The 72089-nt window shown below is 43.2% G+C and overlaps 1 long non-coding RNA gene and 1 pseudogene across 2 annotated transcripts; one reads left to right on the top strand and one right to left on the bottom strand.

The window, feature by feature from the left end:
* The window catches only part of LOC144125390 (uncharacterized), a 7054-nt pseudogene extending 2993 nt beyond the window's left edge, over positions 1–4061 (top strand).
* Positions 4062–34451: 30390 nt separating this feature from the next.
* Positions 34452–50680, bottom strand: LOC144115916 (uncharacterized). Of its 2 annotated transcripts, XR_013311611.1 has the most exons (6): positions 50458–50680; positions 49313–49436; positions 42989–43322; positions 40324–40480; positions 38878–39032; positions 34452–34645 (listed from the first exon to the last, which is right to left on the bottom strand). It is a non-coding gene; the product is annotated as an uncharacterized LOC144115916 (long non-coding RNA). The 2 variants fall into 2 exon arrangements; XR_013311610.1 differs by having other exon boundaries at positions 40324–43322.
* Positions 50681–72089: the final 21409 nt, after the last annotated feature.

Raw genomic sequence — 72089 nt, 5'->3', positions numbered from 1 at the left:
TTTGTTCGATGACTGAACATGCCAGATTGCTTGCCTCATAGCGCTAAACAGATACGAACGCAGGGAGACAAACAGGACGGGCGCTGGTTGGCTCTGTTTCTTTTCTTTAACACGGAAAACATTTAATAAGGCATAGGCAATATTCCGGCGTAAATGGCACATTATTAAAAGACCACTGTTATGCATTGTCAATGGTTGATACTTGACAAATTATCGGAAATTATTCCACGTTTCTACATCTTTTCTGCTGCACACTTTCTCGTGGCATCATGTAGTCACAACTGTTCTGTGCTAGCTGTTGTGAGGACCTGTTGTTTTTCAAGAAAACAAGAAATCCAGGATTCTCTGTTAGGTGCCGCAGTCACAACCCATAGTGCTGATCTGATGGAAGCCATCTGTCCTACGAAGCTTGCATATATGTAGGCTTCTTAGGTGTACACGATGCCAACATGGTCACCACCTGGGGTACCACAACTCTGAAAGTGCATTACCTCAGTGGTGGTGTAGAGCAGCTTCTTGTGAAAGTGGTCTGTTAACAGTACTGAATTATCTCAGTTTAGAGTAGTGGACTGGTGTTCATACAGCCACATAATTAAATATATTGAAAGATTATGCCAAAAGTAAAATAGCTTTCTTTTTTCAAATTGCCTCCTGCAACGCTTCGTGAGCCGAGTTGCAGCACTGTACGGGGAGCGGTGCATGAGCTTCAATGTGCACCAGCTGACGCATCTAACCCAAGCTGTCCGTAACCTCGGACTCTTGTGGACCCATTCTGCTTTTAGTTTCGAGAACGGAATGGCCACATTGTTAAACTGGTGACGGCAGCACATGGTGTGCCTCATAAAATCTTGGAGCGGGCAATCATGAGTCAGGAACTGCAACTTGTTCTTGCTTTGAGCGCAATTCCACTGAGGAGCCAGCAGTTGTGCAGTCAATTTCTTCATTACCTTAACGTGCGCAAAGCTCACTATGTGCAGGGTGCCTGCTTGTTTGGATTGCCGAAGGAAGTGCCTCTGCTTCTTCCAGCAGAAAGCGCCGCTCTGGAGTTAATGCTAAACAACATTCCTCGAGTGCAAGGATATTTTAAATTTTTTTATAGATGAACTGTGATGCATAGCCAGCAGTACGGAAGGGGTACCAAAAGTGACAGTAGTGTCATTGAGTCTCAAGATGGCCAATTTTTTGCTATTAAGATAATTTTCGAAGTAGTTGATGTGGGGTCCCCAAGCAATGGTGAAGTTATTTTGCTCTGCAGGAAAATTGTGAAGATTGCGAGTTGGACTTGCCAGGTTACATAACGCAGTTTTTGTTTTTTTTTCTCTAGAATGCCCACTGGTTGCGATGAACCTCAGTGGAGTAGCCAAGCCTTGCATTTTCGTCACGTTCAGCAATGAAGAAAGTTATATTTGCAAAATTCCAAACCTCATTGAACGAGACTAGGAGGCAGTGTTAAAGGTGCAGTAAAGAAAAATCTGAACTCGTCTTTTTACCGCGAGAACTCTCTCTACACACTTCGGGCATTCTTACAAACTTCGAAATATTGTCCTGTGCACCCAATTTCTATAATTTAAATCAAATTTAAGGTCCTGGCTCTCGCTTTTTTTTAATTCAACGCTGTAGGTAGGAGTAAACCAACGCGTGGAGCCAGTCCTGCGGCGGCTTGCCGCTATGCCAACGATGCAAGGATACGTAAATCAAACAGTCCACGCGTATTTTTATTTCCTTGGGCCTAATTTACGGCTATGTTGTCGGCGACTGAAACTATTTATTCACAGAAACCTAAAACTCAATAACAGCGAACGCGAAGCCGCCACTAGACTGTCTGAAAGGCACGCCACGCGTTTGTTGACTCGTGCTACCTACATGCGTTCAAAAAAGGGCGGGAGCTGGGAGGTTTAATCCGATTCAAATTAGGAAAATGGCCCGCGCAGGACAATAATTTGATGTTTCTAAGAGTGCCCGGAACATGTAGATAGAGTTCACGCGGTGAAAAGGCGAGTTGAGATTCCACTTTAGTGCACCTTTAAGCCTTTGTCATTTCACTAGCGCTTCTTTACCCATCAAGTTGCTAATAAAAAATAATTTGAAAATACTGTATAGTGGGGTCATAATCATCATCATCAGCCTAACTCTGCCCACTGCAGGGCAAAGGTCTCCCATATCTTTGCAATTAACCATGTCCTGCGCAAGCTATGGCCACCTTAACCCCACAGACTTCCAAACCTCATCCGCTCACCCGACTCTTGCAATCCCTGCTACACTTGCCATCTCTTCGAATTCACTCCGTTTCCGTAAAGGGTCCCTGAAAAGGGTGTTTGCGGTTGTCATTAAAATGCCCGCATTATGTACAGTACAGGCCAACGAGCATTTATGCCGCATACAAGACTTCAGAAGCGAGCCGATCGATATTTTACAATACCATTTTTAAAACTCCAGCTTCCGTGCCTAGCGGTGACTTGTGGTGCTGGGCTTTTGCCCGAATCCGCGCTTGTTACGTCATGTAGTGCTCATTACGTCAGCAGCAGATTGCTAGCGTTGGTTAGTGTGCGTCAGCAGGCGGCAGAGGGGGCGTGTCCGAGGGGCCGGCAGAAGAGCGCCAACATTTCAGCGTTCTAAAAGTGACGACCGGAGAGAGAAAGGTGCAAAGACGCGGAAATTCGAATGTTGACTACAGATAACTCAGCTTCCACAAAACGCATATAAAAATTCTTACTGCAGGATATTTGTGAAGCGGCATCCTTTACCATCATGGGCATATCGAATCTATGCTGAGACTCCCTTTCACCGCGCCTTTAAGGGGCCATAAGTCATCTTGCCTTTGCATACATGACCTGCTCTTGCGCATTTCTACTTCATGGCAGCTATGGTGGAGAGAAGGCAGGAAGATGGTTTCGTGATGGTCAGAAAATGAACAAGAGAGGGGAAAGCCGCAGGGTGCTTGCCAACGTTCAAACTAGGGGTTAAGACAAATCCTCTTGTTGAAACATTGGCACGCACCCAGCCACTCTCTCCTTCCTTGTCCACTTTATGGCTGGCAGCTAGGATATATGTAACTGGTGTTCGTTCTATGAGCCGGCCACATTGCTCCTTTCCTGGCTCAAAATGTTGCAGTTACAATTTTCTATACCTTGCTGCGCTGTCTGTAGTTTAAGTTGCGTAGTTTTTGTTAGCTTTAACATTTTTGCTCCCTAGGTGAGTAAGGGTAAGATACAACTGCTATAACTTTTCTCTTGAGGGATATTGGCAATCTGCTATTCACGACATAAGTGTGCCTGCCAAATGCACTGTGCCCCATTCTGACTGCTATCATTGTTCCGCACTCATTGACTGGATCTGTGGTCACTGCCTGCACTAAGCAGCTGTGTTTAACCTATGAGACCCTCGAGCCAGTAGATTTGTATATATGTGAGGAGTTCTTATCGTGGTGTATTTTAACATGTTAATTAATTCATTCATAGGTTTACCACTTAAAATAATTTTCTGTCTATCACGAACTGTTTTTACTTTCACGACGCATTTGAAGATTATAATAGATAACTGGATAATTTTTAGACCCACCATTGAGCTTTGCTTGTCTTGGTCCTCGATCAAGGTATGTGAGGTTTAATGTTTCGAAGCTGCACATGGGTTATGAGAAATGCTGTAATGGAGAGTTCCGGATGAAATTTGACCACCTGGAGTTCTTTGTGTGCTGATATTGCACAGGACGCGTTTTTATTTTCCTGCACTGCAGTGGAGTTGCAATGGTAGGAGTTGAATCCTGTTTCCTTGTTCCGTACAGCCAAATGCCATAGCCACAAAACTATGACTTTGGGGGCACTTTCTGTACTGTGTGAAGTTAATATTTGGAGATTCCTTGTGTATTAAGGTGCACAGTAATAGCTGGTCAGTCTGGCGATACTGAAGTGTTAAGCTCCTTGGAAGATGCTACAGCTTGCTACAGTGTGCCACAGACTGCCAAGCCAGCTTTGTCAACTGCCCGCAAGGTTGAGTGCTATGTTCTTAAAGTTGCACTGCTGCTGTGTGATGAGCATGTGATGCTTGGTGCTCCTCAGAGCTAAAGTGGGCATATGTATTCCAGCAAAGTTCATGTCACAGGTCCAGCTTTTTTGCTGTTCTTGACAGATTGATCGACCACACAAACCTGATTTTTCCACTTGTAGAGTACCACTCATGATAATGGCGTTGTGTGCTTAAACTAAGTTTTGAGCTACTTTTATTGCATATCACAGCAAGGATGATAACGTGGAAGCAGACGAGCCATTCCAAGACGAAATAGGATGGTGGATGCGATCAGGCACCCTAACATTTTTAATCAGAGGTACTACAGGGGTACTGCCTGAAACTAAGAAATAGATGAGAGACGGAGGTGGCATGATTGCATCTTGGCATCCACTCATGGTTCACTACTTTCTGCAGGCACCGAGTGTGGATATGGCTACCCAACTCTTGTGTTTATTAGCAGTGCTAGCAGTCAGTGTGAGCTTGTCGAGGCCAACTGTACGAGTTACTAATCACCAGAAGAGTTGTCAGCGTACTCCCCACAGCATTCTGAGCGCGGTGCAGCCCATGTTGCCCATTGTTTCGGTGCATAAGAAACAGGAGTCGTTGACATACTCCACCATCTTGTAATGAATGCTTTCAAACGCAGTTTCCAAGTACCTTTTTACCTAGCTAAGATAAATTTTGTTCACAATATGTGCGACACTGGCAGATACTGAATTTTTTGTGTACAGTTTCTATAGCCATTCAATAATAGTAGCGTGCAAAATAAAAAATATAAGGTGACCGCCTGCAAAAATTTCCTCAACAGAAATATAGCACTTGGCTTTAAAGTCATGTTTATAATTCTTTCGTGCTGTTACTTTCTAGAATGAAACAATTCACTCAGCCACCTCTTCATTGTTATCGTGATTGTTGCCTCTGACACTTGCACGTACTGAGAAGATGTGTTGAAATATTGTAATTATGTTAGCATGCGGTTCAAAAATGGCAATATGCAACAGACGTGTGGACGGCCCCCTTCCGCTTCTCTGTAATTTTGTGCTGCACAGTTCTGGCTGTAATTTTACTGTGGCGATATTTTTATGGGACTGTAATATAGAAATCGTAATTCTACGCAGGTCATTGTGCTTGTTGTAATCCACAGCTGACTGAAAGGCCAGTAAGCAACCTTCACATTCCTGAGATAACTTTTTATGTGTTGCATAGAAGGTATCATAAAACTGTTCTTATGCTTAACAAAGGCATTTTTTCAGTAAATTTTTTTGCAACCTGTATTTTACGTGATCAAACAATTCATTTCGTGACAGCTCATCACTATAATATTTTTGTCAGTGTGTGACCACCAATTGTGCTGTGTTCGGTAGTATGTTTAAATAAAAAATTCCAGTTGCTATCTGTCAACAGATGCCCACATTCTAATGTCAAAATGGTTACTTTCATTTAAAAACTTGTTACGCTTGTTAAGGCAAAAAAAAAATTGAATACAGGTATCACCACCACTGTCCTTTTTCTCAAGCAATCTGCGGTGGTGCCGATGCTGTTTTCTCACTATTCACTTTCGAGATGTGATCACAGAGTATTTCTCAGTCTAGGCATCATGAATTCCAATGAAGTAGCATGAAAAAGATATTTCATTTTTAAGTACAATTATCCCAGCAATAAATATAAATTTTTCTGCTGAACCAATATCAGAATGGCTAGAAAAGGCCATACAAAATATTTTTACGTCCTCAGTGCCCATTTGAGTAGTAATGCTTAATTTTTTCTGTTGTGTAAACTACAGCTGAATGCAACACATGTAGGAAGTGGCAAATTCCCCTCTATGCTTTATATCACATGTTGTTTGCATTGCTATGGCAGGTACAACGACCTACATCGATCAGGATGGCGCGCACCTTGTAATTGTGTTCCCATGCATGTGCCTGCCATGCCCATTACCTTCGACAGGTAATACTCCTCGTGGGTCTTTAAGGTAATAATATGAAATGAATGAATGAACAGATAGCTCCATTTCTGTGAAAGAAGGTATAGTATGTTAGGTTTATTTCTTGAGAAGGTGACCCTTGGCATCTTATAGAACGAAGATCCACTAGTAACATGCAGAGCTGAAGGTCAGATTTGTTCCTGAAATCATCTTGATCGGGAGGCGCACTACCGCAATATCTGTGTGCGTAATAGTCACGTCCGCCACTGCACAGACCGTTGCTCCAACCGTTTGCGCTCACCAGTTGTGTCTCGTTGTTCATCCAGTGACTCCCTCTTGCTAGATAAAAGGGCAGCGCTCGCCGCCTAGATAACAGGAGAGGTACAGCAGGAGAGAGCTGCTGCTCCTGGCCCTACGAGGCTGGGAATTCAAAGGGCCCGCGCCGTTTTCAGCAGGGGTCCTGTTGCAACCAATGCATCTGTTACGCATGCCATCATCATCCTCGTTGCGAGACGCGTCTCCTCTCTCTGTCCTTTTCCTCTTTCTCCTTGCTCCCCTATCCTCTAACTTCTCTATCTGCAAGAGGCAGCGGAGGTGGCTCAATATAACCAGTTGGAAGGCTCGTGCCATAACAACAGCTTTTATACGAAGTGCCTAACACCTATGTCATGGACACCTCGGGTGCTGTGGCTATGTGTATGCCCTACTACCGGCGCAATAACTGCCCTATAGTACTCTTCGGAGGCTAACAAAACAGCCTAGTTCAGATGAAAGAAGACTTTGGTTTGCCTCTCACCTCCGACCTTGTAATGCCAACCCCCGAGTGGATTACTGCCTTATGCTTGATGTTCTACAAGTTTTCGCCTACATGTGACCTTGAAGTTTTTAGGATTGAAACTGCGGCAAACTACTCACGAACCATAAGACTGTCTTTACCGTATTGTGCAGAAAGAACCAAGACTTGCCAAGAGTTAACATTAAAGAATAACTGCATGTGATGATGAACGCAGGCCTAACTGTGTGTAACCACATTTAACCGAGCTTCCGCTCCGTGTAACCTGGCTCTGCTGAGTTCAGCCACAGCAATGTTTTATCTTGTCATTTTGTTTTCAGATGGGCGGACGCATTCACCCATTTAAAAGGGCATATATAGGCGACTTTTCTTTTTGTCACCACCCATTCGTATTCAGTTCTTTAGTTGTCGCGTCACGTTTTTTTGGATGTACATTTGTTCACTACAATGTTGTCTATGCCGAAGGAAGCTGGGCCAAATGCAGGCGAGGGCAGCCAGACGTCGATGAAAGCGAAATGGAAAACGCCTGTGTGCTATGCGTTGTCAGTGCAAATGCAGTTGAATATAATCCGGAGCCCGGCACCATAGCATCTGCAGTAGCTCCTCATATACAATGTCCTCATTTTTTCTAATCTCACTGTGTCAGTAATGAATGTGCTCGGCTTCTATACACACACTAAATGAATCACTTTAGCCCATTAACGGGCACACATCTCATTGTCATCATTAAAACTCTCCTGAACGCAGCTATTTGTGTCCTCCTCCTCCATGCTAATTATAACACCAGGTTTTTTGAGGAGCATCTGCCAGTTTGTTCTTAAGTTGTATCCGACTATGGTAAATATGAAGAAATGTAATTGATATTGGATATAACTTGCTGCTGTGTTGTTTCTGTGGTCAGTGTACGAAACTAACTATTAGGCCATGATATATTATGTTGTATTCTGTGTAATATGCAGAGTTGAGTTTCATTGAGCAAATGGTGGTGGAAGATTTTGTTTGTACTAGGGGTGTGCAGTACAGTTTGCCTCCTGGTGTGTAACACATTTATTAACTAATCAAAAGGAAAGATGTTACAATAAAAAGAATGTTTGATGTTTTCATTTTGCACAAGCACCACTGATGTTGCAGTAGTCACAAGGAAACTGTCGGTCTGCATGAGTGCAAGGTTAGAAAAGTGTGCCGAAACCATATTTTGGGTGGCCGAAGGTGTTCCTGTTATCAATATCAATTGTCGAATGAGTCCTCTTTATGGCATGGTGTGTTATGTTTTCAGTTAGAAGGTGGGTAGGAACCGTACACATGTAAGATCCAGCTTTGTCGCGTATGAAACAAGGATCGCAGTGGATGCTTGGTGCATGGATTTCACACAGGAGCTCATGGCACTTGCGGATGGTTTTATTTGTGATGATTGTTACATTCAGCAGACGGCTACTGAGGGCATTCTTGAACTTGAGTATGCTGAAGGAATTGAGTGCACTTTTTCTGAAAGTTTGTCCTAAAAAAATACATTTAACATGACAACGCTTGGAATGACAAGTTCGGTGACAAAACCGCCGCGTTTAACAAGCTGCAGTTTCGGGATGCTCTGCCTCACCCACCTATAGTTATGAACTTGCGCCGTGAGGCTTCTTGCTAATCCTGTAACTTAAGGAACATATAAAGACATGTAGGTCCCAACTGAGGCCGTCGGCCTCATTCTTCTCCGACGGAAAGTAAAAAATTGTGCATCAATGGCGTAACAGCAGCAGCGTCAGTGGGGGACTATATCAAAAAATTAATTACACCCCCAAAAAAAGACATTCCAGTTAAGCTTCATTTTGACTTTGACATCTTTCATTTTCGTTAACACGTTACAGACAAGGACGCAAATTATTCAACGCACCTCTCAAGCTTAGGATATATGTATAAAATTTTTGTGTCTGTATATTCAGTTCCTTCTTATTGAAGGCTACTTCAGTAATAAGGAATGAATGGTTCAATTGATTCATTTATCCTATGAACTAATGTATTGTGGCCTCATTTTTTGTTATCTTTTAGGTCGCGTCTTTGGCCTAACTATAGTTCTTTATTTCCTTACAGTTCTATAAAATAAACTTTTTTGGAATGTATTCACTTGAGCTGGTGTGTAGCTTTGAAATAGCACAGTACCAGAATGCCATATCCTTGTTCACACATGTTGTTCTAGCTGGTACAACTTCAATTGGTGTGATGCGGGAATTTAGCATCTAAAAACCTGCACATTGCCTATAAGAGACGCCACAGTAGAGGAACTGATTTCGTCCGCCTGGGGTCGAATTAATTATGAGCTCATGTTGTGATCCATATGGCTAACAAGATGGAATGTATTGCACTTAAGTTCATATGAGCCATATAAAAGACACATATGAGCTGAAATATTTTTGAAACACATATTAGCACATAATAAAGACACATATTGTCCCACTCGAGCGACTGAGAGACACAACCGAGTGAATACAAGAGCCACATATTAGCTCAAATGTGTGATACGAGAGACACATATTGGCCCATACGAGCGATAAGAGAGACACATATCATCCTATACGAGTGACTGAGAGACACGAATCAACCCATACGAGTGACTAAGAGACACGTATCAACCCATACAAGTGACTGAGAGACACATATCAACACATACGAGCGATACGGGAGACCCATATTGGCCCATAAGAGTGATACGAGAGACACGTATCGGCCCATACTAAGGATTGGAGAGACACATATCGGCCATACGAGTGATATGAGGGACACAAATTACCTCCCATATGTCATCTCGTATTGCCACATATCACACACATATAAATTCATACGAGACACATATGCATCCATACGAGATTTTTCGTTAGGGTTCTCTCCAATACAGTCAGCCGTTACCGAAGCCATGAGGCAGAGAACATCAAACTAGACGGCGAGATGCACGCAAACGCTCCACACAATCTCAGGGCATTAGTGTACGGAATCACCCTCCTTCGTCACTAACAACGTTTGTGCATCCTGCACCGGCACCAAAGCAACCGGCATACTTCGGACTTATGCTGAAACTATCTGTGCTACACAACACGGCGCAGAAACGCATCTTGCGAAAGATGGCTCGCGCACGGCACACTTATATGAATGCTAGCTCAAGCACAATATCGAACTGGTCACTACCGAGGTGATGAAGCGTATGCTTTCGCTGTTAGGAATGCCACAGGTTTCTCCGAATCAAGAGCCCGGAATCGGGCCCACATCATCTTTCTTTCCGCGCAACTTCCAGTTTCATGATGGCGTGCATTATTGCGAAACCTCACGACATTTTTGCTTCAGACTATGGAAGTACCGAACAATCAGTCGCAAACAAGCAGAACTTCAGAGGAGACTGTCCATCTCACCGACACTTCCGCCAGCTATCCTACTTGAGGAGACTGGCACTAATAGGCCCAGTCTAATAGGGTACAAGCCTTAGTCCGCCCCTTCCATCGAGCAGCGACGTCCTGGGCCAGGATCGCCATCTCCGAATGTAGTAGCCGATGAGCAAGCATGCGTTCTTGATTTCTCGCGCTCTGTCCAAACCTAGCTTAGTAATTCGCGTGGTGCACTCAGACGCAGGAGTTAGCAGGAGGCAGGTTACGTAAGCAGTGCATGTACCGAGATTACGCGCGCAACTTTTCCGCACCGGCCAAGCGGCAACAGCAGCGCAAAATAATGAATTAAACAAAATATGTGATTACCACAGGGTGAACCTGTTTGAAAACTGAATAAAAACACACATTCACGGCCCGTTTTTACAGAAGTTCTTCTGCGTTCATTCGCGGTTGTAACCATCCGTCCCTTGAACGAACGGCGCTTCCCGCCGCGTTGGCTCAGTGGTTAGGACGCCCCTGTGCTGTGCGATGTCAGTGCATGTTAAAGGTCTCCAGGAGCTCGAAATTATTCCGCAGCCCTTTACTACAACACCTCTTTCTTCCTTTCTTCTCTCCGTTCCTCCTTTATTACTTTCCTTACGGCGCGGTTCAGGTGTGCGCCGAGATGTGAGACAGATACTGCGCTGTTTCCTGTTCCCAAAAAACAATTTAAATTTGATTCGTGACACACATAAAATGCTTCGTTGGAAGCAAAATCATTGGAGCCACTGCTTTGTTGGGCGGCTGTGAAGCTACCTAATGCTTTGTGGCAGGCACGTAGCAATGAGAGGGGGGGGGGGGCGATATTTTGGTGCGAAAGCACTCCGCACTAGGTCTAACCGGATACATAAAATTTTTCGTCGCCGTGATTTAACCGAGTGGCAGAAGCTGCGAACTCGGGCTACCAACTTTGAAATGGGAATCGAACTCGCCGAGAACCGGATTTGGCGGATGTGTATCCAAAGCCTCCTGGCAGGAACTGGCCGGAGCTGGAAAGTCGGGCTACCCGCACTAAGACGGGAATCGAATCCACTAGGACCCGAGTCAGAGGCGCTACTCCTATAGGCCATGCAGTTACGTCTATGCAGCTTGGTTATAAAGCGGGGCTTTATAGCTGTGTCGCTTCTGCCAACTTGGACAGCATCCTTCACGGTCCTCCTCAAGCATGCCTCTGGCAGGTGGTACTTGGCTGGTGACATGGCCTGATGGGCCATGGGATGTGGCAAAACCGACTGAGCCGAATCTTAAAATTTCGATAGCCTACCCCCGAAATAACTCCGGAAAGTCCTTAAATGTGGATGGACAGTAAAAATTTCGAAGCGTTCGCACAATACTGCGTTTTTGGCGGACTCTAACCGCCTCTCATTTTTTGCAGACCGCCGCTAACTTCGCACAGATTTCTAAGGCACCGCCATATCAATCCCCACGCTTGACGTGGGGATTGATATGATTATCACGTGTTCGCCAAGACTTAGTAGCGATCGCTAATGATGCTATTTAAGAACAGCACAGGATAAAACAGTATGCGTCAAAAAAGCGCACAAAAAACAGCATAGCGACAAAGCAGCACAGCGACAAAACGGCATATCGAAAAAACAGCGCCACAGCACAAGAGCGCAAGGATAAAACAACACAACGATAAAAAAGCACATTGCAGTAAGGTGGAGCGCTGCTAGAGGGGTGAACTGTCATACCCACAACCGCAAACGGCAAACCACAACACATGCGGCAGCGACCTTTGGATAAAGCGAGTGCTCCTTTCACAGACTCAGTAAGGAACAGGGTAGGGTAATATTCGCATCTTAAATACCGACTTTTTTGTGGCGTGAAATGGGATGAATAACACTACAGAAGTTGTCCTGGAGGCATCGATTCTGCGGGTTGATCATCATGGTGCTGAATTCTGGCAAATCCGCCCGGAGTAGGACTAGAAACAATATAATTGGAGATAAGCAAGCAAGAACTACATAACCGCTAGTTCTGCAATATTAACCGTTTAAGGAACGCCGTTCTACAATGAATGAGCCTGCCCTATTTTCGAATGAACCAGCAAAACCAGCACTTGCTAACTCCAAAGGTAGCTGCCGCATGTGTCGCGATTTATCGCTGGACGTTACGGCACTGAAGCAGCGCTGCACATCACGCCGATGCGCTGTTTTGCCGTCGTGCTATTTTTTCTGCGCTGTTTTGAGGCATGCTGTTTTGACGTGTGCTGTTTCTTCTTGTTTCCATCGCTAATAGGGCCGCTATCTCCCAGAAAACAGCAGTGATAATGCTAATATTCAATTAACTCACTTCAAACTTTTGGCTTCGAATAACAACAGATAAATCACACGTGGGCAAAACGGAACAACGATAACAAAAAAGAATATGTATATTCAGCAGAAAAGATTACAGACGTCTTTTGTAGCAGGAGCTACACTGACCGATGTTCAGCAGTTTAGCGTGGCTCCTGGAGAGCTGTGCTGCGCATGCACGAGGAGTAGTGACGTCACACGGCGCACAGCTGGCGCGCCGTCGCGCGCGCCTCGCCGGTCTGCGCCTCCCAGAGGAGTGACTTCATAGGCGCGGCAGACGCACTGGCCCCGGCGCGTGCCGAGCTGTGCGCCTCCTTTGCGCAGTAGCCAAGTCTGACGCTGCGCAGGAGCCGCTTGATAGCACCTCTCATTTTGTGCGCATCCAAAGAGGTATCAGGGGGGTGGGGTATACATACAGCGGGGCGTTTGCCAGTGTACACTGTAAAAAAATTCCGTACCTATAACCTAGACTATGTACGTTTTAGAAACGGAACCACTTCTGCTTTTAATGAAACGTAGGGAATGACCGTATATTCAGTCCAGTATTGTAGGAAACGTCCGTGTTCCTCCATAGTCGTTGCAGGGAAAAATACTAAACATTCAAATTTAGGGATCAAAACTTAATACGACAAGACGGTTAACCCCATCGACTATGTGTGCCACCAAACACACTAATAACTTGCTTAAAGGCAGCAAAAACAGAAGATGCTTAGGATGTGACGCCACTTCTACAGGATGAACCATTGGCCCGTGGACTATAGGCATCACATGACGTCCCATTTTTGATTTGTCTGGTTTGCTCTTAGCCAACAATGTGCGCAAACTAGCATGGCCAATGATAGTGAGCACGTCTAATGCGATTAACACAATGTGCAAAGCTGAAGAGCCAAGGAAGGGTGAAAATGCATTACGTTGCTTCAAGGTTGAATGATTGGTACAAATTGTGAGCAACGTTAAATAACAAAGGCCTTAATTTGCTATAATGTTAAAAGCTGACTCGATGCAAAAATGTTTTCGCTACGTTGCTAGCCACATGACAGTAATATTTAATAAAAATGTTACTGCAACATTTGCTTTCTGTGAGAAATGCTGCGTAATAAGGTCAATTGTTAGAAAACATTTAGACACAGACAATGGTTGGACAACTTCTCCAAAGTGAAATTGAACACCAGCTGAAAGTACATTGCAAACATGATGAAAGTGCACAAGTTGAAAGCCGAATTTTCATCTGCCGTTTGGTAAGGAAACGAACCACTGAGAAAACTAAAGAGCATGGGCAAACAAATCTGTGAATGCAGTGCAATGTAGCAGTTACATCTTTGCTACACAACCGTCAATCAAAAACTCCAACTTCTTCATGAATAACAAAAGCACAGACACAACAAAATATTCCTCATTGCAATGTTTAATTTAGTAGTTACCTATTGCCGCCCATTCATGCCTGCTCTTCCTGAAGATAAATGAAACGCCGCCAAAAAGCAGCGAGAAGCCATAATTGCTGCAGTGAGAAGGAGGATGTGCACCAATGATGCTGTTCCCCCATTCTGAGTAGGAAATAATAGCAGTTTTTTTCTGGAAATACTCTGAAAGCACGAATTTTCTATCCACCGTTTACTTAGCTTACAATGACACGACCCATTGTGTACTCGGCAGCTTTGACAAACAAGAGGGCCAGCCGATAGGCACAGAAGACTGTAGAACCTTGCTAACTTTCAAAAGATCAATGCTGAGAAAGAAAAAGCTGACGTAAAATGAGGAATTCCTTATTTGCACTTTTTATGCAATACTAAGAATGTGGCTAAGATATGGCATGAACATTGTTTTTTTCTGTTCACTTACAAACTTTCTAGCCTGTGCTATTACATTACTGCGATGTAAATAATAAACATGCCAGCACTGTACAATATGCTGTAATACTTATGAAATACTCCCCCTACAAGGCTACCGCATGCCTCTTACATGCGGTAAAGTTTATATCTGACAAACTAGTTAGTCTGCAAGATGAGACACCAAGCCTCTGACATCTGGCGATGTGTACCTCCCATGTAATTAGAGTGATTGGAGATGCTCATTTTTGATGGCATTTCAGTTGCTGGGTGTGGAAGGACCAGATATGAAGAGGAACAACTACACAACAACATCACAACAAGCAATGTGCCATAGCTTTCCTTCTGCCCAAAAAGGAGTTTCATTTTCTATGTTCTGTGTTCACATAGCTGCTTGCATGTGCACATTTTGGCTTGTTGGTAGGTGCTTTCCTCTGTTAAACTACAGTTTTAACTCTGGCCTCAGTCCTCTGCGCCTTCTTATTTTTTTGCTAGAGTTCACCTTATGTCGCGTACAAACTCACGCAGATCTCCACTTTTCTACGTTTTCAACTGTCACATCTTCTCTGCCTTCGTCGTGTCCACCACTGCATCCGATGCCTTCAAGTCTGCTGTGTATATTCATTTTAATTAATCTGCCTACACATGTATTCATGTTAGTCACTCACTCCTCTATTCGATGCCAATCGGCCCTGAGAGTAAATAAGTGAAATGGTAGTTATTCTAGGTCTGAGCAATCGCGCATTATGTTGAGTTTATTTTACCAAGTTGACCAGTAGAGAGTGGAGGGAAAAAAGCTGCTAAGTGGAGCTCGACATGCCTCTCGCCCCTTCACTGGAAAGCAGCAGACACCAAGGCATGCGTAATCACTAACGAGAACAGAACATGACAAGTTTGAAGTAATTCAGTAATGTTCCTCGCATTTACTACATTGCACACTCGCTGCTCAGTAATTTATTACCTCATTAGATATTCTGCAAGGAGAGTGTACAATGATGTGTTTTGTTTGAAGATGGCACCACAGTACAATGACAATCATTAACCTTGTGCCAACACAACATCAAATAAACTTCTGCCCAATAAATGCTTTGCTTACAGTGCCAACGCGGCACATGTTTAGAAAATAAGCTCAAAATATTAGTGTCATAAAATTTGAGCAGACGGTAATTCCCCCCACCCCCTCCCTCAAAAAAAATGAAAAAGGGTGCTCTTCCGACGGTACGTTTGTACGATGCGGCTGTAATATTTGCTACAGTTCAACTACGTGTGAAATTCAGATATAAATAATTAACGCCAAAGCATTCAGTTGAATGCGAGGCGCCAGGGCGCGGGCAAACAGTAATCGTCTTCAGGTATCCACTGGTGCCACGCCCTGAGGGCCGCTGCTCGGCGAATACCATTCATGGCCACGTTCACTTCCAACAAGCTTGTCACAAACATCACACAGGTGATGATGCAGCATCATGATGCAGCAGCAGTTCATCATTGCTGTTGGCCAGTGCTGAATTTTTTGGCGTGGTAAACGGAATCATCCACCGAAACGTGCGTCGACTGTTACTCGTCAGATTCTTGCAGTCCCACGAGGGAGAGCAGCTTTTCCGTCGGCTTCAAGTCTCCTCTTTCGTGCAGGGCCACTGGCATTGTAACGCACATTCTGCATGATCGTTTTACTACGCACCGATGCCGCATGGGATAGCAAGCGGTTGTATGTACACTCCAATGCAGCGTTCGGGCCACACACATACACACACATACTAAATAGACACAACGCGCAGGACGCACGCAGCGAACACAGAAAAACAAAAACACATTCCAAAGCGCCTGTTCATTCAACTCTACACCGCGCTAACTGCGAACATGTTTCCGACCAGTGACTGCGGGCTCGGCTAGCGCTTCGACTTCGCCATGGCTAGCCATGGCCAAGCTGCGCTGCAGCTGGTGGTAATAACGTTCAAGCAACGAAAAAAAACTTAATATATCAAACCATTCAGGTTGTCAGCTAAAAAGCTACTCTAAAATTAAATACATAATATATGTTTTTGCCGTTGTGCGCCTTTGCGACATCAGCGACGTAAGCATGAATGCGAATACGCGAATGGCGCTATGAATTTCCCGGCAGCTCTGTAAATTGCAAATGGCGTGGCTGCGCCGATAACTTGTAGACATGCTTGCAAAGGTAGTCCGTGCGAATAGTTAGAAATTTAATCGACTGAAATTCCTGAAGGAAAGTCTGCGGCACTGCATTTTTATTGTTTCTGTGCATTGCGAGTGACTTTGGCGGCAGCCACTCGGCAACGTCTCCGGTTTGGCGAACTTGTGAGAAGGTGAGTCTTTTGTTCTCAAATTTTGAAAGCGGTTTTTGTTTGTATTGTAACCCTGCGTCTCGTCGCATAGTATGTTCACGATAACATCAGTACAACGTGCATGCGCTTTCTGTCTCTATTTGAAGTAACATTGGTCGATCAGCTAAACATTTGTATTCAATTAAGCACAAACTGTCCATGTTGTTACAGCGTGCCTAATGTGTTTTGAGATGATTCTGCGCAGGAGATGGTCTTCGGATAATTTGTGTTCTACCAGATATAGTCTAGAGATTTGAAACCATTTTTCACACTGAAACAACGTTGGAAAACTGTTTTGTGTTCATGCATCTGCTGTCCTTTTAGGCAACCATTCGCATGGCTCCTTTGGATCTGGACAATTGAATACTATTGCTAGGGGAGCCTGGTAGCAGAGCTCCTGGGGACGCCCAGTGGGTCATCTGTTTATCCAAGTGCCGAGTACAAAAGGTACCATTCCGGACTTTTTTTCCCAGTCCGTTAACCTCATATTCCATGTACAAATGTTAGCGCAAAAATAAGAGAAAATCACAAGAAAGGTGGACAAGACAACGCGCTACTGACAACTAATTTTTTATTGAAAGAAAACACATAATATAGAGGTTCACCGTCACACCACCTATCAGCTGCAGCAAACGTCAGAAAGATGAGTAGGGTCATAAAAGCGTTAAAAGAAAAAACTCCAAAACTCTTTTATCGCTTTTATGACCCTACTCATCTTTCTAACGTTTGCTGCAGCTGATAGGTGGTGTGACGGTGAACCTATATATTATGTTTTCTTTCAATAAAAAATCTGTTGTCAGTAGCGCGTTGTCTTGTCCACCTTTCTTGTGATTGTCTCTTATTTTTGCTCTAACATTTGTACATAGAACTGTGCACCAACTAGCCCCGCAACAAGTGTTACTTGAGAACCTCATATTCCTTGCAAAGATTACAGTATGTAATCAGGTAGTAAAAATATGGGTAACTTCTGGATATTTCAGAACAGTTCAGAGAAATGCACATGCAGCATCAGTATTCTCTCGGTAGACTTTCTGAGACCTGGATTTATTTCTTCTAGGACATTGGCAAGCAGTAGGTCAACTGTGCACAAATTTATTTTCCTCTGGTGCAAAGTAAAGAGTGCAAACTTCATAAGACAAGTCTCTAGTCTGTTTCATTCTCACTGCATTTGGCCAAAGCATAATATGAAATGCTGTATTTTTTATACCCTAGTTTCCTTTACTTTGAGCAGTAGATATTGACAGTGAACAGCAAGGCAACTCTATTCGCTGACGATTTTGCCTTCGGCAGCAAAACAGGGAATACTTTACCCCATGTGTTATCTCGACAGACTCAGAACTGCGATGGACAGCTGCGTCCACAGCTGCTATCACCTCTCAAGTGCATGCGCTCGTAAGACACATAACTCTGGATTGCCATTTACACAGCCTTGCTCATTGCAGTTGCCGATAAAACCTCATAAGTGGTACTATTATGCACTCTTTTCTTTGGCACTATGTATGAACTTCTGTTCTCGCCCTTTCTAGAAATAATGCATGCAGTTTTGAAGTTGCGAAAAGGGAATTTACGTTTAACTTGATTGTCATGTCAGTATGTTACAGCCAAATTGTACATTGATGTCAGGGCTGGTGGTTTCTTTTCATTATTTTAGGAGAATGTTATAATTTCACCTATAGCAAATAATAACCCTCACTAATTAGCTGTTTTTGTCATGTCCAGTATTTTGATATGCTAAGCCACCAAAGCATGATTCAGATTGTGGTCAGAACTAAAAGCACCGAGTCTTTCGTGTCACTAAAAAATGTGTTTTATACCCCTGTCACATGGCATTCCTCTAAGGCCTTTCCAGCAAAGGCACCATTTTTCACCAAAGGAGCGAAAGCATAAAGGAGCAGCGATGCAGCTACACGGTGCAGCCCAAAGGTGACAGTCGTTCAGGCTTAGCACCCGCTGCTATACTAAAGGTCGCTGAAGTGACTGTTTTAAAATTAAAGTGGTGTATTCTGTTCATTCGTTGAGCTTTGACAATTTTTTTAATTTGATTGCTTCCTTAAAAGTACTGCAACAGCTACTCTCATCAGCAGGAGCAGGTTTTGTACGTGTATTGCCTTGGCCACCAAGGGCGCTCGGTGTTGCCGCAACACTTTCACTGTCTTGAAATTTGAACATAAAACATAAACGCCCGCACAAAAACCAAAGCCAGACACACCTTGCGTATTTGAAAAAAATATTTTCGAACATTATTAGCTGTATCTATTTTTTATTGCTTTTACTTTTTGACTTTGGACGGCACTGCGATCACAGGTTCTCGAAGGCCGCGCCTTCGGGCTCCGAAGGCCTCGGTTGAGCGCCTTCGCGTCCAAGGCCCTTAGCGGCAAAGGCGCAACATTTGTACCGTGTATCTGCACTCCTTACGCCTTTGGATATAAGGACCTGATTCTCAAGGGCCTTTGCAGTGCCCGTGTGACGGGGGTATTAGTGTGGTATCGCTGCTTGAACACCTGTCCCTGGTATCTCACAAACTGAATAAGGAAGGGAAAAGCCTCAGGGTGCTTGCCGACGTTTCGACAAGAAGACTTGTCTTTGTCTGGCAAAGCGTTCATCATTGGTGGGGTGTAAATAAGGTATTCACTTCAAGGAGAAAGGCCTGATGTGTGGGACGAAGGTGCGATGTGGGAAGGGCGTTACGATGGGGAGCGTGAACCTTTACCAGGCATGATGGCTGCTAAAGAAGATTAGCCGGTAGACGTGCAAAACTGTGAAAAGAAAAGGCCAATTCAGTAGAAAGGAATCTCGGGGTATGGAGCGTGGAGAGATAGTGGGCTTGAAAGGCTTTATGTCCAGCCGCAACAGGTGGCTGCCTTTTCCTGAAAAACTAGGATAAAGGAATTAAGCAGCATGGCAGAATAAAATTCCAGGGGGGAGGGGCAAAATAATTTGAAGGAAAAAGGAAAAATGAGGGCAGATTCGGAGAAAAGGCAAAACAAAGGGGGGGGGGGTGCGGGAGCCAAGGTTCCGAGAAGTGACGTCTGGAGGTGTCTGGAGGTGCAGGGCGTAAGGTTAAAGTATAACGATAAATTAAAGAAAGCAGGAAAGGAGGGGGAAATTATTTGTTGGGAAACCTCTGACCATGTGCAAGGCCTTTTGAAATAATTACGCCAATTCCGGAATGTACAGAGCTGGCCACATTTAGTGCAAACATGTGAGCGCATGGCCGCTCTCTTTAGAGGTCCACTGCGTGCGGCGCAGCCACTCATCGCTGCAAAATGGCGCAGGAGGAGATGTACCTGGATGTGGTGCTTCGTGTCATCTGTTACACTTCGATGTGCGGCAACAATGTCAGACGCAGTGGCCCAAAGAGCACAGCCATCTGCTCGCGTGTTCGCACTAAGAGTGGACAACCCTGCACTTGAGAGATTCTAAGTTTCCTCTGTATATGTTGACCCCAGACGAAAACAAGTCGTCTTGTCGAAACATTAACAAGCACCCTGAGATTTTTCCTTCCCTTGTTCACTTTGTGTCAAGAAGCCACCTGCCTACTCTCTCTCTACCATGCAGTCCACATCTTGTACGGTTATCTTTGTATGTATACACCAGTGATAAATCATGAAGGAAATCAAGGGATTTGTATTTGTATTGTTTAACACTTACTTTAAATCTACATCATGAGGGTATAGTTGAAAATGTGCTACTGGGGCTTAGTTGTGTATCGTGACTGGTTTCTCTTTATCAGGGCTACTTGACAGCCACCATGAAATGCAGGCTTTTGAAAAGTCGTTCCTCAAATAAGAGAGCATTTTCACTGTTACAATGGAAATGTTATTTGCTGAAACTTCAATCATTGCAAGTCAGGGATTGATATTTCTCAAATAACTAGCGTGAAGTTCAAAACCTGCAGAAGGAACTTTGTAACTCCTTTCCTGCCTTAAAAACCCAGTATTTATTTGTCAGTTTCAGCAAGCAAAGGTCTGTTTCATGGCACATACTTTCCACTACCTTGCGTGAAAATTGTGCAGCACAGGCCCACCATAAAACTAGGGGCATAGTATACAAATTGCTTGTATGCAACTACTTTGGCACTAGAGCATGCATAGCATGGTCTTAAAGTCAGATTCTTTTCATTTGCAACTGGTTCATAAAAGGCCTGTTCTGGCAAAAGGCATTTAGCAAAATTGTCTTCCTCTGAATGCTTCTAAGGACAACTTTAGTTCATTCAGAAAAATGTATATTCACAATATCTCTTAGAGGCATGATTGTTCATATTAGCTCTTGTTACCTCAGAGTATTTAGTTTTGTGCCTCCAGCATCACTGACTAGCATCATAAGTTAAATAGAGTAGTAATATGCTCGCTGTTTAAAGCACAACTCATGATGGGGCTGTGCACTTTTTGTTGTGTTGCATGAAATATACTTATGTATGAAACAATTTTTTCAGCTGCACTTCACATGATTCAAATTCCACCTGAAGAAAGGCTGCAACACAACATTGCTCACTACCTGTTGCTTTCCCAGCACATAACATGCCATAACAGCACATAGCAGGTAAGATATGAACAAAAACTGTGCATGTATATGTCCCGCACATGCATTTTGTGTACTACCAACACTATGATATGATTAACTGATGTCATGTAAGAGAGAGCACACAAATCAATTTTGTATATATTGCAGCATGGTTATTTCAAGTTTTAAACTGGCCATTGAAACCACCCATTGTATCACCGCTGGTTACCCGGTGGCACTGGGGATCGAACTCCGCACCTCCCACTTGCGAGGCAGATGCTCAGACCCCTAGGCCACTCCTGCGGTCCCCCACTGATGTTGCTGAGACCAGGGCTGTTAAAGCCCCGGTATGTATATTAAATGCATTTTAGAAAGCCATCACTTCCAAAATACCATCATCATCATCATCATCATCATCATCAGCCTTACTACACCCACTGCAGGGCAAAGGCCTCTCCCATGTTTCTCCAATTAACCCTATCCTTTGCCAGCTGCATCCACCCTTTGCCTGCAAACTTCTTAATCTGATCCGTCCACCTAACCTTCTGCCGCCCCCTGCTACGCTTACTTTCACTTGGAATCCACTCCGTTACCCTTAAGGACCAGCGGTTGTCTTGCCTTCGCATTACATGCCCTGCCCAAGCCCATTTCTTTCTCTTGATTTCGACTAGGATGTCATTAACCCGTGTTTGTTCCCTCACCCACTCTGCCCGCTTCCGATCTCTTAACGTTACACCTATCATTTTCCTTTCCATGGCTCGCGAGCGAGTCCAAAGTACCATTTCATCTTTATTACAAAACCACAGTTCACCTAGCTAGACAAACCTGCTGCATACAAGCCAGCAGAAGGGCTGCACGTACCTGCTTCGTAACATAAAAATCAAGCAGAGCCTGCCCTTTATGGTGCATTATGCCCTGATTTTGAGCAATGATCAAGATGGGCAGATGGTCATTTCATTGAACACTTGCATGATACATTCGTAGAATCGAAAAGACAAGTATTATTGCAAAATCTTCAAGCAGTGTTTATTGTTAGAGAAAACATATCACGATAAAATTGTTGGATTAGTTATGGTGCACCTTGTATGGTGAAAGGGGCTCCCACTTTGTGAAAGGCTTAATTTTGGAATAACGACCGCGTTCAGGCTAGTTGGGTAACCATGTTTAGGTAGTGGATGCGCTCAACAAGACACTGGAAGTAAGCGCGCTGTGTGAAAATCTCTTTCTGTATCCTTGTCTTTTTGAGCACTTTCATGATCTAAACTTAATTTTGCAAGAGAGCAAGGAAAACAGATATTTGAATTCTGATAATTAGGGATAAAATATCATGTTTCATTGTGTTGCTTAAAGTGTACATTGTATCGCTATTGCTGTATTGCAGCACTTCCGTCATGGCATTGCATTGCAGCCTCTTGATTTTGTTTATATAATAGCCAGTCCTTTTTTGCATTGGTTTGCAACACTTTAGGAGTTACTACAGAGTTGCGTGGTAGCGAACTCTCAGATTAACGGTTTGCATTATTACGCCAGCATAACTTGCTAAGTGTTTCACAGCAGTCTTGTTACTAGAACAGCCTCTTGAAAGTATTCAGCCTGGTGGTCATTGAGGCTTACTGTTCACATATCAAAATGCCGAATCAGCTGTATACTCTTTGCAGCTACCAGAACTAAGGTACATTTCATGACATGCTGGCTGACGAGTGCTGGAGCACCAGACTGGGGATTTGGATGAAACAATTTTTCAAATGTGTGCTCGGTATCACGCTGTTTTGTTCCAGTTGTGGAGAGGCTTTCTTTTCGTATTTGTTCTGTCAAACATTCAAATTTTGGGCAATATGTTGTTGACTCTATCTTGTGTTCTCTTTGTTGTTGAGGTTTAGTTTTTGTGGCACAAGCACTCCACTCTGTTACTTTTCAGTATAATTTAAAATTTTTAGGGCATGCCAAGAATAAAACTTCTACTTGAATAATATGCATGTGTTTAAGTTCTTCATTGTTGCTATAGAAACTAAGTAGAGACAGCTTGTATTTTAGCTCTGGTTAGAATTTTTAGGAGAGCCTCAGTAACATAATCACATGACCAACACAAACTGGGCATTATTGTTTGTGCAATGAAAAACAGTTTTAAAATATTTATTAACAGCTGTCATTGTAGGACTGGCCTAAATGTATTGGGCTCTATGTAGCTCTTCTCTGAGGCAGGATTAATTCATCTGCACCTGCAGCCTGATACCGCCAAGATATCAATTCTTGGGTGAACTTCTATTTTTTTTCACTGAGCAAACTTGCATCTTCTTGAAGCATGGAACTTGAGCTGATTCTTAACAGATCTAGTGTAGCAAATTTCATTATCCTCATCGCTTAGTTTACATTCACCTCAGGACAATGGCCTCTTCCAGTTTAATTATCTGTGTCTTGCACCAGCTGCATGCCACACTATCCTCAGAAATCTCCTAATCTTATCTAGTGAGCTTATATTCAGCTATCTCCTGCTATATTTTTCTTTGGGTGAAATTCATTTTGTTGCGATACAACGTGCATGCTGTTTCCTGGCGTGGTGCTCGGCTTATCTGGAATGAAATGCTTGGGAAATGGGTCTCTGATCTCACCTTAAGTAGACGAAATTACTTGTGCTAAGGCACTCATTGGCCACAGATGCCCTTGTGCCATTAAAATCCATCAAATTCATTCTGTTGCCCTTAGATACTATTCGTGATTCATTTTCTGCATTGAATGCCCTGGCCAGATCCATTTTCTTCTTTTAATTTCTGCCAGAATATTCACAACTTCCCTGTTCATCCCTGTTTTGGTTTCACTCGGTCAGTTATGCTATTAATAATTATTATCGCTTTATTGAAAACATATTTTGGGCTAAATGGCATCAAGTTTGCCACTATGCATAATGATATATATGGTTGGTCTCGTATGTCTTTACTTGTGTGGTAATGTTTATTTTGTGCTCACTGTCTAAACAACATTATTTTCCTATCATATCCTAAGCCACTCTATACCGATCTTCCTCCCCCCTGGCTCTTTCTCTTTTCAGTCATTCCTCCTCTTTCCTTTACACCGGCCATTGGTCACAAGGCTGCTGTGGGAATGACAGTCAGCACTGGGCCCTTTTTTTTCATTGAACCTGATCTGCTACTATTAACACAAATAGTACGGTATCAGTATTTTTGTGGTACTGCATTTATTGTTATTTATGAAGTAGTTGGCTAAGGCAACGGTAGCAGTGTTGGATATTACATTATATCATGCATATATCTTGCTTGCAATATATCAGTGTGTTCGCTATTACAATACCCTCTATTTCTTTCAGTTCAGTTATTTGGCTCTAGATATTGTGCGCTTTCCTAGTTTAGTCCACTTAGCTAAAACTTTGCTCTCTGTGTTGCAGGTAGAATCTACAGTGAATGCTGCTCTGTGTCTTGCAAGCAGAAGGCAGTGTTAAATGGAGCCATGAACTTTCCTTGGAATTGAAAAGCCTTTGCCGTATTATGCGCTGAACCACGAGTGTGAAAAGGAAAATGTCATGCCTTGGATTTCTGCAGAGGTGAGTCATCGCGGTGAATCTACCAGCGCGAAAGACAGGGATGAGAAAGGAGACAAGGCAGGCGCTGACTCACGACTAAAGTTTATTGACGTGAACAGGAAATATATAAAAAGCAAAGCAACACCATAAACCCCGCAGTTACAGATAAGCATACAGGACAACATGAGTCAAAAATCGCCCTCAATATTTCCCTGATCAAGATAGTCCAACTCATTGCGTCTTAACACGATAGACAACACACTCACATATTCGTCACGCAGTCATAAGATGTGTCTAGCCTCGATAATCTCTCATTTAAACTCTCTGAATTTACTGCCAAAATGCGTGTTGCCGAAAGGAAAGCTTAGCAGCCTTCACATCCCGTGCAGTGTACAGCAGAGTTATCCCAACCACCTAGCCAAGCCTCTACCTTCTTGTGTTCCTCTAGTCTTACATTCATACACCTTCCAGTTGCACCTACGTAAACCAGACCACAAGATAATATTATCTGATACCACATTCACTTTACAAGGTACTATACATTTCACTCTACACGTGTACTTTTCTCTAGCCACATTCACAGAATTATTCTTAAAATTTTACATACTTTAGACAACTTATTAGGGGCCGAGAAACCCAGTTTTATTTCATACCTTCTGGCCACATTTTTCAAATTGTGTGAAAATTTATGTACATACGGTAACACAACTGGTCTTTTGGCATATTGCTGGCTGGCCCCAGCCTGATTGTGCCGGTCACCGCGAAATCGTCTTAGCTTCTTTAACAATTTATCATAAGCTCTTGCAGTAACAAGGTTGGGAAATCCTGCGTTCGTTAGCCATAAATTTTCTCTTGGAAACTAGTCATCATGCTGTGAAAGCATAATTTCATGAATTCTGAGCCCACGCTATAAAGTGCAATGCTATCTTTCACTAGCTTGGAATGGTCGCCATGTAGCCAGGTAGCAGCTTAACACTCGCCAGCACTCATGAAGTGTGCAGAACATCAAGGTAAGGTCCGGAAATCACAGCTTTTTTTCTTAGGATATTTGCTCCAAGGTGAACCTGAGATAAAGGCCTTGCTCCTTAAACAACTTGAGAATATGTACAGGTCCCGAACTATCACAACCTTTATAAAAGCCCAGAAAATCATCGACGTAGGAAAAGATTTTTCCCCCAGCCCATGCACATTCTGGACAATTATTCTATCCACCCTACTCAAGAAAATATCGCTTAGTACAATGCCAACCTTCGAACCACTACATATTCGAGACATTTGAACACATACCGCACTGCGCTGCTCTACAAGCATGCTCTTCAAATAAATGCTATTCAATAACATGCTCTTCAGACAAATTTCAGAAAAGGGTTCATGCAAAATCGTCTCTGGTTATTTGCAAAAGCATCTGTCTGCTTCGCGTCCTGAAGATCCATTTCTTGTACTCAATTCGCAGTGTGGTTGGGTGTCTTAAGAATGACAATCCAGCGGATTGTCTTGTGATTAGTGACGATGTAGAACTATTTTATTCTATCCCGTATGAAGATCTTGTGAAAAGCTAATGAATGTGTATATCGGAGCACAACGATGAGTTTGTGGTTAGGAACGGGTGTGTAACATAAGTCTTTTTTGGCACTCGCCTCCTTTTATTTGAAGTGAAGAGCATGTTTGTGGAGTATGGCAGTGCGGCATATGTTCAAAAGTATGCTAAATGTATCGATTCGAAGGTTGCCCCTGTGCAAAGCTATATTCTCTTAAGCAGAGTGGATGGAATGATTGCAAAGAAATTGCATGGGCTGGGAGGAAATCTTTCGCTACGTCTATGATTTTCTGGTATTTTACAAAGGTTGCAATAGTGTGGGACCTGTATATATTGTGAAGTTGTTTAAGGAGCAAGGCCTTAGTCTTAAGTTTACCTTGGAGAAAATGACCCAACAAAAAGAGCTGCGGTTTCTGAACCTTACCTTGATGTTCTGCACACGCCATGTGTGCTAGCGATATTCACCCAGGAGTGTTAAGCAGCTACTTGACTGTTGGTCGAACGATTCTAAGCTAGAGAAAGATAGCATTGCGTCGTCAAGTGTACGCTCGGTATTGGTGAAGCCATGCTTTCACAGCGTGACAACTGGTTTCCAAGAGAAGATTTTAAGGCTAATGAAAGCATGATTTCCCAACCATGCTATTGCAGGAGCTAGCGATAAATTGTTAACGCTGAACATATAAGATTGGGCAAGTTGGTCAGACATGCTAAAGGTAAGAATGGCGCAGCATCAAGTAACGAGGACAACAGGAGAGCACACCCACGCACAAGTGCCAGCCTTGGAGCAGATACAGAATCCAAGGGCACGTACTTGGCATTCAGCGTTGGCAGCCAAGGATCGGGCTCGTTGAATCTTTAGCGTTCAAATCCGTGTTTCCTCGTTTCCTTGACTGTCAACGCTGAATGTCAAGCACGCGCTCTTGGATTCTCTATCTGCTCCAGGGTTGGCACTTGTGCGTGGGTGTGCTGTCCTGCTGTCCTCGTTACTTGATGCTGCGCCATTCTTCCCTTTAGCATGTTAAATCTGAAACCCCTTCGCAGGGACTGGCACGATTAGGCCGGGGCCCGCCAGTGAGATGCCAAAAGACTGACTGTGTTACTGTACATACATAGATTGTTGCAAAAATTGAAAACTGTGGATAGAAGGTATGACGTAAAAATGGTGTTGTCGGCCCCTAATAAGTTGTGTACAATCTGTAAAATTAATAATAATTTTGTGAATTTCGTTAGGGAAAAGCACATGTGTCGAGTGAAACGTGGCAACATATATGTGCCTTGCAAAATGTATGTGGTGTGTCGGATACCATTATCATGTGGTTGGGTTTATGTTGATGAAACTGGAATGTGTATCAATGTAAGACTACAGGAGCACAAGCGGTATTTGGATATTGGTAGGGGTTGTTACTTATCGGCACATTGCAAGGGATGTGAAGGCTGCTAGCCATTCCTTTCGGCCACACACATTTTGGCACTACATTCAGAGCAGATTAACCGAAAAATTATCGAGGCTAGACACATCTTATGACTCGGTAATGAATGTGTGAGTGTGCTGCCCATAGCGTTAACACGCAGCGGGTTGGACTGTCTAGATGAGAGGAATGTTAAGGGCAATATTTTACGTATGTTGTGATGTAGCTTATGTGTAATTGTGTAGTTTGTGGTGTTTGGTTTTTCTATATGCTCGCTGTTCACTTCAATAAACTTTATTTGGGAGTCAGTGCCTGTTTTGTTTCCTTTCCCCCTATCTCGTGCTGATAGATTCAAGTACTTGTAGAGTAGATTCACTGAATTGTGTACTTGCAGAGGCTTGTGGAAAAAACCAGAGTAATTTTCTTTCCTTTATGCAGAGTGGAAGGTTAAAATTTTTTAATTAAATTTTTGCAGCATGAAATTTCATTCGGAAAGCTAAAACCCACTTTATTGTACATTTTGTGTGCAATGGCGCCGATGGCTGCCTGCAACTGAAAACATTCGTCCAGGTTATCCAGCTAGTGTCCTTCCTTGTGCCATATTTTCTGAAATATTATTTCGTCAGATTTATTTCAATCACAATTTCTAAGAACATCTTAATTACAACAAATTTGGTGATCATATATGACAATTCAAAGCGTGATGATCATTGGTATTTTTTAGTCTGGGGCAGTACAATGAGAAGTACATAGTATATAGTAAAATTAAATATGACCAGTCTAACTTAAACAAAACTACTCTTTTTTTAGAGGAAAATTTTGCTACCGAAGTACTGGAGTGACATGGCATGATGAAGACGTGGACAGTGTGCTGTATTCATGATGGCAAGAGAACTTGAGTACAGTGCTTCAGGCAATTGGTGAGTACCTTGGTGCTGTGCTTTTGCTTATGTAGCCGAATTATGTTTTAATCTAAGAGTTTATCTGGAAACTTAAGCAAAAATTGAGTAGTATTTAGATATTCTTGCACCAGATACCACTGTGAGAATCGGTTATTAATGACGTGTCTTATTTTAATAATGATAATTAATGATGTGAATATAGTAAGCATGGCTTTCGAGCTGAGTGCCTCCGATGCATGAAAAAAAAATGGCCACTTAGCTGCTCCCTGGCATGTGGAGCAGCCCAGTGTAGCACATTCAGGCTTCATGGAGTAGAGAATGAAGGAAGTAAATAATTTAAGAGTAGAAAACCCAGCACAAACCACAGGACCAGGAAGCTGACAGAACACACCGACTCTGATGACACTCTTTGCATGAAGGGTGTTATAAAGTTGCCTGTCATGTAATACGAGATGGAGGTCGCACAGGACGGGTGTTAAATATGAGTTGATGCAGCACCTACTGTCATTACGTAGTACTCACTGTAGAACTCGAGCAAGAAGCAAAGGTAACAGCTGAGCATGGCCAGTCTCTTGTGCTTTTCTCCGCAAGCAATCTGGAATTGCACTTAGAATTCTTTTATGCTTTCGCTTGACATATACATAATTGCTGCATGTGGCGAGGAAAAGTACATACCCTTGATGTCAAGTGACAGTGCACTCATAGGGCCGGTAACAGCTCACTGAAGTGTTGTGATATTTCTACAGGGCACCTCATGAGAAATTCTTAGGCATCAGAACACAGAGCCCTTGCAGAAATTCTCTCAAAGTTTGTTGCCACATGGACCTCTTCATAATCAATGACCCTAAAAGGCAAGCCTTCCTTTAGTGTTACAAAAAAAGGCCTAGGACATGGGTCTTTTTGCTTCTCCATTAGTGCCAAAATGTTTGCTAGCGAGATCTTTCGCAGATATAAAATTATTTCACAAAATGTCAAGAAGGAGTCTGAAGCTGCGCCAAGCAGTACCAGTAAAAAACGTATCACAGCTGTTCAAGAAGCAGAAAGACTCATGCCTTCATCCTTCTTTTGCATCAGACACATAAGGACACTTCGTCTTTCTGGGTCATCATTTTGAAAAGATTCACATGGCAACGACCTTTGGTTAAATTTCTGCAAAGAGCCCTTTTTGAAAACTTGAGCATCCGTTCCTCGTGAGGCACACTGCAGGGATATTGGAATGCCTTAGTGAGCTGCAACCAGTACGTGTGACTGCATTTTCACTGACATCAGATATTAGTACATTTCCTTGCACATGCTGAGATAATGGAAACTATAAGTGAAAACATGCGGTTTGGGGGAAGTATGCTTCCTGGGGCCGCATTCCAAGTTTGTGTCATAATAAAAAGCGTCATAATCTGCCGCAACGGGCACACCTGATTGGTCAAAACGCCGGAAGCGGAAGTGGCGGTTCGGATGCAGCGAAAAGGATCGAAGAAACCAGAAGGTGACGTCAAACATATAGTTCATTGTGTACGCAGCAGATGCTCAACAGCCAACATGGCGGTGCGCTCTGAAGTAGAGCCTCTCACTTCGAAGTGAACTCGTCGATGTTACTGCGTTTTTCGGTCCGGGAACTGGATATGAACTGGGTGCGGGACATTCGCTTCGTCTTTTCTTGCCTATGACAAGTTGGATGGACGCTCAACTGCTCTATTGCGTTGTTTTGTTGTTATTTGTATTTCATTAAACTTTTTTTTACTTCAGTGCACTAGGCCTCCATGGTACGGTTGGTCGGCCTCTTTAGTATACCCCAGCCTTGCAAGGCTGGAGAAATACATATTATCAGTGCCTCGCCTCGCTTGTTTAGCGACAAGGGCTAAATAATAAAAAAAAAATCGGGTACCGTGCCTTCTTATGATGGCCTGATTCTGCCTTCTGTCTAGAGGTGTGCGCCAAGTCAGTTTCGAACAGCGGCGGCGTGGCGGTCGTTTATATTCGGCGGTGCGGCGCCTGGTATACGTCGGCGGCGGCGCAAGGCCATTTTTTGACGTCAAGGGCGTGGAAAGCTAAACCACAAATTTAAAAAGCTATCTCGCTACAGCCTTCTTTCCTAAACTAGTTCAAATTTTACAGCTTTTCGTACCAAGAGTGAGAGGACAGAATCAGAGAAGAAATCAGGGCAGTTATCATTACTGATTGATGTGAATGCAATGCACGCAAAGTTATCACAAAATGACAAAGAATTCCAAGAAATTCGGAACAGACTTCTAAATACTGAACTATATTGCTCCTCTGTTCCCGTATTGAATGAAACGTTGGATGATGTAGAATCTGTCGCTCAAGAAAATGCAGACAAACTTTGCCACCTGTCGTCAAAAGTGGTTGCATTAAAGATAGAGCCCGCAGGTCAAACCTTCTCTTTTATGGCATATCAGATAGAAAAGAAGAAACTTGGAATGAAGCCAATGGTTAGTGATTGAACTCTGCAAAGCAAAGCTTGACACGAATACAACCTTTCGACCGTGAAAGTGCACACAGGGTTGGCTGTTTTGCCGTCAATAAAGTTATACCAATAATAGGTAAATTCGAACATTAAAAAGTAAAATTTCGTATTCTGGAAAACGTGGGTAAACTGAAGGATACGAATATCAGTGTGTCATAGGACTATTCACCAAACACTCGGCTCGCCCCCAAAAAGCTTGTCGAGTTTGCAAAATCCAAAGGTAAATATTTTAAACTTGGACTCGACAGGTTGACCATTTAATTACACACTACCTATGTTTATGGTCACTCTACAGATAAAGTAGTTGAACGTCCTTCAAAGCTTAGAGTTTGGGCTGTAGAGCAATTACAAGAATATCCTTTTGCAGTTTTAGATACTAGCTTTACAAGAATTCTGCCAAAGCTTGACACAGTTGCTAACCTTTTTTTCACTACATACAGTAAAGTTCTCATTCTAAGGAAGCCTGAACCTGTATTATAGAACTGTCACAAATTCTGCCAAACGTTACTGACAGTGACGTCAAAATTACGACAAGATGAGGCGTCGACGCGTGCCGCAACCAGGAATCAGCCAATTGCAGGAGGGCGGCGCCCCGAGAGCATTTTTTTCATGGTCAAGCTGCGTCTGCTAAATTTTTGGTAAAAAAAATAAGAAATAATCAGCGATCAAAATAACTAATATTTTATTCTGCCGAAAAATTGTGTTTAAAGCTGAAAAATAATTAACAAAACAAAAGCGTTCGAAGTTATGCTATTACATTTGCTGGCGGGTAACTTTCATTGCCGCTGGGATGCGCTAACGGTTGTAAAACGTCAAGTCGCTTTGCACGAAAGCAGCCAATTCCACGCCGTGTTATTTTTTACGCGGGGTCTGAAATAAACCTGCTGTGCGGTTGACCTAAGTGCGAGAAAGATTACAACGAATGCAGTAAAAGCTTCGTGCCTGCCGAGCAAACTCGCAAGGAGCGCATGCTACGAAATCGACGAAGACAACTTGTTGAAGCTGTGCTGTTCGGCTCTTTCGATGGATGAAACAAATGCCAAAGGGTGAGCGTTGCAGTATGTGATGGGTGGTTGTATGTTTCTTTTCCCTTGGGAAACAGAAAACGAACATGAAGTGAGATTTGACTGGAAAAATAAAGTGATTTGCCAGCATAAACGTGTCTTATTTATATGTAGCTGTGGCGCCGGAAGCGGCCACTGGAACCCTCCCCTTCTGCGCGCTAAGTTACAAGATTGCCTACAACACGTGCCGCACGCATTTGCTTACGATCGGTTGTGCGATGCCGACGTGCGCCTCGTTAGCAACGGCAGGTTGAAAGCCGTCCGTGGAAAATAACCGCTGTGCACATAGCATCTGCCGCCACACCGACAACGCACTCACCGCGCACCTCCAAGTTCATCGGCGACTTCGTCGCATAGCCACTCCACGTCTGCTTCTGCTGTCGAAACAGCTCGTCCGGCAAGTCCCACATGCCCTCGTGTGCTCTCCTTCGCCGTTGCTCGCGCCGGCGCAGCCGCCTCAGTCGTATCGCTGTGTACACCGCCACCATTTTCTCTCACAAACGCAACGGTCAAATTAACCGCCTCGAGGCTGTAAAAGAACTCTCATTTTACGTCTGCATAATTTGGTGTGCAACGTGACCACTTCTGCCACATCCGTGACGTAATTTGCAGCCACCCTTGACGCAAAAAAGCAATAAGCCGCCGGTCACGACCGACCAATAGGAGCGAGGCAAATCGACCCAGTTTTTACAAGTTTTTGCCAAGTTTGCAATTTGACAGTTCCGTAATACGGCCCCTGGCTAAATTCTTCCATCGCCAAATCTGAACTTCAGATTGCTTTACCTAACTTTGATATCTCCGCTGCGATCGCGTTGAGAGGCGTGGTGGTGGGGTGTTAATAGCAACTAACCTTATAGTCTACATTGCTTTAAAATTGATAGCTCCTCTCCGTTGGAATTACTGTTCGTTTGCATAAACAGTTTCCACCCACCTTTAATACTAGCAGCATGTTACCGATTCCCAGACGTCGATTCGAGCTTTATCGCATATTTCCACGAGGCGCATTGCACTCTGACATCTCTTTCCTAGCACACCAATCCTTTTATTCGGATATTTTAACTTTCGACCAATAGTGTGGTTGGACATAGCACTAAACAATGTCGAAGACCAACGCAGACAGTGAATTTCTTAACACGTGCCTTACGTTTTGGCTTATCACAGCTCATCTTCATCCCAAAAGGCTTAACAGTCAGTCTTCCAGTATGTTCGATCTTTTATTTACCACTCCTCTTGATAAACTTTTCGCGCTAACTTTTTGTAGCAATAGCTACATTACGGTAGCATTTCGAGCCTTCAGCGTGGCGGCGCCATGGCGGTGGTGGCGCCGCCACCCCGTGGCTGCGCTGCCACGCTGTCACGTGGTTGGTCACGTGGTGCAGAGCAGCTGCCAGCGGCGCTGTGCCGTGGCTGATCACGTGGTTCGTCACGTGCACAGCCACGTGGTGCGGAGCAGCTGCTGCTGCTCGCGGCCCGACGGGCCGGCGAAACCGCGGTGCCACAGCTGTGCGCATGCGCCGTGTAAAGTGGGAAGAAGATGAAGAAAGAACGCCCAGCGATACGGAGCGGCGAGAGACTGACTTTGCATATCAATTGAGCAAGTTCCCCTCGGCAACCTGTAGCTATCACTTCACTTCAGGTTTATCCACAGCTATACCACCGCCAATGTTTTTGCCCGAGCTCAGCCATCATTCCGTAATTCACGCTACCTATCCGTCTCGTATAGCATACCCGAAAAAAGCGAGGAAGAACATAACCGTCTACGACGGAGGTGATTACGTCGGTTCTAAATAAAAGCTCACTCAGTTTAGTTTCTCCTTTCTTGATACCTTCTCCTGTCGTACAGTTGAAGATAGCTGGATAATTTACAAATAAAAAATGCAGCAATTAATCAAAGCCCTTAACCCCATAATTACCGTAACCGAACCCCAGTAGCACAAATGGGGCTCTGAACTGCAGGCCCTTGTGGGCCCGGCACGGTCTGCCCATAGGGGCCCGACGTGGGATATGTGCGGGATTTGCAACTCTGCATCCGGGGGTCCCTCAAGGGCTGCCCAGAGGGCTTACTGCATAGCCACACAAGGCTCCGCGCTGGATCCCCTTGGGCAGGCCCGTGCCGGGCCTCCGTGGGCTGGCCCGTGCCGGGCCTCCATGGGCTAGCCCGTGCCGGGCCTCCGGGGGCTAGCCCGTGCCGGGACTCCGTGGGCTAGCCCGTACTGGGCCCCTGTGGTCTAGCCGTTCTGGTCCCAGTGGGCTTCTTAGGTGATAACTTGCGGAAAGTCAACAAATGTAACGCATATAGAACATATCGCTGTATGCCTTTGGGCCCACCGACCCAATTAGATATAAGGCCCACCTTGCCAACTCAGAGAGGCTTTCTTCACTTCATCAGTATTTTTGTGTACATGTCATTACTGAAATTACAATGCAAGTAAGAATGCTTCTTATTTATTTATTTGTTTTTGCAAGACATTTTGGGCATTCTTGCATACAAAGCCCCAATTACTGGGGTGAAGGGTCCGCCCCCTTCATCCGAACTTTCCGACCGCCATCCCAGTCTCTCGCCCCCAGCACGAACGCAGCCACTCTGTTGTTGCCTTCCCTGGTGGCTTTTGGGATTCTGCGCTGCATAGCAGATGTAAAAGTGAACAAAGAAACACACATCAAATTGATATTCAGTATGGTGGATAAAAATCACTTTCCAAAGTATTACAGTCAGATCATTCAGGAAATGCTTCATAGCCATATGCAATGCTACAATGGGCAATGCTTGAAATATCAGCAAATTTCGTTTGCTGTTAATATCCGTAACCACAATAAACATAAATAAACATAATAAGAATAACCGAAGGGTGCATGAGAAATTAAAGAAATATAGACACCTAAATATATTGCGTGCTTTCTTCTGTCAAATGATGCGTTAGATAACAAGATACATGGATTACCAGGTAGTACTTGCCTACAAACCCGCTAAATAATTTATAATCGAATTTCTTCTCTCATGCTGTTTTGGTTTCATCGACCGAACGCCGACTGTCGTCAAGTTGATGTTTTGGTTACATGATGCAACAAGAAAAACTAATACAATCGCTGATATGTAGCTTTAATTGACTACGACATTTAATCCAGCCTCTTCCAAGACCTGGAATGAGAAAAAATGACCTGTCACCAAATATAACCGATTTTTTATGCCTCATGTGAAATAAACACCAACTACACGTCACAGTAATCGTTCGACTGATGATACAGAAACAGCGTGAAGAACAAATTAAATTGCAGAAAAACTGCACATTGCGCTAGTTGGTGTTGATGCATAGTGGTGGTTCAAAAGCGCAAACACACACGGACCATGTAAAAGGCGAGAGACACAAACCAGCGCTGAACTTACTACAGATTTTTTTATTAGGAAGAAGCACGTCATATATACACACACGAAAAAACAGCGAACATACGCAGTGTTAACAAGACTCCTAGTGGTAGTACAAGGAAAAAACTGCTTTAAAAGCACGTGAATATCTGCAGAACCACTACCAACTAAGTAGCATATTGATTTCTCGAAGCGATAATGTAACAGATGGCATACTCACGCACCCATTACTTTTTCTGATAGTATGAAACGCCTCAGCTACTTCTCTAGTGCGCTCGTCAGAATGAGCGAACAAGACATCAGTATCGTCAAAAAATGGCGTACATTTGCACGTGAAACAATGCTTAGATAGGTTAGTTTCTTTCCTGAAAAATTAGCGTGCTCCATGACCCGCACGTTAACGCAGCGGCCAATTTCACCTATGCAGGTAAGGATACAGGACTGAGGGATTTGATACGCTACGCCAGTCTTACAGGGAACATATCTATTTTCATGATTTATGTTGCAAGCATTTGTTCTGCGCCCTTCATGCTTTCTTTGAACTGCCGCCCCACTCTCTAGCTTGTTAGGTGCAGGGAACAAAACCTTTACCCCATGCTTGCTTCCCACTCTTTTTAATCCGGTGCGATAGCGTGTGGACATATGGCATAACCCACTACCTTTCTTCACCCTTCTTACGAACCCTTTTCCAGCCCCGAGGTACTTGCAGACGATTTTAGCTCATGGAGCACTTTGTCTGCACTCGAAACGAGAACTGAGTCCCAGCATCCAGCTTCCCTACATCTGTCTATTTGGGCTAAGAGACTGGGCATCATTTTATGATAAGATTTCTTTACTGCCATGCCTAAGCATCCCATAACGATGCCACTTTTTGCAAGCTTTGAATGAAAAGATATGTAATTCAAAAGGGACTTTTCACTTCTAGGGGATTACTGCCAACAGACATGGTTGGGTTCGAAAGAGAATTTTAAATCAAGGAATTGAAAGACTGTTTCTTGAGGGACTTCATGTGTGAACCTCAGCCCCGACAAATTAGTGCAAAACTGTGAACATTTGACACAAATTGGGGATTCATGGACTTAGCCAGCACCAGGTAATCATCCACATAACAGAAAATGAATATCCAATAACCGGCTAAATCAGTCTCAACTTTCATATCAACCCTGCTTAGATAAATGTTACTGAGAATGGGAGCTACCTTGGCACCTATGCACACACCCGATTTTTGCATATAAAGACGACCATCCCACTTAACAAACGTATTACTCAGGTAGGAAGATAACAGTTAAAGAAAGGATCCTGTTGTGATTCCACACTTATTTTGGAATACGCATTCATCGCTCTCATCTGTAATACAATGCTGAACATACTGGATTAGTTCAAAGTGTGGAAGAGAATATAACAAATCAACCACATCTACGCTAAAACCATCTCATTGTGCCCGGCTCTCATTTTGGAGGAAATCCGCTACTGCCTCAGAATTAGGTACGAGAAACGGATCCTTTACGCGAAGTGACGACAAATGTTTGCGAAGATAGGTAGACACAAACAACTGCCAAGAATTGTGCTCAGATACGCTTGTCCGGAAAAGAACTTTAGGCTTGTGCATCTTAGCACTAAAGAAAATTTCTAGCGCCGATTGTTCCGCTTCCTTCACTTTCTTTGCTATACCTTCATACTTAAAACTTCCGAAGTAAAGTCATCGCCTTCTTTGAACATCGGTGCTAGAAATTTTCTTTAGTGTTAAGACGCACAAGCCTAACGTTCCTTTCCGCGCAATCGTCTCTGAGCACAATTCTTGGCAGTTCGTTGTGTTTACCTATCTTTGCAAACATTTCTCGTCACTTCGCGTAAAAGGATCCGTTTCTCATACCTAATTTTGAGGCAGTAGCATATTTCCACAAGAAATGAGAGCCTGACACTATGTGATGGTTTAAGCATAGATGTGGTTGATTTGTTTTATTCTGTTCCACACTTTGGACTAATCCAGTATGTTCAGCAATGTATTAAGGAGGACAACAGTGAATGCGTGCTCCAAAATCAGTGTTGAATCACAACAGGTTCCTTTCTGGAACTGTTATCTTACTACCTGAGTAACACGCTTGTTGAGTGGGATGGTCGACCTTATATGCAAAAATCGGGTGTGTGCATAGGACCAAGGTAGCTCCCATTCTTAGTAACATTTATCTAAGCCGAGCTGATATGAAATCTGAGACTGATCTAGCCGGTTATCGCATACACATTTTCTGTTATGTGGACGATTACCTGGTGCTGGCTAGGTCAGTGAATGCCGAATTTGTGTTAAATGTTCTTGATGTTTTTGCACGTAATGGGTCGGGGCTGAAGTTCACACATGAAGACCCTCAAGAAAAACTCTTGCAATTCCTTGATTTAAAATTCTCTTTCGAACCCAACCATGTCGGTTGGCAGTATACCCCTAGAAGTGAAAAGCCCCTTTTGAATTACAGGCCCTTTCATTCAAAGCTTGTAAAAAGTGGCATCGTTAAGGGATGCTTAGGCATGGAAGTAAAGAAATCTTATCATAAAATGATGCCCAGTCGCTTAGCCCAAATAGACAGATGTAGAGAAGCTAGTTTTCGGGACTCAGTTCTCGTTTCGAGTGCAGACAAAGTCCTCCATGAGCTGAAATCATCTGCAAGTACCTCGGGGCTGGAAAAGGGTTCGGAAGAAGGGAGATGAAAGGTAGTGGTATAGATATGTTCCCTGTAAGACTGGCGTAGTGTATCAAATCCCTGTCCGGTGGCCTTACCTACATAGGCCAGATTGGCCACTGCGTTAACGTGCGGCTCATGGAGCAAGCTAATTCTTTAAGAAAGAAACTAACCTAGCTAAGCATTGTTTCACGTGGAAATGTACGCCATTTTTCGACTATACTGATGTCTTGTTCGCTCATTCTGACCAGCGCACTAGAGAAGTAGTTGAGGTGTTTAATATTATCAGAAAAAGTATTGGGTGCGTGAGTACGCCATTTGTTACATTCTCGCTTCGAGAAATCAATAGGCTACATAGTGGGTAGCGGTTCTGCAGATACACCCATGCTTTTAAAGCGGTTTTTACCTTTTACTAGCACTATGAGTCTTGTTGACATCGCACATGTGCGCTGTTTTTCCGGGTGTATATATATGACGTGCTTCTTCCTAATAAAAAATAAGTTGTAAGATCAGTGCTGGTTAGTGTGTCTCGTCTCTTGGTCCGTGTGTGTCTGCACTTTTGAAACACCACTATGAAAATAAATAATAAATTATTTAGTGGTCGTACATGTATAAAATGTCTAACGCATGGTTTGAAAGAAGAAAACGCACAAGCAAAAATTTGGTACCTATAGTCCTTTAAATTTGGATGGCTACTCAGTACTTGATAACGGAAGTGCTGAAACCCACAGCAGGTAGATTGAAAGTAGCTTTTTCCTGCAATTAGATGGTGTGTTCACAAAGTGTCTATAACTTTCAGAAGACTAACATGTACTCACCAAAAATTGCGCTGTACAGCCGTAGGTCCTAATTGTTCTTTTCGCCCCGCCCCTTCACTGTGTACTTAAGGGACACAGGAGTCTTCTCTAGTCTTCATAATAAGTTTTGTAGCCTCATCAGCTGGCTCACTCCCAATGAGTGCTAGCTTTTTGATCTGAAATAGATTATACAGAATATACAAAGTGAACTATGTCATGAAAACCATACATTGAACCATTCATAAAACTCCCTCTTTGAGGAACCATGTGCAAGTTAACAAAAAATCAGAAGGATGTAGAACAGGATAATACAAAGGACTCAAAGAGACCTATGATCACAGTGATGTGACTCAGCTCAATGTTAACAGAATTCTCTGTTGTCTTCTAAACGCCTATCTTTGCATCATCATATTAACTTCCTTTTATGCACGACTCAATGGCATACGCTTCCCAAACAATAAGATAAAGGGAAAAAAGTGAAGCCATTACTTTAAGGCCTCGTTGAACCATGGCAAAATTGTAGTCTGGAGCTAAATGAGTAACGTAAGAACATAACTGTCAGCTGCCAATATGAACAGCAAGGCTAATGCTTGTGCTAATTTCATGTAGTAGACAAGGTATTAAATACAGCAAATCCTCTTTCAAATACACTTGATCAAATTGAAGCTTTCAGGTCTACAAATCCAAATGCAACATGAGGCAATTTCGAAGTCCCAACTTAATCTGAAGTGGACTCACCATATATGTAGAGGGTTCAAATTAAACTATAGCTCAACAAAACACTATGCATCAAAATTATATTAAAAGGAATCAATACGTTGCCAGTAGTTCATAGGCACAATTGAAGGAAATGCCATATACCCAGTCGAAAAAACACCAGCCCGTTTCTGGTGTTTACACCAAACTGGCTTTTTTAGACACTGGTTCTGATGTGACCGTGTCTGGTGTTCCGACCAGACCAGGATTTTCAGACACGGATCCTGATGTGGCGTAGTGTGGTGTGCTTTAGTGTGTTCGGGTCTGGGTTTCTGTGCTGTGACTCGGTTGCCTGATACCGCCTCTGGTGTGGTTTCGTTTGGTGTTTCCTGGTGTGGTCGATGTACCATTCGATTTGGTGTGGTTGGTATACTGTAGAATGTCTTGATTGAGATGCTGTGAGTTTGGACATACTATCGTAAGAAAAACTAAGAGATCCCAGCGAATGCATGCCAAATGGTGTAAAACGGCAAGCACTCCTGATGTCGAGTCAGGTGCACTAACATCCATCAATTTCGCTGCGCCGGCCTTGATGGCACGAGCATTTCATCAGATGACACCTGCACGCAGTTAGGCATAGTGTGGCACACACTCGCAGTTTCATAATTTTTCACATGATTGTGCTCTGGAGCATGCACATAACCACATCATTTCTGTTCTTGGCGAAGACGAAGAGCAAGCACGTATCGTAAACAAAGAAAAAATGCTCACATTTGCACAAAAGCATCCTTAGCTTCATTGGTAGACAAAATTGGCAGTATAGTCAAGATGGAGGCCACTAGCATAATAGCGTGTATCTTTTCTGACAAAGTCGAATAGGTTGAATTTCACTGACAGCAGCTTGACTGCAGCTGTGTAGCCACAATGCCTGAAGAACAACAGAACAAAATCACGAATTTTTGTGAAATACACTATAATAGTCACAGTGCAAAGACAACCAGCAAATACTGCTATTAAATACAGCTCAGTGGTGCAAACATACAGTACACATTCAATACGTCTTGCAATGCATCTGCAGTAAATCAACTGTCTTCTGCTTTATAGTAAATCAATGCTACTCACATAAAGCACCCCACTTGCAATAATTTGCTTGAAATCAGTGCCTGGATGAGCAAGTATTTCACACTTTCATTCACACAGTACAACGATGAACACAGACAAGGGGGAAGACACCGAAAAACACTTTGAGGTGCCCACTCCCTTGCCCCTGTTCATCCTCATGCTGTGTGAATGAAAATATGAATTATTGCGTTGTGTTTTTCTTTTGTATTCATAGATAACTGCATATAATTACAATACAGTTGGGTACGCCTGCATCATAATCTGAATTCCTATCACATTTTGGCATAGCAGCTGATATTGAGCATGACAGTCCTTCTAACACAGTCAGGCTTTCTGAGACAATCAACAGCACTCTAGCATCTCTGGTAATTTGTTTCATTAACAGGCTCAGGGATACTAATACTTGGTAGCCTAGAGAAATAAATTGATGTGGAAATTCTACTGCTGCAGAAAACAAAAAATAAGAGAAATTAAGGAATTGCAAAAATGATTACAAGATGCCCATAAAGACGGGCACAAAAAGGAGATAAGATGTAGTTCGACTAAAAGAACATCTGATGCGTGTATATTTCAGGGTGACAAAATCCATGTATTGAGACTTTTTATGCGCACAGGGTGTAGAACTGTAGAGCACTGCATGGCTGGCTGCATCTATTTAGAAGACCATTCATCTTCATTTCTTCCAAAAAAGTGGCAGCAAAGCATAAAAAGCCGACTGCTGAAATTTATTTTCAGCTGAATGCCACATACAAAATGACAAGGGTGGAATGTTAATGATTCGAAAAGAAACCTTAAATATGATGCGATGAACTCTGGCACTGGTAAAACCCCAACAGCTGTACAAAAAAAAAGCTGCCTGATTATTTTTCCTCCTAAATGTATTAAAACCAAAGCTGCCTGAGCGCACATGAGATTTGTTTAGGTATAGCTTGCTATACACAACCTGAGCCTCTGGTGCAGTTGACTGCAGAGTACCTGCAAACACTTGCACACATACAATACCCACACTAGATTCTGTGTACTGTGCATTGTGCACTATAGTGCCTAGCACGCCCCGTCTTCCAGTGAGATGCACTTCTTTTGGTGCATCCAGGCGTTAGGGTTCCAGTTATAAAAAATGTCCGAGTTGATTATGATTTAAGTGAAGAAGCTTAACAAGTTGACTGGTTCTAAGCAGGCAGATCACTTGCAGGAGCCTCTTCTCACAGCAAGGCAGAAAACTATATGCTCCAGGAAACTGCAGTGCAGGGCTCCAAATTAGTTTAGACCAAGTGGGGTTCGTTAAGCTTCGCTGACATTGTATGGCAGACCAGCGCCTTTTCCAAAGTAGCAATGTTTACTGCCACACATATACGTAACTCACAAGTCGCATGATTCCTCCAAACATGTATGCAACAAAGCATTACAACCGCTTTGAGCCATGTCTACAGGCCCCACTGGGCCATCCCTGCTAAGTGTAAAAAAGTGGCTAAGATATGCTTTGTCATATTAAATGCTACAAACTATTTTTACAAAGAATGCAGCAAAGCTAGCGAAAGAGTGCTCAAGCACACCCATCCTTGAGTAAAAAGTAGCCAAAATATTTTTACATGTAAACTGAAGTAGCCGAAGTTAGAACGTGACTTGTAAAACTGTATCCATAACAGCTAGACAAGAGAGCAGAGAAGGTAAGGGCAAACAGGGGCTCATTATGAGCTACATGATGGACTCTAACAGTCACTTCCATCATGGCATCTGACAGTTAAACAATAGGCAAGCTAGCATTCAATTCAAGCTTATTTTCATGCAAAATGCTTTCAGTGATGGCTACAAGTTATAACGTACAAATTTTCGTTGTTAAGTAGAGGCAACCAGAGGATTCATGGACGATGGCAAATGTGGCGGCACCCACGAATGCCTCTCCTGAATCATCATCACTTAGTCCTCAGTACCTAAAATCCAAGTTTCAGGGCAAATGACTGCTAAGTACCGTCCGTCTTCTGTTTCCATGGCATGAGTACATATTCACTAAAAGTGGTTCATTATGAGTAATTTCACTGATTATGCACTGCCGCACTGCACTTAGAGCCTAGGGTTTTAAGCTGCTTTTATCCTCACACGAGCTAACTTAACCCATCAATTAACCTTCTGCAAATAAACTTTCACATGAAGACAACATCTACAATTATTTGATCACGTCTTGTATGTTTGGCATTATCCTTTGTTTGGCGCTTTCTTATTATAAACCACTAACAAACCTGAGTTGTAATTCTCACATACAATGATGGAGTGAGTATATGCCCCTGAGATAAATCTAGCTACAGCTAGCAATTACCTCTCAGTGCATCCATTTTTCACACTCCAGCGCAGAAACATACACGAACGAAGAGGATAGACACCACGGACACAGGACATATTTTTTGTGCGCTGGAATGATGTCTCATAATTCTTCCCAGAATCGAATATCCCAGCCCTCTAAGCTTTGCTTTGTGTAGAACCTTCTCCTTGCTTTCCGCTGTCACCTCCTGAGCACTTGCCACTGGAACTGCATAGTACAACTGCTTCTGTTGACCAGATGGGAATGGCAGTTCTCTTGTGAAATGCTGCATCCTTTGGGATTCCCTTCACGGTGCCATCCATTGCCTTCTCTACCTTGAATTCAGATACACCTAAAGGAAAAAGAACATGCATATAAAAATTGTTAGCCATATTTGCAGCCAGGAATATGATAATAATTGTATTGGTACGCTTCAAAACAACAACAGCAGTATGCTTTAACGCCTGTTAAAGCAAGAAAGTAAGAAATCATTTCGTTTATTACCAACACAAGACTTGCACCTTGACGTTGATGGTGTCATGCAATAGTGGTGAGTTCTGATAGCAGTGTGAAGTACAAAAGGCAACTGCTTGCTTCGAATATTAGAACATGCAACTTTAACTGCACATTTATTGAAAAAAAATTGACTTCATCCTTGAAAATCGCAGATTAGTACGTGTGGTAGCAAATACTGAAAATAAAAATAGTAGGAGCACTGCCAGTGTTTAAATAAATACGCAGTGACTGGTTTGGTTTATGGTTTGGTTTATATGGGTTTAACGTCCCAAAGCGGCTCAGGCTATGAGAGACACCGCAATGAAGGGCTACAGAAGTTTCGACCACCCTGGGCTCTTTAGAGTGCTCTGACACCGCACAGTACATGGGCCTCAAGAATTTTGCCTTCATCGCAATTTGACCGCCGCGGCCGGGATTGAATTCGCGTCTTTCGGGCCAGCAGCAGAGCGTCATAACCACTCAGCCACCATGGCGGCTTCGCAGTGACTGGTAAGAGCAATTTTCTAATTGCAGTTCTTGCCCATGCCCTTGTCAAGCAAGGCACTAATGCCGGTTGACCTGCAGTAAATCTAATGTGTCCTCAGCATGCTGCCTAGTTAGCAAAGTTCTTGTAGTTAAAATTGAACGAAACATTACTTATTTTTTTAGCTAGAAGCGCATGAGTTATTGATAGTCCAAGGCAAACAACTTAGTGCCTTAGAATAGTGTTCAACGAGGGGTCCACACGCAGAGACACTTGACTTGCCACTGTTTCCTTATACAAAGTATTACAGGACTGCATGGCCTGTGGTGTTAATTCTAAGAAATACAAAATATAAATAGAAACAAAACTGAAGTGCAAAGAAAAATTAGAGACAAGTTCTGTCATTACACCTTATGTGACACTAGAGAGTACATGTTCATAAAGAAGTAGTAAAATGGTCCTTTCAAAATTTTGCACAATCATCAAATTGTCATGAGCACAGTCAGTATGCCTTTTCTTCACACAAAAGGTTTCCAGTGGCTCCAGTGCACTTCAGTTTCTTTTTAGTACAGTGCCTTTAAAGGACAGAAATTGGTCAAGGGCCACAAAATGGTAATAACTGTGTAACACCATTTTCATACATATGCTTCATTACTTTTTAACACAATCTCCAATATGACCCACATGATTTGCTGCAGGAGCAGGATTCCAGTGTGCACCACTCACATTCAATGAAGGACCGGGCTGCCGTTTCGAAGTGTTATACTAATTTTCACAATGAAAGTGCCGTTGAGTGAGTTTGACAGCAAGCAAAAACAAGATTTGAGCCCAATAGCATCACGAAATATTAAAGTGGTCCGTAACATTATGCTTGTAACAAGACAACTTCAGGTGTCAATACTCATCAAAGTTGCCATCAGCTCTCAGCTTTGGTGTGCTCATAAAGGGAGGGTGGAGTGCTTAGTTATAATGCCAATTGTCACGGCTGGAACATTGTGCTACCTACTTCAATGATGAAGATGTGACAAACTATCCTCCAAAATCTGACATCTGGCATAAAGGCTGAAAAGCAAAAGCAAATGAAGGACCACTAAGACCTGAAATTATTTCCTACTTGAACAGTTATGCACATCATAAAGAAAGCTGACAAACGGCACGAAGTTATACTGGTATTTTGGCCTCAGATGCTCGCTCATTTGAGCCTCAGTATCCTATCTAAAGCAATAAAAAAAGACATGAATGTTGAAGGCATAATAAGCTCCTGTAAAGCTCATCAAGAATGAGAAAAACAAATTCCAACTTTCACAAAACTAAAAAAGTCAGCGAATGAGGACACTGTGTCAGTCACCAACTAAGAGACCACGTACAAACTATACACTGTAAATGCACAAACTCTACATGAGAGCAAAGCATGCCCTGCACTTGTGAAACAAATTTGTGTCAATGTAAGATTCTTGGCAACAGTAGGCATTACCATTGATGGCAAGTGCTAAAGAGGAAGAGGGCACCTTAATGATGCTGTACAATTTAGAATTCAGCCTTTCACTAAACTATATTTTGTCTAGTACCATGAGCACCGTCAGAGGAGAAGGCAAAAATGAAAGGAAAGCTGCCAGCTGTCATGAGGCCTGCCACAAAAAAAAAAACACTGAACAGAAGAGTTCACAAAAAAAAAGAAGGGATGCACTATGCGAATACAGAACAAAAAGTAACACAGGAAAATAGGGCTCAACCAATGAATGAAAAGAGATCAACAAAAAGAAGGTAAGCAGTACTGAACACTGCTACCTCTGTAAATTGAGAACAGTAAAATAGACACCTAAAAAATAAGTTTCAAGGACTATAAAACGTAACTTTGGTCACATAATTTTTTAAACGCTGCATTAGACATTAGAATACATGAATCTTCAAGTGGTATTTGCCTACCATTAAATAATTTAAAATTCCATTTCCTTCTCTGATGTTGTTTAGGCTTGATAAGCCGAATGATGGCTGTGATGCCTAGTTGGCCTTTAGGTCTGCTGAAGCATAGAAAAGGCTACAATATAAATGTTGATATGCAGTTTTAATTCACTACAACACCTAAAACAGCCTGTTTTAAAAGCTGGAATGACAACAAATTCATAGCAGCAGTTAAATTACCAGTTTTCTTGCTTTTGACAAGACCTGAAAACCAAATACACGTCTCAGCCATCATTCGGTTGATAATACTGAAACAAAAAGGGGAAAGACAATTATAAATTATTTACCAGTCATATAGCAAATATCGCGGGGTGGTCTATGTACAGCTGCGGACCGAAGTAAACTGAGCGCGCCGCCCAAGAACTGCGTGTCAGCGCCGCCTAGCCAAACCAGACGAAAGCTCGAAATAGCCACGCGCATGTGCAGGCCGCTTCCGGCGCGACCCTCTCAATGCTCCGCTTGCCTCGCATTCGTCCGGCGTCTGTGTCGTGCTGATGATGATCATGATCGGATGGTCGTGCTCTGTGTAGCTAGCGAACATTTCGGAAAACTAAGACGGCTGTCTTGATAAGGCAAATTGCGCGGGGACGGCTCTACCATTAGGCCGCTTCGTTTGAGACAGCTGGAGGCGTGCTTGTGCCGCAAACAACCCGCGTGTTTCGAACTTTTGCTGCGGCTGGGACTCTGTTGCGTCTCACTCGCAAGCAAACGCGCTCGAAACGCTCGGCATACTGTCGCAGTTTTGTGTTAATTTTCTACAGTTATCACTGATGATTCGCCTTGTCCCTACAAGGCGCTGACGGAGCACTAGTGCATGCACCCTGCCTGTCCCCCCGAAACAAACTGCCCTTATACTGGATCCTGCTCTTATCACCACTGAGACAGTGCGCTGCGTATAGCGCTGTCATGTGCGGAGCAGAGCTCATAGTAATCACTTTGCATGCAACTTCGGATCTTAGGATGACTACAAGCACCCGCTGTCTCACCCACAGGAATGCCGCGGCAGCAGTGCGTCATTGTTGCGGGCCCCGCTTGCAAAATTCCGCATATAAGTACCCGTGATCGTCCACTAATCATAGTATGATCCACGACAGAACCCGGCAAGTGATCTAAGCTCTTCTGTGCGAGCTGTATTACTTCACTGCTACCGGTTACATATAGACATTGGTCTGTTTGAGAATATAGGTGTGGAAACCCAACAGCTGCATCCAGCACATTTGGAAGCAGTCACTATCCTTGAGAAGCTGGATCGCGCTGCAAAAAGCGCCAAGAGTGGCGGTTCCATCTCATTTGAAGCTGACCTCCTAGGCGAGGTTCCAATGCAGGAGCACTGTGGTGCATTACAGACACACAGGGCGCATGCTTTGCCGATTCGTCGGTTCCTCGTAGGAGCAAGCCGAAAATGAACGGTAACTGTATTAGAAGAACCCGAAACTGCGGTGGTGGATCGAGTGTTTTTGAGTTTATTTGGTCTATAGCGAGATGGAGATGAATCCCAGAGGCAACTAAAGTTCGAAGGACGCGCGCTATTTGCGATGTAAACGCGCCCACAGCTGTCACAGATGAAACGACATAATGATAGCGTCGCCCCGCGGGATTTGTGGCATCAAGGCAGCGGTCTGTGCACTCCGAAATGCCCGCGCTCTACAAAGGGCGCAACCATCCAACCGTAATCATCATCAGCGTGACCCTGACTACGGCCGAATGCGAGGCGAGTGGAGCAATGAGAGGGTTGCGCTGGAAGGGGGCCTGCAAATGCGTGTCGCGATTTTGAGCTTACTTGTGGTTTTGCTAGGCGGCGCTGAAAAGCAGTTCTTTCTTGTGCGGCGCGCTCCGTTTACCTCTGTCCGCGCCTGCACATTAATGCCTAAGGCATTTGAAAGAAGACGCAAGCAAACATCTGGTGTCCATAGTATATGCAGTTTCTTTCAAGCTTTGTTGAACTATGATATCAGGTAGCATGCCGAAAGGCTCAGTCAAACAGGTCACTACAAGCTCCTAATTTCCTGTAAGTGTAGCAGAGCAAGTATATTCACTAAACTTGCACAGTGTCACCACCCAGCAAGTGAAATGGCAAAAAAATCAAAACTGATCAAGATAATCACAGAGGTAACCATTTATGGAGAACGTTCACCTTTTTCATTAAACACTTTTAGATTTTTTGTGCACATGCTAAATTCAACAGATCTTGAAGTAGTTTGCAGTAGACGGTGCTTATTTTCCACTCAGATCTAGAGGCAGTAAATATATTGCACCCACAGTGAAAAGTTCATTTAACAGTACCTCTTGCTGGACTAGTTGGTGTAACATTGTGTAACAAAAGTAAAAAGAGCGCGAATTTTTACATAAACAACACAGAAAGAACAGACAGGACGGGCGCTGTCCTGTCTGTTCTTTCTGTGTGGTTTGTTTAAAAATTAGCGCTGTTTTTACTTTCGTTATACAGTGAGAGGCCACAGAAGAGAAGCTGTCAAGTCCAATGAATGTTTCTCATCTTTGAGGTGCATTCTAGCTGCACTAATTAGCACCATTCATATTCTTTTCATCAAGTGAAATAAGACGTATTTGCTGGACCAGTCTGTGAGGAGTGCCATGTGACACCGGCATTACTGCAGAAGCTTGACATCCTTCTACTATGATTGTCTATGAGGAGTGCCATGGGAGATGGATACTAGAGGAGAAAAGAATAAAAGCATTGTTCTCATGCTGTAATATCACCTTTGAATGCTGCCCTGTAGCCCATTACTTCATACTGGCATTTTTTAAAGCCTGGCTGCATTGAAGGGGGTCTCTAGTGACTCGAGAACAGGTGGGGAGGGAACTAGAGAGGGAGAGAGAGAAAGCAGCTGAGCTGAGGCTATGCCATTGTGCTCGTTGTTGCTGTGTAGCTTTGGAGCTGAGCGGCCAGCTGTGGACTCAATCGTGGTATGAGGGTGCGGGTTTCCCTTTTTCTTCCACCCTGTGTGTTGTGCTGTCAACGTTGCATTTTTTGCGTCTTGGCTATAAGAAAACGTGTTAATGATTCTTGCTAAAAATCACCACGAAATTTAAGAAATCACAGGAGAAATGTTCCAACCACCACTAACAAGAAAAAGAAAATTGGTTGCTTGCTTCGGATTCATACGCTCCCTACATTCTAGTACAGGGAGTCTCAGATTCCTCGCTAGATTTGTAAGAGTTGCGAGGCCAGCCGAGGCCCCCATGTATTTAAGCACTGTTTCTTTCTGAGCATGAAACTGGCACTATCTGATGATGACCTATTGAGAAGAGACACACACGTCATTTTGAATAGGGGAATGCCAATACATGCCATCAACGTTCTGGTCCAAAGCAGACATTGCAACACACTGATCTCAATGCAGAGGTGAAAAAAAACAGATCTGAGAAAACTCGACACATACTTGTGCTCTGCAATGTACGCTGAACGGGCACAGCCAAGAACAGCCCCAAATCTGGACAGTGGAGACATCTTCTCCGATGAAGCTCGTTTCAGACCTCTTCACTACTGAAGAGAAGGCACTTCACCTGCATAACATCATAATTTCCAGCTGTGTATTTTGCACCCACAATGCCTGGCACTTCCTGATAATTATTTGTATTGCTGGCATTTCACACAACCACATGAAAATGTTTAAACAGCCAAACTTCAAATACATAACGCCACTTGCTCACACTAGTTTTCATGATAAGCTCTACAACTTAGGTTATTCAATACCACTTAATTTGAAAGGGTTGCAAAGCGCTCTTTTTCTAGGGCTACTTCTTCGTCATCATTTAGCAATGATTTTTATTCACGGCCGCCAGCAACTAAAAGAACTTAACAGCTGCAGGCAACCTTACCAGTGTTACAAAAGTGATCGAGCAGGCAGCTACCTGTTGTGGTATCGCAGTGACGCGTCGTATCAATTCACTCAGTTGCTTGCATGCCTTGACGCGTCACACCCCTCCCACTCTGAGCTTGACAGCTGGTGTAATCGGCTCGTAGAGGTGTGTTCTAACCTTAAGACGCCACATCAGATCACTATAAAGACGCACATACGCGTAGCGAATAACAGAACGCTAAACAGACCGAGCGGCGAACGCTATCGGCAGTCCGCAACGGGCCGATACTGGCGTCAAAAACACGCGTGCAGGCTGTGCACGATTACGTCCCAAGTCAATAATGAACAGGAAGTCGGGCAACCACCTTAACGAAAGAACAAAACATAGTCACGCGCCTTGCTGGGCGGTATACAATTGGCACATTTACATTTAGGACTCCTACGCGTGCCTGCCATTCAGCAAACGCATCTATGCATACAACTCGGCGCTCGCGTCGCAACGCATACACTGTGAACACTGACGGACCAGCAGTTTGATGATTCGATGTGGAATGCACTTTGCTGCCGCGGAAACAACCAGTGACTCACGCGCAATGCCGAAGGGAAACGAACAGGACAGAGCTGACAGAGCCTCGTCCCTTCCGCTTCTTCTCGCCTTTGCGCTCGCTCGTTTATTTTCGCGGCCGCAAATTGCACGCACTCTTGCGCTACACTATGGGTCTCACCTGGAAACAAAGACTCGACGCATTATAGTAACCGGTTTCTTCTCTTGCTTCGCGGCTGCTACGGTTGAAGTCGAACGTGTTGTCAATATGAAACGGCTCTATGCTTCTCGGCATGGTCACTTTTCACAAAGTACGCAAACGGCTGCATTGCTGACACGGGGCGCAAGCTACGATAAGCAGGAAATACAAACGGAAATTCGAAGGAACGATTTTGAAATCAGACACAAACAGCACACGAACAGCACGGAGCACGGCGCTGCGTAAGGCCTAGCCGAATATCACTCCGGAATGCACCGAGGGAGAGGAGGGGAGGAGGGTGTGCTGCGTTCTGACACGTGGCCTGGCAGCAGCGCGCTGGATTTGAACGGCGTTGGGAAGCACGCTAGGCGCTGGCGCGTGGCTGTTAGCGTGGCTATTGGCGTCATGGTAAATATATACTGCGAACTGTTACAAAATTGCAGTTAGAATAAGGCGCTCCGCGCCTTCGTGCATCATTGCCGTGCAGTTTTTATGTCAGAAGTAGGCGACAATGTTTCAGCTCCTTGCAGAACAACTTTACAAACTGTTTTCTTAGCTTTTCTCTTTTCTTTCTGGTCTTTTACCGACCGGATTAACGAGCTTTCACAGCATATTTTTTAGCACAGCACCAAGTTTCTCGTAAACCAAATTTCGCCTTATGCTACAAAGATATGATCTGCAGAACAAGTCTGCTTTACTCAACTTAAAAAAAAATTTAATCTCAAAGGTTCTATTGTAGATTTCAACAAAATGTGTATTACTGCAAAATCTCAATAAATCGAACATCAAGAGGCCATAAAAAAATCAAATTATCAAATAACCCCCAACAAAACTGACAAGAACCATTTGTACCTGAGTATAGATCGGAAGAGGGCACCGCCTCACTTATTGCTGGCAGCCGGAATTCGTCTACCTATATGCTTTGCCATTTTGAAGCGCATATAACTTAAATTACATGCTTAATTGCATATTCTATACAGAATATATTTAGCTTGAACGCGGGAATGCAAGCTATTTGCCCACATTCGTCTGGCTTCATCAACGTGCTGAGTGGCAGCCCATATACTGAGCTTATATATATATATATATATATATATATATATATATATATATATATATATATATATATATATATATATATAAATATATATATATATGCCCACACTTCACCCATGCGCCCATGCTCCATCGCTGTGGTACCCATGCAGCCCTTTTACATGTAATGTAGGATATGCAGCCAGGCTAATGTAAGTGGAACCACATGTCTATAGGTGTCGCCGGGCAACACTCGGTAACATTACGCGTGATGTTTCGGCACTGCAAACTCCAGAATAATCGACGCAGGACTTACGAAGGCTACAGGCTGAAATATACTCCTGTTTCCACACACAGTGTCGTCAGAGTTATGCACGGCAAGCCCCCATCGCGGTTGCCCGCAATTCACCGTCGTATAGCCCAGATTCACGAACACACATTTTGCCACTGCATAGTCCACACATAGCCCTTTTCTACCAGATATGTAGGCGGGGAAGGTGTGGGAATGGCTGAGATATGCACATGCGCCGCCAACGTAGTTTCTACGCAGTGCCTTTGTAGGCTGTAGGCGGGAATATTGTATGTTTGCCCACACGCAGCTAGCCTCCTTGGATCCTTGAGGGTGCTGCAGGGGCCGCCTCTGTTGGGTTTGCCCGCACTTCACCATCATGTAACCCCATATTTCATGCACACGAACTGCATGCAGCCCATGCTTAGCCCTTTCATAGCCTGGTTAGGATAAAGGCGGGAAAGATTCGGAAATGACAAACGTGCCCACGCCTAGCCCATGCGGGACCAACGTAGGCGTTACTCAGACAGCCCAAACTGCATGCCTACAACGCTTCGCCGCTGTGCAGCCCAAAGTTTAGCCCCTGTATTTTCCAAACAGGACGCATGTAGGGCGAAGGCGGGAATACTATCTCTCTGCCGACACAAAACCACCCTGGCTCCCTTAGGGCGCTGCACGGGCAGCCCCAAGAGGGGCTGTCCACACTTCGCCATGATAGAGCCCGCACTAGTGCCCGCATGTATCTGTGATGGAACCCAGGTGGGCTGGCTGCTCTTTTTAAGCCCATGCGTAGCTGTCGAGAGGCCCACTCAGGCATAAAATGGCAGCCCAAAACATTTTTGCCAGCACTGCGCCCACGAGGGACCTACGTAGATTTATTGCGGGCAGCCACCAGCCCTCATTGCCCATGTCGGACCAGCATGGGCCCGCCACTTTGTGCTACTGGGGAACGGACTTCATGCTTCTGGTTCAATAACACCTTAAAGCGCTTCATCAATAAAAAGAAACGACTCCGTCGTTTCGCCAAACAAAGTAACACTTCAAGCGCATGGGAAAATACCGCAGCACTGAGAAAATGCATTTCAGTCTCTGGCTGCGAAACCTAAGCGATCATTCTTTTCTACCTCGCTTCCTGATATGTTGCGTAATAACCCACGTCAATTCTGGAAGGGTTGCGTAATAACCCACGTCAATTCAATCCATGCCCGAAGAAATACATAACAATTCTTGACGCAAACCACATTCCTATTCCTGATACTGAAGTTGCAACCACTGTAAACTAATGTAAACTAAGCGTTAGGTTCAATTTTCACCAAAGAACCCGAAATTATTCTCTTTTGTTAATCTAACCTTCAACATCCTGACATGCCAGATATCACGTTTGAACCTCGCGACATTTGCAAATTTTTCGAATCACTGATGCTAACCTCATCTCATAGAACTGACAACATCAACGCAAGAGTACCCAAAAAACACAAAAGGAATTACCAGTGTCATCCTGTTGTACGTTTTTCAACAGTCACTTTCGTCGGGAGTGGTGCCGCTGGATTGGTAATAGGTAAGGTTATTCCAGTTCCTAAAAAAAGATCGTCATCATCATGTCTTGACTACTGGTCAATTTTCATTACTAGCGCTTGTTCTAAGTTGATGGAGCATGCCATTTTTAGCGAAATCATGAAATTTCTTATTTGCAGCAACTTTTTTTCATTCTATTCAGCATAGACTCCTTAAGAATTTATCTTGCGATACTCAACTTGCACTTTTCAGAAACGACATCATCTTCCATCTAGACCTTATTATACCTGTAGACTCACTGTTTTTAAATTTCGAGAAAGCTTTTGACAAGGTTCCCTATAATCAACTTTTCATGAAACTTTCACACCTAAATCTTTATCCTCTAGTCCATAACTGGTGACGTAGTTTTTTTATCGGACGTCATCAGTTCGTTTTTGCAAATAACCATTCCTCTTCGCTCTCTCCTGTTATTTCTGGTGTGCCTCTGGGCTCCCTTCTAGGCCCACTGCTCCTTTTATTCTACATCAATGACCTCCCTAACGATATGTCTACTAACATCCGTTTGTTTGCTGACGACTGTATTATATACCGACCAATTACCGATAGTTCAGATGCCCTCGTTCTTCAATGCGACTTACAAACAGTGAAAAAATGGTGTAAAACGAGGTTAATGTCTTCAAATATGTGCAAAACGTCATCAATTACTTTCCGCCGGCGCCATTCTCACGTAGTGCTCATGTATTTCTTGGTAGCACAGTAATATTCTCTGTGACATCTTATAAATATCTAGGACTTATTTTAACACAAAATTTTTCGTGGTCCTCTCATATAGAGAAAATATCTAACAAAGCTAAACGCACTTTCGGCTTTCTCAGACGAAATCTTAAATTCTCCCTCCCCCTTCCGTAAAACCCTTGCTTACAGAACTCTTGTGCGACCCAAGCTATAATATGCATGCTCATCTTGGGACCCTAATCAGACTAATCTAACTGAATTGAATCTTTCCAATACCGCCCAGCACGATTTATTTTTCATGACTTTTCTTCCTATACTAGTGCCACAGCTCTAAAATCTAACGCAAACCTTCGCAATCTAGAAACTAGTCGTAAAATAGCCACGCTCGTTACCTACCACAAGTTCTATCATTTTCCTATTAATAACAGCGTTATATCTGCCGCTCACCGCCATTCATTCTGGAGCAAGCATTCCGAGTCTGTTCTGTATACCTGCCGCACGTGCGCACATCATTGCATCTTCACTCGTTTTTTCTACGAAGAGCGAAAGACGAATGATCTGCCTGAAGAAGCGGTTCACCACTCTAGGGCGACAAATTTCAGGACAGCCATTGAAAATTTTCTTTTGTAAAACCACCCACCTCTCATGTAAAATCCCTGTCCAAGGGGAATTTGATGACTAAATAAATAAATAAACAAATACAGAGGAGTCGAAAGGTGAGAGAAATGCAAGATGTTCTGTAATTTTTTTCTTTCTTAGGCGCCATAATTTAAAAATTTAGGCACATATCTCAAGCGCGTCTGTTGATTGTGTTTACATATTTCTTGCTCCACGAGCGTGCAGAATGTTTCTTGTTTTCTGCGTCGTAGTAGGAATTGTTTTCTATTTTGCTATGCCTCGGTTAAATTTTTTCATTGCGCAGTCAGTGAATTGGGCTAGAATTGCTAAGCCGGCACCGACGCACGTCACACTCGATATGTTAATCGCACATCCACTTGTTCTGAATGAGATTGTGTTTAAATATAATTTTTTGCATAAGAGGAAACAGACCTCTTCTATCGCCAACTTTTGCTTGGTTCAGCCCTTCAGCTATCAACCAATCATTAGATGTTATAACAAAAACATTTTCTACCTGACAGTGTGTGAAATCGCTTGTTCTGAATATTATAATCACCATTTGTTTGAAGTACCTTTTTTATAACAGACTTTTGCCGGAATAAAAATGAATTGAGATACTTTTTTTGGAGCAGGTCAACATTTTTCCAGCTATGTTATTAAAAATTGAAAATTGGTTTTTGGGGAAAGTAAATGGCGCGGTATCTCTCGCACATATCGACGGACACCTGAACCGCGCCGTAAGCGAAGGGATAAAGGAGGGAGCGAAAGAAGAAAGGAAGAAAGACGTGCCGTAGTGAAGGGCTCCGGAATGATTTCGACCACCTGGGGATCCTTAACGTGCACTGACATCGCACAGCACACGGGCGCCTTAGCGTTTCGCCTCCATCGAAACGTAGCCGCCGCGGTCGGGTTCGGACCCGGGAACTCCGGATCAGGAGCTGAACTTGAGCCGGTGAGAGTTGAGTCTGAAGCTAGGGCTCTCCGTACAACCACCGTACTGCTCCCAGTGTCCCGTAACATACACACGGGTAGACCATGGAGCTCTCCCTCTAGGACAGGCGCGTGTTGTGCCTGTGCAGGCTTTTTCCGGACATGTCCGACCACCACTTTGTCTTCAGCTAGTTCAAGCCTACCTGCGTTTGTGGACAATGTTTCAGACGCAACATTCTCTCGTTGAACGCCACAGGACGATTGCGTTGGTTTTCGTGCTTCCTTGAGCAGGAACTTACATCATGCCTATTTTCCGACAATAAACGCAATAAAGTTGTTTCAGCTTAGAGCTACAGTCGGCCGCCTATGTTCAGGTCGATTACAAATGAGGCACCTTCCTGACTGTCTACTTGATGGAACATCCTTCTCTCTCGGCATGCCAACCTCGAATGATTCTTTAAACGAAGACAAATTTCTTTGCCTCTGGGCCTCTGGAAAGTTGTCTTCTGCCTCAGCTATTTTGTCCAACGTATTGCACTCTGTCTAGAAGAAAAATTGCCGGATGACTATGAGAGTTCCTCATGAACTGTTCGACCACCACTAAGACACCTAAATTATCGTACGTTGTGGTCGTTCCCGACATCTCGACCCATCGATAAAAAGACCGAGCAAGCGAGCTGCGTATCGCTTGCCGGTTTCTTTATCAAGCGGCTTACTTTCACGAAAACTTTCGCGATAAGCCTCTGCGGCGAATAAACAATATAGGAGCAGGGCTAGGTTTGCCTTATCATAATGCATTGAATCTGTTGGTGACAATCGACTGAACACAAAGAAAACCTCCCCAGTCAAAGACATACCGAGTATTGTAGCCCATTTTTCCTTGGGCCAACTGTGCCTTTCCGCAATTCGCTCAAAACGTTTGAGGTATGCATCCAATTCATCTCTGCGATTGTCGAAAGGCAGGATCAACTTGTGTGGGCTAACTGCTGCTCAGGGCCCGCGTGCGGGTTCTCGATTATCCCCACCAGCTTCTGCGAGCCTTAATTGGAGCTGCAGTCTACGGTCTTCGGCCTCTGCTAGCGACTTTGCATGCTCGCGTTCGGCTTGCGCTTTGCGCTCCTCTGCCTTTGCTTGTGTCTTGGCGTGCTCGCGTTCGGCTTCTGCTAGCGCCTTTTCATGCTCGCGTTGAGCCTGACGTTGGGCTGCACGTGCTGCGCGTTCATTCTCTTGCTCGGCAGAAACCCACGTGCGCAGCTTGGCGTCTTTCAACCCCATGCGTTCACCCAACTCGACGAAATCCCTTAGTGTTGCCATCGTTTCTTTTTACGGACTCACGAAAAGGGAGAAAACCATGGCTTCGTCCTGTCGCGCGGACGCCAATTGTCGCGAATTGGTAACGTGTCGCCGACTTTCCGAAGCGGAACGCTATCGCGTGCAGGTTCCAACAAGAGTACAAAGCGAGCAAACAAAAAAACGAAGCCGTATTTATAATCTGAAGGAAAAGAACTAATAGGAAAAGAAAACACAAATAAAAACACAATCAATACGTGTACAACACTACAGATTAAAGGAAAGAGTTCACCAGATCAAGAGCGTCCCAGGTAAAGCGGGGATGCCTTGCCAACACGCCCCTGTGCTGTGCGATGTCAGTGCACTGTAAGGATCCCCAGGTGGTCGAAATTATTCCGGAGCCCTCCACTACGGCACCCCTTTTTTACTTTCTTCTTTCACTCCCTCCTTTATTCCTTCCCTTATGGCGCGGTTCAGCTGTCCAACGATATATGAGGAAGATACTGCACCATTTCCTTTCCCTAAAAACTACACATTATTAATAATAATATTATTATTGAAAAAACTGGTTGTGAGGGAAAGAAATCGTACAGCAACTGTATCACGTATCTCGGTGGATACCCGAACCGCGCCGTAAGAGAAGGGGGAAAGAGGGGAGTGAAAGAAGAAAGGAAGAGTAGAGGTCTCCGGAATAATTGCGACCCCCTGGGGATCGTTATTGTGCACTGGCATCGCGCAGCATAGGGCGGCTTTTAAGTTTCTCCTCCATCGAAACGCGGCCACCGCGGTCGGGTTCGAACCCGGGTGCTCCGGCTGAGTACACCCGTTCAATGTTGCGCTTTTGAAGAAGTTTCGCAACAGCACATTGCGTTGTCTGGTAACGATAATCATGCGTCGACGAGCGGACAGCAAGGTTGAGTTTATTTGTTTTGTGTTGCTTCATTGCTCAACTCCTTCAAATGATTATCTTCCTCAGGCAGGGAAATAAACAAGCCAGAACAGAATCACAAACGCAGCTAGATTTGCGGGGAAATATATATATTTATTCACATTTAGATGGCCCGCTGATCGCGCCAAGTGAAAGCGTCAACGGCGGCGCGCCCATACCTCTACGCACCTCTACAGTTCACTGTGCCTCTATTGTCTGAAGCCATGTATGAGAAAGTTCTGGAGCTAAGGATACCGCAGGTTCGTAGGGGGGCGCTGCAGGCGCCAGTGAAAGGCGCCCTCGCCAGCCGACTCCTCACAATTGACAGGGCAAACCGGTCACCCTAGCTCGCAATGATTATCTGCGCGAGTAGCGCGCTTCCTCGTCAAAATGCCCGTTCTTCACGTGCTATGCAGTCGTTGGCCTGCCTACAAATGTGTTTGTGCAGTCGCATGCTTTTTTCTCGTGCTTGAACGCTGTAAGCTTCACAGTATAAGGAAAATATGCAGGTGCGACAGAAAGAAGTGCGAACATTTTCATTATATTTAATCCCTATCTTTATTTTTATTCTGATAATTTTGAAATCAAAACTCTAATCCCTTTTCTGTTCATGAGGAAGAATTCACCGGTTTTGCTCTTTCACGTGCTTTTCCTTTTTATTAACTGCGTTCAGGTGAATAGCCATCCGATTCTTCGCTGATCCCGCAGTGTGGGTATGTGCCGTTTTTTGAAAGGCTAACAACAACAACAAGTGCGAACAGGGCGGCGCCGACGCGCGGCGGAGTTGGAATTTATCTTGAAAGCGCTTGTGCCTGGGTGGTAACAAAAAGATACTAGAGTGGTACAATATTTTATTGTGGATGTCTCTAGAGCATTTGTGTGGCGAGCCAAGTAAAATCGGGACAGAAATAAATTGAAACCGCTGAGGGCATAGGCGCCGTGCTGTTCGCATTTCTTTCTGTCGCGACTGTATACTTTCAAATGTAGGTTCAACGGAATAGTGAATTTTTTTTTTCGCAGCGCAAACTTGAGAAAAGGAGAACTGCTAGTGGATCAAATTTTTGACGAAAACGCTGTTACCATAACGGCAAAATGGGTGTCGCAAGCAAATGGCAAAATCATTTATTATGCGGAATTTGAGGTTAATACCTTTTTTTGGTACCGTCATTTTTGCAAAGCACATAATTTTGTTGGATGCCTGAGCAGTTCTGTGCACGCAATTATGTTGGCTAAATATTCGGAATTTCGTTACCTTCCTCCCTGCATAATAATGAATATAATTTTTATTTGAAACTAAAATGAAGTGCCCATAATACGCGACACGCGAGGCTTGTGAGAAAAACGAAAACACGGACGAAATGCGCCTGCCAGCTGTTCGCTTACGACTAAAGGAAAAATGATCTAGTTTGATTAATCACTATCATTGAGATGAACGGTTGGTATATATATTTTAATGCGGTTCGCAACGCACGCGCACCCCAAAACAATGTATGTGGAGAGCCGTCGCTCATATGCAAATGCTCATTCATGTGCAAGCAAACATTTTGACTACTTTAATTTGAGAACTTTTTTGCATTTAGTAAATTTAACTTCGCAAAGTGATCCGGGCATCACACGTCGAAACAATAAGCCGATCATTGACCTTGTGTCACACGAGTGTGCATAACGCAGCTGTTGATGTTAGTCTCCAAAAATTTTGTTGCATTACCTGACTGGCGCAGGGCTTTACTGGCAAAACAAAAATAAAAGGAGTTTCGTTAATAATAATAATAATGATTGGTTAGGGGGGAAAGGAAATGGCGCAGTATCTGTCTCATATATCGTTGGACACCTGAACCGCGCCGTAAGGGAAGGGATAGAGGAGGGAGCGAAAGAAGAAAGGAAGAAGAGATGCCGTAGTGGAGGGCTCCGGAATAATTTCGACCACCTGGGGATCTTTAACGTGCACTGACATCGCACAGCACACGGGCGCCTTAGCGTTTTTCCTCCATAAAAACGCAGCCGACGCGGTCGGGTTCGAACCCGGGAACTCCGGATCAGTAGCCGAGCGCCCTAACCACTGAGCCACCGCGGCGGGTAGTTTCGTTACTGCGACTCAGCAATTCGAGACAAAAGCATTTTTGAATTAGAAAGAGTCTATGGACGCATTTTTTCATATATCGGAAGATTTGGCTATAACAATCTCTCTTCTACAGGCTTGCATTTTTTTTTGCTATCGTCGTCTGCTCGGTGCGAGTGATAGAAAACTTTTAAAAGACTTTGCTACACATTGTAAGGATAGACAATTACCTTCAATATTTCCATTACAGTACCTTACAGTTTACAAATATATATTTTTTCCAACAATTAATGACATCTCCAAGAAATCCCTACAATTCTAAGGCCAGCTCTTGACCCTTGGCATTCAGAGAACTATTGTGGCAGCCCTCAACACAATAAGTTTCCCCACACTTTGAACGTTGCGGAATTCCAGCCATGACTCATAACGAGCGGCGACCCCTGATTAGTGCTCTTGCGAGCAGGACGGCTCGTGCTCACAATCAAAGAGTGTGTGTCAGCGTGCGAGTAGCACGCGTACCAGTAGTCGAGACGTTGCTCATTCAATGCGCTCCGCCGGCGACGTGAAAGGACATAAGGTCCGAAAGGAAAACTTATTTAAAGAAAATGGCGAATTTTAATAACTTACAACACATATAAACAAATATAAAAAAAAAGTTGAGCATGATGGCAACTGCCATCTCCAAATTTCAAAGGGGACGCTCCTCCCTTCCATCCATCCAGAGGAGGCAAACTTTTGGTGTGCTTCCCGAACTTGTCCCGCTAGCGTGCATGCAGACGGTCAATTCCTGTTTTGAAATGAAAACTTGCGTTAGCGCCAGTAGCCGCTCCAGCGCACTACAGTCAGTTCGCGAATGTGCAGTGTGCTACAGCTAAATGTTGTATGCCCCGCATAAGCATGACCCACTCTCCATTTGAATTAAAAGCAAAAAACATGTTGCAATTCTTCGAACCTAAATCTTTAGCGGAGGCGTACTGTGTGCGGAGCAAGTAGGTCCGGAGCCGCAGCGCAGCGAGTGGAGTGAGACCGTGGGACAGTGAGACGCTGAATACGACGCAGGCCTGCTTTGTTGGTGATTTGGAGTTGTTTGCTCGTTGCGCCGTCGTTTTGGCTGCACCTTTTCGCGTTTGAGACGTGCTGCTGTATTCCAGCTTGCGTATGCATTTATAATTTAGACACCACCTGAATATAGTGCTGTCATCATATGGAGGTAATCCTTTTGCGACTTCGTAAGCGAACAACTGTGTGCACGGGTTGCCTGGGACGCAGAAAGAAAACGCGGACGCCTAGCTGTGAAATGTTGTCTGGTGTTAAAAAAACGGAAACGGAAAGTGTGTTTTCTGGAAATACTCTCATCTCCAAAACACACCAGCGGTATCGGTGGTACACTTCGATTTGGCAGGAACGTGTAGAGGCACTTCCATGAAACAGCAGTAGTTTTACTGCAGCCAGGCCTTATTGCGGTCCACATAGTCGCATTTTTTGCTTGCTTTCTTGGTGACTATACCTAAATGGCTGTGTGACCCACGATTGAGTATGTTGATTTTTCGCTGTAACGCTTCTTGAGCCTAGAGCAGAGGCGATTCTTGCCGAGCATTTCCTGTGGCTGTAATCAACCGTACTGCACTTTTCAGTTTCGTGATTTGCATTGCTATTGAGCACTTATACAGGCAGAGTTATGTTCAGTGCGTGGCAACATTTTGGACTCGTGTGAATACATAAAGGATTGGTGCACTCTAATGACGCCTTCGTAGTTATGGTCTATACCTGTGGTCACGTACATCTGTTTTCTGTTTTTTACGTGTGTGATAGGAGATTAGGTGCGTTGTTTGTTAATCGGTGCCCCGCAGCTTATCTTACAGACTATGGTGCTGTTTTGATAGACTATTCTATTAGATGACGTATCCCAAACAATGTATGCCGTATGGATGGGTAAGGTACGTGTGCATTCAATTATTAGTGTGCAGCACAAATACTGCCTTCACAGGAGAACTGCTATGAGCTACATAGCATTGAGACGTGAGTCTCAATTGCCACTACAATGCATATTTTTTAGTTTGGTATAGTAGTTTGAATTGTCGAGTTCACATGCTTGTTTTGCTGGTTTTTATGGCACTACCATTTGAAGGAGAGCAGTGTATACTTCCGGATTTGTTTATTTGGTTGCGGCATTCAGGAAATGAACTGCAAACTTTGTAACTGCAGTTCGTCTTGCGTAATGTCGTATGTATCAAGCCTGTTAGCTTCCTTCATACGTATGCTTTTAGGAGGACCTCATGTCCCTACTGTTGTGTGCTCAGTTGTCTGATGTTAGTTTTAGTCAAAAAGATTTTGTCTGGGTGCACTGAGAGTGAGTTGTGACAAGTGAAATTTATCCATGCAAAACAGAAGTACAGTAGCTAACGGTTTTCTCATGTTCACATATTCCCCATTTCACGTGAATAGAAGTCGCCTCCGTTGTGTTCTTTGTAAGCGAGAAATAATTATTGATATACTAGCCATGCAAAAAGGTTTAGAGCATTGGAAATTTGTAGGGAAACATAAATCGTGTTGGACAGTCAATGCCTGCATTATGTGGGATTCTGAAGAGAAAGCAGTGTGGGCTTTGGCCAGGCATCATTATTTTAGGTAGTGCATAGCAAGTGAGTGATAATATGCGCTCTGGTGCTGTTTTTTTTCACAGCATGATAGCGAGGCCCCCAACGTATGGCAAATTTTTTAGCCAACATTGGCTCGGTTGGCTTGTGTGTGATGTCAGCGGCAACGCGATGATGGGCTACACATAGCCCATAACAAGCTGCTTTGGAGCTAGCGCCGATGAATAGATAACACGATTGAAAATTCCTTTCCCGCATTCCTAATCCAACAGCACGGTGAATGGTGTGGCATTGCTGGGAGCTATTTGCTGTGAAGTAGAGTGCCCATCCATGTACTGAAATATCTGCTTGTTGGAGATTTCAAAGGTGTTGAAAGAAATGCAGAACTTCTTGTTACAATGTGCCTCATAGCGTACTTTTGTCGAGGCAAGTAAAAAATAATGTAAAAACGCATGTAAGGGATGCTTAAGCAACCTAACACGATTTAGGGGCAAGGGGCAGTGCTGTGAATAGTGGCGCCTGCTCAGCTCTATTTCATTAGTTGCCAATATGGCCAGTATAAAGCTCAGAGATTCAAGGAATTCGTTACACTCTCAAGTGGTTGTGGGTACTGTTCCGTGGCAGGCCTTTTTTGTAATTGTCTAAAAACCTATAGCCTGGTATCAAAACATGAGAGTTTTTTTATCTGGTATAGATTCGACACTTTGCAAACAAACTGGTAGCTTCTTGTTCTGCCTGGATTGTGACCAGTGCCCAGCCCATTGTCTTACTAGAGCAGCCGATGCGACTCTGCACTCAATTACTTCACGCACCTCATGTATTAATATAGTGAGCTAAGTATTTTTTTGCTTGTCGTTCGGACTATTAATTATAATGATGATCCAGTGAGCACCGTGAAGTAGTGAATACATATTTTTCTTTTAGTACAGTTCACTAGGCAGTTTGTAAATGAGGGTCTAGAGGTAGGTTTAAAAGAACAGTCGTCTCTAAGAGAGATGAAGGCAATTTTTTGTTTGGCTAGGTGAAATTATTAGAGAAGAAGAAAAACTGCGAAGTTATTTGCACTGAATATTTGCTGTGGTGATGCCCTGAAAGAAACCGCACGTTTGTTATTGGCTTGTAGATTTTTCTTAAGATATATTTTGCCTCTTCTGAGATTGGTCAGTTATTTCATAAGGACATCTTTTTTGTATTATTTAGCAATATTCATATCGTTTGTAGCACTTTGAGTCGTCAATATTGTCTGTAGAAGGCCAGCAGTATATTTTTGGCTTGATTGCTGTCAGTTAGACCTGACTTGGCTCAAGGAGAGTGAAACCTTCTTACAATCAGATGTACATTTTCTTCACAATTATGTGTCAATACACGCCAAACATCCCAGCTGTTGCGCTAGACCATCTTCAATTTGTTCAAAACAATTCATGAAAACTTAGCCTAATGTGAGTAATCAAAGCCTGAAACATTTTTGACGAAAAAGTTTTTTCGGGAGGTGAGGGTGGTTTGAATATTTAGAAAAGGTGGGAAACCAGCCACTGTTCAATAATTAAAAAAATTCTAATTTTTAGAAAACGCTTCACAATTTTTTCAATGACATTTGAACAGCTTCTGGCTTTCGATACAGCTGAGAATGTGCAGTTTATACCGCATTAATTTTTGTAAAAATTCCAATGATGAAAATGTACCAAATTTGTCGTTTTTTGTTTTAAATATCAACTTGCTCTTTAAAATTCAGAAATACTCGTTTTGTTTCTCTATATGTCTAGTAGCTATAGCAAATGTTACAGGTGAGGAAACTCCGTACAAGGAAGTAAAAAAATACTAAATTTCAAAAAGCGCGTTTTGAACAAATTATTCGTTGATTTTACACTGAGGTGTTCCATGTGAAAATGCAAAGAATAACGGATTCCGTATAATGGTTTATTGCCTTCGATTTTTGAAATTTTTACCGAGGTCATTTTTGTTTAAAGCAAGAAAAGAATTGTTGAAATTAAGCTCGCATGCTCGAAGTTGTGTCATCTCTTAACGCCTATTCACCGCAGAGCACGACACTGCCCCCACTGTGGCCAGACGAAATGCAGAGTTCTTGTTCGTAAGTGAGGTTTGCACTGCAGGTAAGCATGGGAACTTTGAGTAGTCGAACAAGTATTCGTAGCAAAAGATTTTCCTAACGCTGCCGGGGCGGCACATGCCCAAGTGAGGTTGTTGTTCGGTGTGATTCTGTCGCAGTCAGTCATTCTTGTCGGCGCCATAACAGACGTAATCACCAGCATAAGAGCTAGTGAGACGCCGATCCGGTAATGACCAGAACGATCCCGTGTTGAAAGAGTCTGCGACGCAGCAGCACCACGTGGTACCTGACCCTTATGACCATCAAAGGCTCATGCCTGGTTGTTTCCAATGTGATACCTTTGTTGTATTTGATTTAATAAGTGCAATATGCATTACTATACCAGTGAAAAATGCAGACGAGCCACTATGCTTTCGAAGCGCCTTCATGCGAGCAACGCACCTATGCGCGAACGGGCCGCGTTCACCGACAGAGTGTGTCGCGTTACTCGCCGCAGCGGTTAGCACTTCGCACCTTCACGTGCGCTCCGTGGCGCGTGCTCTCCGTGATTTCAATCGAATATAACTGAAGCAGTTTTGATACTCCTGCCACACCAGCTGGTCATCCCTTCTCAATCCCATGTGAGACAGCACGCTGAATACCCTTGTTTTTCTTCTCTTGGCTGCCCCGCACCAAAGTTAGTCTGACCTACGAAAGCGACAACAATCTCGTTTATTGCATACCATCCGCCGAATGTCACGCGATATCTTCTTTATCTCCAGCCATGAAAATGCATGGGAGGGAACGAAGGCAAACTGAAGTTATCTGGCTGTAAGCGCCGTGGCATGCCAGGTGCAGTGTTCTGCGGTGAAGAGGCGTTAAGAGACGACGCAACTTGGGGAGTGAGAGCTCAACTTCAAAAATTATTTTCTTGCTTTAAACAAAACATATCTCATAAAAATTTCAGAAATCACAGGCAATAAATTATTATACGTAATCTGCTATTCATTGCCTATTTACTTGGACCACCTCATGGTGGAATTAACGAGTGTTTTGGCTCAAATCTCACTTTTTGCAAATTTACTATTTTTTTTTTACTTCGATATACGCAATTTCTTCACCTGCAATAATTGTTATAGCTACTAGACTTATAGAGAAACAAAACGGGTATTTCCGAATTTCTAAAAAGCAAATTAATATTTAAAACTGAAAACGACGAAAGACAAAAACAACAAAATTGATACAATTTCATGCTTTTCTTCAATTTTAAAAACGAATTATGCTTTTAAAGCAGCACGCTCTTAATTATATAGAAAGCCAGAATCTGTGCAAATGTCAGTGCAAAAATTGTGAACTGTTTTAAGAATTTGAATTTTTTTATTTATTATTGAGCAGTGCCTTATTGTCGCCTTTTCTAAATATTCAATCTGCCCCTCACCTCAAGAATAAATTTTTTTTCAGCAGAATTATTTCAGGCTTTGATTACGCACATTAGGCTAAGTTTATGTGAAATTTTTTGAAGAAATTGCAGATGGTCGAGCACAACGTCTGGGATGTTTGGCATGGAATGACCCTTATGTGATCCATTAGTGAGAGTGTAGTACTATTATTCATAAGAGCACATTGCTTTTTTACTATCTATGCAGTGCCTCATTTACGGACGCTTGCTTTGAGGTACATAAGAACCTCCAATTCGGTGTGACGTTTGGTGCCATATACCGGCCTCAGAATGTTTTTGGGCCTCATTTTTATTTTAATATTGATATGTCAGATGCCCAACAATATTGCAAGTTTCTTTTAGAATCATTTAACATGCCAATTTAAAAACACAGCACAGGACTTTTTGACCGTTCATAATTTGGCAACTTTTATATTAGCACCGGTGGTGATGGCCAGGCCGAGCACATGGCTGACGACCTCCACATCGTTGTTGTTGCTGATCATTTCCCGGAAAGTATAAAACCAAGTTGGTCTAAAGAATGCAATTAAATTGACTACGGCCTTTCTAACAGATTACTATAAGGAAGAGGCCTTCAAACAGCATACAACATGATGTGAGAATGAGTGCAGAAATTTCACCTCGGCTCTCGCAGGTTATATTCAAACAAGGTTGTGGGGTACCCAGTCTGCCCATGGATGACGCATTTCTGTCTGCTAAAGGAAAGTTTATCAGTATAGCATGGAAAATCTATTAAACGAAACCCTATTAGTTAACCCAGTTCAGTCATTACCGAGATATTGAGGTCACCATGACGTGCAAAAGGGTTATCACTCTTTTCCTATGCCTCAAACCAAGGAAATTACCAAAGAAGTTACGGAGAGTTGCAACAGTGTAGTTGGCCGCTTTTTAAGTTTTTATATAGACCTTTTCACGACTCCTGGGAAAACAGGCTTTCTGGGCTGTGTGTAGAAATGGAGAAGCTTAATCATTAACTCTTTACTGTAGTGCGAGCATAAGCCATTGCAAAGTATGGCGCTGCCGATCGACTGCTTTTTGGAAGTCTATATTACCTGCTGCAGTTCAAGGTGCCAATCTTGACTCGGTCAACATCTACTTTAATAGCATTGGGTCCGTCTTAGCTTGACTACATGGCCCCATAAATGACGCCCCGTCCAGGCAACCCACGTACTGAACATTTTCCTTCACGATGAAATACAGCGAGAAAAATATTTAATTATTCCGTACTCTATCAATATGCAAATATTCTTGGCTTGATAGTAATACTTACAAGATGATTAAAGGTTTCAAATTCTTTATAGTGCTCAATATATCGGCACGGGGTGAAGACGGCGAAGGAGTTCCTAATATAAGAATGGACGGCATGCAGAGCTTATTAGGTACCGATCCATTTATTTATACATGTAAGTGTTAACATAATATTTATGAAATCAATTTATATTAATAGTAGAAAATTTAACTTGGTATGGGGGTGCAACCCCAGCCAACATGGGTGTACCAGTTGCTACATCAATTGCTCTTGCTTTAACACAACTCGTTAAGAATGCCCTTCATGGCAACAAGGGTAAAGTAGTGGTATGCTTGGATATTGAAAAGGCGTATTATACCAATAGTCACATATTTTATTAGAGTAGGTGAATAATTACTGGTGCAGAGAAAAAATACTATACCTGTTTATCAGAGATCTTGAATTGTAAGTTTAGTGTTGTTATCAGAACTCCAATTTTTTATACTCAAACACTACTTGCTAGTATAGCCGAGGGCTCCGTTTTTCAACTCATTTTCTTCTCAGTCTGTGTAAATGATCTTCTAATTGGAACTGTTCAGAAACAGAAATGTATGCTGCTGACAAGGCATTAGCTTCATGGAGCACAGAGTGCATGACTAGCAGAATGAAGTAGGAACTGTTCATCTAAGCACTATCATTCAAGAAACCTAATATGCAGGCATTCTTTCAAAAAGACTACAGCTTCTTTTAGTAGCTTGGCTGTGTACGTTGAACATAAAAACATATATTGAGTCAGATATAACTTAACTTGGTATTATTTTCATTTGGTATTTACATATTCTTTGTGTAAATTTTGTTTATCCATTACTGCGGCGCCTTTCGCTATAGGTGCCGTCATAGGCCATGCTGTTTCCGGACTTTAAGCACCACATACCTACCTAGCTTCCTACATGGAAGCAGCTGGAGCATGACACACCCTACATACACTGACCGCGTTCTCTGATTGCAGAAGCGAGCATAGAGAATAATTACGCATTCAAAACGTGCCAAGTCAAGCACGCTGCGTTTTGAAGCAGATGAGATGAGCAAAAGTCTTCAGAATTTTTATTTCCACTTTTCTTTCAATTCTAGAAGGGCATTCTTTGTGCACGTTTTCCAATATAACACTTCTTCCTCAGTTGCATATTTCTCTCTAAGGAATAGGTTTCGGAAATAGAAAGCACAAGGCCGGGCCACCATTTTTGTGAAGGAATTTCTTACCAGTGTTGGCAACACAGTATGACCGAAGCTGAATGTTGCCTAATTCAGTTTGTGTAAAAACTTATTGAGAAGCAATCTTGGAGCTCTCAGGTTTCATGATAGCATTTTAGCTCTTCATTTTCCATCATCTAATGGTAAGATCTAAAAAAATGAATCTCGAGCACCAGTTGCACTAAGATTGTCCACAGTACATGCTGTAGTAACATTCAGAAGCGGCAGCATAGGAAGAGCTAAGGTTCTAGAGGCCTTTGGGCTAGACTGAAGGTTTAATTGTCTCCACCGGCTGGCAGAAGTTGACAGCCATGAAGCTTCCTCTTCTCACTAAGTAGCACAGCAGTTAAGAAATAACTAGGAAAGTAAGTGACTGGCAAAGGAACACAATGGTGGCTTGAATAATGGCGGTGAAGTTGTGCTTATGGAATAAATTCTTCAGAAAATGTTGGCAAAACTGAAAACTTAAGGAAGTTACTTTTTACTTGCAATCCATTTATCTCAAAATGAGTTTTTTTCTGATGCTATCATTATCTCAAAAATGATGCTAGACAGAAAACAAACTCTCCGTTACTTAATATGGGCATGTGGGAATGTACTGAAACTAAATTAGTCATAAGCAATAATGTGTTTTAATTTTATAGGCAGACACAATACCGAAAGTGGTCGTGAATGTACTGCTCAAGAGAACGAATTCTTGAAAAGATTATTTTAATTGTGTTGCACAGTTTGCTTCAGATTAAAGAACATAAAGTATCGATAAGAGCATATAAAGAAGTAGATGCCATCTTTATTGGCTTTTGAGAAAAGTGTACCAAAACATGCCCTAAAATGCATAGGAAGGACAGGTCTTAGCTATCCCTTTAGTTTGTAAGTTACTTTCTTCTGCTGTCTGCAACCTAAAAATGTCTTCCCTAAATCACTTAAAATTGCTTCTCTAAATCGCATCATAGGCAAATAACCCACTTCTGGGGGTGTTTTTTAGGCCCATAAAGAAACCTTGCAGTCAGTACAGCTCACATCTATATCGTAACACATGTGGTGAAAGGCTGATAGTGTTAATGTTGCCCTCCTCCGGAATGGCATTCCGAATCCTGTTGGAACAAACGCCAATATTCTGCTCTCTTTCATATGTGGTGTTTTATATGTTTGCAAACAGTTCAATTTTCTACCTCTTTCCAGTTGCAGTCATTTTTTATTCTCTTTCATCATATTGCTTTGTATAGTTACGGTAGGTGGCTTGTTATCCTTGCTTTGCTTTACCTAGTCTGCATAGCCACTTGGCTATGCAATCAAAAGAACACTTTTCTTCAAAAACAAAATTGGTGCCAAGGCCTCATTTACTGTTTTTATGCAAATGCACTTACGTGTATCTATGGTTCCTATATACGGTTACCTTAGAAGTAATGTTTGTGTGCATGTAGCATTTGCTCTCAGAATTAATTCTTCCAGTGAGGGGCCATGTACTGATGTCCATTTTTATACGCCAGTCATCAAGAGGAAGCATCTCAGTCCGTCTCGTGGAGTGCTGTGGACTCAGGGCATCAACGTTGATCCTGCCCACTTATTCAGGTGTGGTAGTCACTTTTATGTATTCCAGCCTATAACGTAGGGTTCGGTTGCACCTCAAAGGTGTATTTTGATGGCATTTTGATTTGGTGTTGCCGTCAGAGAAAGGGCAAGAGGTGGCATTTAATACAATGAGCCTTTAGGTAATGATCTGCTCTTGTGGAGGTTGACTTGCTTTTTCTCATCGCTATGATACCTGTAGCTAAAGTTACTCTGCCTTAGGTAAACATAATACGAATGCTCTGGAACGTAGCTTGGACCAACATTAGTGGCCCAGATCATTGCCCTAGTGGAGGCCCGGCAGTCACTCAAGCACGGTCACAGCCGCATCTGCCAACACTCCGCGCCGCTAGTGTCGGTTCAATCCACATGCTGAGGTATTGTATATGGTTTGCGGGCATGGGTACATGCATTAATTTTCTAAGAAAAGTAAATCTGAACACAGGATTAATGAGTATGCTTACTTAGCTATCATAATGAAGTTGTGAGCTCTGAATTACAGAAATAGCCTGGTGCATAGAAAATATATGTAGCATTTCTGAACAGTTTGCCGTATTTTTTACAACCCGCATGAGTCCATAGGAGCGGATGTAGACAACCTTGTATCAGTAAATGATTTTAAAAGTGAAATTTGTCTGCGTGCTTCTGGAAATGGTAAAACAGTTAAAGGCAATATATGATCTTAATGCCAGAACTAAAGATCATATGCTGTTTTAGGATAGCCTTTGGAAAGGGGTTAGAGTTTAAAAATATATCGTGGCTATTGTGTGTGTCACAACTCTTCTATACATTTAGTGGCGGGGCTTTTCGGTTCTTATTTTTTTAAATACGGTGGACTTTTTCAGTGCTTATTTTGGAACGCAATTGTCGGGTTTATTTTAATGAATGTTATTTTCGAGAAGTGCATTACTGTTTTTTGGATTATTTAATGTGCCAGTCCAACATGGTGATAGGTCGTTGCCAGCCTATCTCGACACGTTTGTCTGTGAGAAAAGTTTACCTACCCGTAATAATTTGTAAATGGTAGTACGTGGAGCTCTGCGTTTAGACGGAATTTCCATTAAATAGTGAAGCAACTTAAATGAGATACTTGGTAGGCAAAAGTGCGGGTGGCAGTTTATTCCTAAGAACTAGGTTGACATGCCATTGGGTTGTGGCACGTCGTTGAGCAAGAGCGCGAGGGATCACATAGTTTGCTTGTGTATGGCAGCGACTAAACTATTGCTCAGTTCTCGTGGTAGCCGGAACATACTTTCTTGCGATGCCCAATAATGGTTTCAAGCCAGTGTGCCGCACGCAGTTGATAAAGCTACTTAGTCAACTAATTCCTCTAAGTGGGGGATGATAGTAACAAACAGTGCTTAGCTATCAGATGGAACGGAAGTGCTTCATGGTCTGTAGCGGTGTGTAAGCTAGTGCAATCCCTCAAATCGCAAAATTAGACTAATGCTTATTTAACAATATCACCGCAGCATCACACCCCTGGCTTCTCTATTCTATTTTCAGATTTGCTGGAGAGTAGCTCGTACGGAATAGCCAGATAGCTTTGCCTTGCATGCCAAAAGTATTGACCTTTTTCGGTTTAAACCGAGAAGTCCAAGCCTTATATATCTTTCTTCCCGAATGCACGAGAGTAGTGACTAAGCTTCATATTTTGAGGTTGCCAAAGGAGAGGTGTCACGGAAATATCGCAGAGATGTTTCTGCTGTTGATACCTTTGTTTTGCTTGACTGCAGTGTAACACTGACGATTTTTGCTTGTACGGTAATCTCCACAAATCGTAGAAAGGTGTATACCTCCAAGACGCCTTTGTTCTTATGTGTGCTGATCGTCATGTCTGCAGAGGGTAAAGGGATGTTGAGGGCAAATTAATATTGTCTTAATTGACAGGTTACTGCATTTTGATGACGAAAAGCCCATGTTCAGTGAGAAGTGAGCTTCTTAGCACCGAAACGATCAAGAAATGAAACGCAAATGTTGGCTCCACCTGACATTTCTGCAAGAAAAATATAATAATTTTGACACTTTTTTTTATTTCCACGGATTGATAAATCTGAGCTGCAC

The sequence above is a fragment of the Amblyomma americanum genome, chromosome 1 (genome assembly GCF_052857255.1).
Source record: "Amblyomma americanum isolate KBUSLIRL-KWMA chromosome 1, ASM5285725v1, whole genome shotgun sequence".
Taxonomy (NCBI): domain Eukaryota; kingdom Metazoa; phylum Arthropoda; class Arachnida; order Ixodida; family Ixodidae; genus Amblyomma; species Amblyomma americanum.
This window is presented reverse-complemented; position numbering and strand designations above follow the sequence as displayed.